Consider the following 72089-nt stretch of genomic DNA (forward strand, 5'->3'; position numbering starts at 1 on the left):
CCACTGCCACCGTCGAATATCTATGGGATTTATAGCTTTTTCTAACTGAACTTCAGTTTTTTGTATTGAAGCTGGGTGTGACAATAGCTTGAAGACTCCAATTTTATAACAGATGTGTATTTTGAAAAACATAAACATAAGTAAATTTGACTATATCAATTATAACAACAATAATAAAACAGTACAAAATATCAAACCTCATGTCTCTTTTCTTATTGAGGCCAAGACCTTTTTGGAGTAGAAAATGAGAAAGTTGGAACGATGTTAGCATAGCTATGTCTGTCTTCCACAACTATGCAAAACTATCATTCACACCCAAGAAACACTGATGCCTTACTTAGCCAAGTAATTGACCCTGGAGTAGCTATTTGGCTATAAGTAGCTGAATTATTTCCACAATTTTCCCATTATTTATGGACTGAGTATAATCTGTTATGAATCTTGCCTTGGAGATAAATAACTTATCTCCATCAACATATGTGTCTTAGAAGAGAGTTTTGGATTGGATATTGTTGAGACCCTGAAGTTTGCTTTTTCTCATGCCCCTACCTAGAACATCCTGCTCTGTGAGCTTCTCCAGTTTTTCATCTCTTTAGCAAATACTTTTTTTTTTACTAACAATACAAATAATAGTAATCCTACTCCCAATGTCCATAGTATTTTTCCATCATAAGAACTTCCTTCATATGTACTTTTTTCACTTCATCACCTATCAAAGGTACAGATTTAAATCCTCATTTTAGGAATAACAAAAAAGAGAAAATAATATGGTAAAGATGGCATGGCTCAGGTAGGAAAAGCCTGGCCTCAGACCCTGATCTATGAATGTGGCACTTCAGCCCTACATATATTGATGTTGAAAGAGCTTGGGCCCTGTTGGATGTTTAACAGACATTAATGTATTAATATCTTTACTTATCTTAATTAGTTCTTGCAGAAAGCAAAAGAAATTATTCGGTCACCAAAAAACCTACAGATTCCAACTCGGAAGAGTAAGTCTGTTTCACATCACTATATAGGAAGATGGTTCCCTTTGGCCAGGAAATGTCAATGTAAACGGTGAACCATGTGTAGCCAAGGGATACTTGGATGAAGCCCCCCGCCTGGGAGGAAATGTGGCTGTATGAGGTATGTGCACCCTGCACCTACAGCAAACACTCCCATGACCATCAGTGTTGGATTCAATTAAACATTGAATTCATCATCTTTAGCAAGGGAAGAGAACAGCAAACAGTTGCTCTCTCATGGCTAAACACCCCTCGGAATTGCTGGCCTTTGATTTATTGGAAGAAACCTGCTGGGAAGAACATACTGTGTAGCTGATTAATGTCAGCTTCTGTCATCAGTTTCCACTTAGATTCTTGGCCAGCCTTGACATCTCCTCCCTTAAGGATCCAGAAGAATTTGAGGGCTGATCCAAGAGCTTTACTGGCATGGGATTTGCAGAATGCGGTGTTTGCAAAATAAGGAAGATGAATGGAAGTAGAATCCCATGTTCTCCACTGGACTTGTTTCTTTAATTCATTTCTCCTGAGGCCCAGCTCCATGCCAGGACCACACCAGCAAGGGGACTGGGGAAATTGTGTTCCCAGGCTCCGTACAGATGTCTTGCATTTCCTGTACTGGTTATGTACTACCTCCTCAGAGCTTGTCAAACTGGGAAGGGGTCTGAAGAGGAATGCCATGCCCAGGCGCCATCCCAGGACCCTTGAACAAAGCCTATGGGAGAGTGGGTATCATAAGAATCAAGCCAGATCTATTGCACAGTTAAGGATGCAACGATCCAATGTTCCCCAGTCCCGCACATGAGCTTTATGTTTTATGGGGTCATGTAACACTTTTCCCAAATGGCAAACCATAATTCAATTCCATTACACTTAAAACAAGCAGAATTTTGTGTATGTGTTTTCGTTCTTTTTTTCTTCTAATGGAAGAAGAGCCCACTGTGTGATATCTTTTAAGATAAAGCTACCCCAATTTTATTCATTCTAGTGTGCAAAGGATCTAAAAGGAGGTGGTGATTTAAAACAGATTCTGAACCTTCTTCCCAATATAATACTGGATATAGAAAACAGAAGAAAGATTTCAATTTAGAAATAAAAATCTCTTCTGGTTTTCTATAGAAAATGTAAAGTCATAAAATAACAACACACATTTTATTATATCACAATTTCTAAGAGTTGGGAATTTGGGAAGAGAGGTACTTGACAGTTTGGTCATTGTAAAGTCATAAAATAACAACACACATTTTATTATAGCTCAATAATTGCTGGGATTTGGGAATTTGGGAAGAGAGGGACTAGAGAGTTTGGACATTGAGTCTCACATGAAGTTGCAGACAGGAGATAGAGAAACAGGATTTGAAGAGAAGCAGGTCATGCTGGCTGAGGCATCTGTTTCTGCCTTTCTCTTCATAGAGTCACAGGATATTTCAATATAGTCTCTCCATCCAGGCATCCTCAGAACCCAAAATTCTCTGTCTAATCAAACTGCTTACATGATGACTTGAGGCTTTGAATGTGATAATAGAAATGAGTCTAACTGCTAATTAAAGACCCACAAACAGCTTAAAGATTATCATATAAGGCTTAGGGTAACCGTCTTATTTATCTCCCATCAGTTCTAAGGATTCAGGGAGAAAACTGAACCCAAATGACTGTGGAATTCCCTTTCATATCTATTTGTCAAGAATTCTACAGGTACAGTTGTTAGACCTCTCATTCTTAAATAAAAGGCAATAATAATCATAACTTTGTTGATGTTCATTGTGTTAGGTGGTGGCCTATAGTTTTGCATGTATTTAATAATTTAGTTCAATTATATTAATTAATAATTTTAATTAATGTTAATCATATAAATATATTAATATTACAGACATGATAAAATAGGTACTGTTATATTCCTCTTGCATAAAAGGAAATTGAGGAACAGAAAGGTAGAGAAGCTTGCCAGAAGCCATACAGATTTTAAAGGCAGAGCCAGAATTTGATCACATTCCAGCTGACTCAAGATACCACCCTTTTGAGCATTATACTAACCTTCAACCTGTCTTCTCAAATGAAACCACACACCCATAACGTCACACTTAAGAAGAATTTTCTGCATGCTTGAATAACTATTTGAAAGGCATTAAGATGCTGGCTAAGAAACTGGTTTTCTCTCTCTCTCTCTCTCTCTCTCTCTCTCTCTCTCTCTCTCTCTCTGTGTGTGTGTTTGTGTTTGTGTGTGTGTGTGTGTGTGAGTGAGAGAGAGAGAGAGAGAGAGAGAGAGAGAGAGAGAGAGAGAATATCAATTATGGGTTTGATGATGGTGTTCTCCCAGGTGACAGAAATGTAATGATTTGGGGGACCTGATTATCCACACACACCTCCAAATGCCCCAAATGAGGCTGTGTCTCTATGCTCTCTTGATAAAAGCCATCACATTATCCATGCTCTTCCTCCAGGGAGCAAGACCCTTCCCTGTTCTGCCATTCCACTCAAGGCTCAGAAAGCCTTTCTAGACTCTTCCTGGCAGGATTCATTAGCCACCTTCTTTGTTTCTGAAGTTCTGCCTTTACATGCGGTGTGGCAGAGAGGAAATGGGTTTGAATCAGGATGGACAGATTTTTTTTTTTTTTTTTTTTTTTTTTTTTTTTTTTGGTGGTGGTACTAGGGTTTCTGGAAGTCCTTCTACCTCCCGGCTACATTCCCAGACCTATTTTTATACTTTTTTATTTGGAAACAGGGTCTCTTAAGCCAGCATGGCTGGCTTCAAAACTGCATGATCCTCCTGTCTCCGCCTGCCAAATGCGGGGGTTACAAGCCTGTGCCACCACGCCCGGCAGGATGGACAGATTTTAACCCAAACTGAAAGCCAGACCATTGATGGCACACATTTATAATCATAGTACTTGGGAGGCTGAGATAAGAGGATTTCAGGTTTGTGACCAGTCTCAGCAACTTAGTGAGACCCTGTTTCAAAAAATAAAATAAAATACATAAAATAGGGATGAGGGTTTGACTCAGAAGTAGAACACTCCTGGGTTCAACCTCCAGTACCACAAAAAACAAAACAAAAAGATCCAAAAATTGAACTCTTGCTTAATTGTTGGATTTTTAAGGAAGCTGAATAATCTATATAGTCTTCTTATATTTCAGGTGACTATAACAACACAAAGTTGACCTAGTTCATGGAGTTTTGCAAGAAAATGGATATGAAAAATACTTTGAGACAGCAGACAGTAATGTTATCACATGTGCATGTGTGAGAGATACAACATAGTGACCAAAGAAAACTGGTTGAACTTGAACAAGGCTTCTCCTCTTCAGGCCTCCATTTTTTAACCTAGACCAATGTTCTTATTCCAGAGGCCTCTGAGAAGCTTTAGGAGAGCCATAAAGCCATAAAGCCCCTGACACTGCATGCAAAGTTACACTGGTTGGCGCATTATTCCAGGCTGAGCTTTTGCAGATTTAATAAGACTCTCAAAGAGGCCTGTGAGCCCTGGAGAGTCAAGCAACCTGATCCAAATGCTCCTGAGGTTTATTTTATACCTCCTAGGTCTGAAAGGTTTATATTTTTATGAATTTTAGTCCAACATGTTCTTGTACAGGGCACAGAAACATATTTTGTAAGACCAGAAAGAGATCCTTACAGATGGAAAAATGGCATTCTTGGAAGAGGGAGGTCAGATCTCAGATGATAGAAGCTGACAGGGACAAAGGAGACCCACCAAGTGATCTTAGTGAGATGGCAAGATGGGTAGTCACAGATTCACAATTACTTTCCTCCTTAGATTATTTGTTTGTTCATTTGTTCATTCATATTTTGCACTGCCGGAGATTCAGTCCAAGGCCTTGTGCATGCTAGACATGAATTCACCTACCGAGAGCTAGAGCCCCGGCCCTCTCTCCTTAGATTTTAAAATAAAAGGTTGCTGGTCAACACTGAATCCTGCTTATTGGCCCCAGTAACTAACTTGATGCCATTTCTCACTCCCTCTGAATACATGTAACCCAGTTGACACAGGGCCTCTGGGAGGCCCAGGAGAATGGACACGCCCAGAGAAGACCTTGAAGGTAACCTAACCAAAGGCCTCATGGCCAGCTTAGCCATAGCCAAAGTCTGCTCCAGAGGTAAGAGTTCTGCTCTGGAGGACCCTGCAATCTAGCTGCAGAGAGAGTGGCAACACGTACATAACAAGTCTAGACTAGATAAGGTGAAATCCAGACTCATTCTCTAGAAAGTCAATGCTCTGACTTCAACTCACTTTTTCATCTTGACATTCATTTCTTTTTTGCATACACACCATACTCCACCCCGCTCACCTGCTTACCATTACCTGAACAAACTTGCCTTTGCTCAGGCATCTCCCCTCCCATCCAATCTCTCCCCACACCTTGAATGTAAAAATTACTGCTGAGTTCTTCCTGTCACATAGGGTTGCCAGTGCCCCTAGAGAGCCTTGTCAGACAGGCCTCCTGAGAGACAGCCCAAGACTTTAGACTGGGTTCCCTCGTGGCCTAATGAACTGGCTAAGCACAGGGCTGGGGCAATTGAAAAAGCCTGCTTTTGATCCAAGAGAAAACTGGCTGGTGGCACACGCTTGTAATCCCAGCATTCGGGAGGTGGTTCACAGATAGCCTCAGCTACTTAGTGAGGCCCTCTGCAACTTAGTGAGACCCTTTTTCAAAATAAAGAATAAAAAATAGGTCAGGGGATGTAGCTCGGTGGTCAAATGCCCCTGGGTTCCATCCCCAAACCCGCAAAATAAAGGAAGAAATAAAGAAATAAAGAAGGAAAGAAAGAAAGAAAGAAAGAAAGAAAGAAAGAAAGAAAGAAAGAAAGAAAGAAAGAAAGAAAACTGGCTTGCAGCATATACTAGAGAGATCCAAGTTAGCAGTTGGGTAGAGGTGATGACTCCCAGCTCAGGGATATTTTATTTTTTCTTTCCATGCCTCTGACCTTATGGTAGGGTAAACTGTGGTGATGAGATTGGTACTATTACTAATCAAAACACTTTACTCACTGGTACTAAAAGAACATTTGTTCCAGGTTGAGTTAAATTGCTGTTATGAACCATATGGGATGCCTTAAAGATGTTTCAAGCCACTGGGGTAGATAGGATGCTAGACCCAGCCAGAACCTGAGCACAGTCTCCCAGCTTTCTACAGGAGGCTGTCTGGAAGCAGCAGACAAGCAGTGTATGGGCTTGCAAAGGACGCAGCTGACAAGGGTCCATGCACCTGTCTTACCAGCTCTACACATTAACCTTTGTGTCTGCAGCTCATGAGTAACATGCCTCAGTTTCCCTAAACCTCTGACCCTTGGTATATAGAATTGCTAGGCATAGTATAAATCCTGATATATCCTTCTAACCTGAAATGGAGACCATGAGAAGTAATTAGTTTTTGCCATTAACTTCCAAATGGCCAGCTTTCTCATTAAAACCAGAGAATGGACAATTTTAAAGAGATTATTTCCCCCCAAGATAGTAATCCTCAGTTTAATATTACAATATCATGTCTAGCAGTCGGTGGTTAGAGCAGCTGCTCAGAGAAGTCATTAATTTCCTGCAACAGGCTGTGATTGGAGCTCACTGGCCAGAAGGTCATTACTTCCTAAGATGAGCATTGCGCACAGATGTATGACTCGTGAGTTATAAGTGGTGGTGTGTTGAGGGCCATGTTGAAGAGGAGTGATTTAGCTGGGTTAGATTTTATAGCATTGCAGAAACACATGGAACTTGATCAGGGGTCAGACTGAGGGACACATGCTGAATTGCATACTACATCTTATGCCTGGTATTAGCCTGGTCATCTTCTCTGCTAACTTAATTCTATTATACCTGAAAGGTAATAGAGATGAGAATTAGGAGTCTGTTAAATGCTGATTTACTCTAAGAATGACCTCATATTTTTTTTTCCATGAAGCAGGGTAATTTGGGGCCAGATTTTGGTGTTTTTTGGTTTCGTGCTTGTTTGTTTGTTTGTTTTATTTTGGCATTGGAGATTGAACCCGGGGACATTGTACTTTTGAGCTATGGACCCAGCCCTTTTTGTTTATTTATATTTTAATTGTGAAGCATAATTTTGCTAAGATCCTGAAGGCAAGTTAAGTTGTTGAGACTGGCCTGCAATCCTCCTGTTTTAGTCTCCCAAGTATTGGGATTACAGGTGTGGACCACCAAACTTGGCTGAGATAATTCTTTGTTGTGGAAGACTGCCCTATAGATTGTCAGCTCTTCAGCTGCAGCCTTGCCCTCTGCCCACTAGCTGACACAGCTCCCTTGTCCAGTGACAACCCAATCAGAAATACCAAACCAGCCAGACACCAGCAAAGGTTCCCTGGAGGTTGAAGGGCAGAAGCTGAATCAGTTTTTTCAATGAAAGAGATCCCAATCTGTTGACCCAGACCCTCCTGTGGTAGGAGATGGGCCAGTGACCTCACATGTGGGTTACAGCTCTACTGTCAGAGTTGATTCGAAATAAGTGTATTTTATTTTCTGTTCATTTCATTTCCAAGCTCATGTCCAAATAAAAAGTGGAAATTTTCTCTCTTTGGCAATTTCCAATGAGTAATGGACAATTTTTAAACTTCCTCATTGCTTTTAGGAACAAGAAAATGCATGAAACATCATTCTTACAGGATGATTTTTTGGCTTTAATGGGTTAATATTTACCAATCTTCCTAAAAGTATGCAGTTCAGCAGAGAAATAGATACCAGAACATAATTTCCTTTGATATAACTATTATACATATATTTTTTTTCTTTACCATTTTTCCTGGATACCATTCCTGGATATTTAAGTCTCCCATCTCTTTCAACTCCAGCCAAAACACCCTGAGCTTAAAAATGAGAAAAAAATATGTTTAGTCCAATGCTATTGTCTGAACAGAGAAGTGTCTCAGTTGCCTTCACTAAATTATCTTCTCTATTGTCTCTCCACTCATTTCAAAACCAGTGGGCTAAATATGAGCTTTAGATGGAGACAGGCCTGTTTCTAATGGCAGCCCCGTTACTCAGAAGGCGAGCCCTTCAGCAAGACCTTTAGCCTTCTTGAATACCAGTTTCCTTTTCTTCAAAGGGGGTTGTCAATACCTATTTTCCAGAGGAGTTAATAAAATGATGAATGAGGGAGCTACATACATGTGCTTGGTGCACATGCACACACACACACACACACACACACACACACACACACACACACACCACATGTGCATACATATACACTCAATGTTTGTCAAACCAGTATAGTGTAAACCATATTTATAGGGCCTTTCCTCCAGAATGATAGTGTCTAGCCATGATTCCTGGTATGCCAGTGCCCATCTTCTCTTTAAATATGTTCAAAAGTATACACAATTTGAATTTTAAAGATCTCTCATAATTTAAAATTGTCCCAGAATATTTTCCCCTAAAATCTCACAAAGCAAAATATTCTATGCTTTTTCTAAAAATATAAAATGTAAACTTCTCAGTTATAAATATATTACAGATTAAATAGAAAATGCAAAAAAAAATTTAAATCCTTTCTATTAGTTCTGTTCTAAATCTTGGGCTGTAGATCAGGGTTACAGAATAAAAAGGAGAATAAAGTGCTCTTTCCTACTGAGGTTAAATTCAGTCGACTAATGGAATAACTAGTTTGTCTTAGGTTTGCCTCTCTCATTCTGCTTCTTTGGTGGCCAGAGGAGGTGCAGGAGTGAGCCTGTGTGCACAGCCCTGGCTGCCACTGCCCCCCAAGCTGTGCTCTAGGGAAGAAGGTAATATGTGCAGAGAGCAGGTGCTCTCATAGACCACTACCTTGAACAAGTGAATCCCAGCCTGAAAGAAGGAAACCAGAGAGGGGGAGGGATCAACCAAAGCTGAAAGTGCTCAGTGCACGGTGAAGGTGTTCAAGTTGAGGGTAGCAGCACCCTGGAAGTGTTCTTGGAATGTTTCAAGAGCTGAGAAGCTCACGTGTCTTCTTCATAGCCCATATATAAGACAAAAGTCACAGCTTCACTCTGTAAATTTCTCTAGAAGTGCAATTTGTTATGGTTTTTTTTGGGAGGGGTACTGGGGTTCCTGGTAACCCTTCTACCTCTGGGTTATACTCCCAGACACCTATTTGTTTATATTTTTGTTTGGAAACAGGGTTTCTTAAGCCAGTGCGGCTGGCTTCGAACCTGTGCAATCCTGTCTCCGCCTCCCAAGCGCGGGGATTACAAGTGTGCGCCACCACACCCAGCTATGATGGGTTTATTATATGAAATGCATTGCAAACAGATAAGTCTACACAGGACATTTAGTCTTGATGGCCATTCTCAACCACATAAGAGGATTTTGGACACCAGGAGTTCTCAGTGGAATACAGAATTACTGATTTAATACCACTTTTTAGAAAAAAAAAAAAGATTCAGCATCAAAGGGTGCGTCTCCCCAATCTCCTATCTTTATTTAATGCCCTTAATTGCACCAAAGGGTTCTGTGACCCTTCTGGATTATTCCAGTGTCCTTTGCTAGAGGCAGTATGGCCCACTTTGGGATTCTACTGTTGTAGAGCGTGGAATAAACTCAGAAAAGCCAGGTTGACAATTCATGTGAAGGACCTTATTCAGAGTTGGAGGAAGTAAAGAGTGTCTATTTTGGATTCCTCTTATCGTAGACTCAGCTCTTTGTGATGTGTAATTTCCTTGTTACTGTCTGGAGAAAACAATTTTACTCACAGTTATCCATTCATTTCCTAAGACTGTCTTTATTAACTGATTTTCGCAGGGATTTTTTATCTTCAGATAGCTCAATGCAAGACCACTGTTTTGTTTTTATGGTTAGCCTCACAATATCGTTTAATTTACTTAGTGCTGAAATTTTCTCTTATTACTGGTCTCTATTTTTTATTTTTCCCCTTTTCTCTTTTAAGTTTGGCAAACGTTTGTGGTACTGGGAATTGAACCCAAAGGCATTCTACCTCCAAGTTATACCCTCAGACTGATTTTATTTTTTATTTGGAAACAGGGTCTCACTAAATTGCGGAGGGCCTTGCTAAATTGCCAAAGTTGGATTAAGAACCTGCAATCCTCTGTTTCAGCCTCCCAAGTACAGAGATTACAAGCATGCACCACCACGAAGGGCTTGGCAAACAATTTTTAAAGATATAGAAAATGTCAATTAGACATGGTGGCACATCCTTGTAATCCCAGTGCTTGGAAGACAGAGATAGGAGAATCATAGATTCTTGGCCAGCCTCAGCTACTTGATGTGGCCCTCCATAACTTAGTGAGACTTTGTTTCAAAATAAAGAATAAAGGAATAGGGCTGGGTGTGGAGCTTGGAGGTAGAATGCGCCTGGGTTCAATCACCAGTGCTGCCAAAAAAAAAAAAAAAAAGAAAGAAAGAAAGATAAAGAAAGAAATGTCAACTTTTTTTTTCAAATTCTCATAATTAACTAGTGTTAATTTTATACCATAATTGCCTTGTAATTGGTGTCATTGGTGGTGGTGGTGATGGTGTGTGTGTGTATGTGTGTGTGCGTGCACGTACGTGCAGTGTATGCGTGTGTGTGTGTGTGTGTGTACGCGCGCACACACACGTACGTGTGTCTGCACATACATGTGTTGTTGGGAAGTGAACACCAGGGGCATTCTACCTTCAAGCTGTATCCTCAGCCATATTTTACTTTTTATTTGGAAACAGGGTCTTGCTAAGTTTCTGACAGCCTCATTAAATTGCTGAGGCTAATATTAAACCTGTAGCCTTCGTTCCTCAACCACTCAAGTACAGTGGCATGTATCATCACACCTGGCTAGTTTTTGTTTTTCTTTTGTTTTATAAAATAAAAGATATTACTGAGTAGCACTTGAAAACTTAAATTTATATCTTTCTAGCAAACATTAAAGTTAATATCTCATCCTCTTCCCAAATCTGCCAGGAATCTTAGAAAACGCTCATTTCCCTTCCAATTTTCTTCTCTCGCTCTGTGTTTTTATTGTCCTGTAATTAAACCACACTCTGATGTCAGCTTCCCCAAAGACTGCTGATATTTGTGACCAATAGAATTTTGACATTCTGCTATATTTCATGGCCATCTTTTTTTTATATATTACTTTTTGTGGGACCCCTTTCTTTCCTTCTGGGTTATTTTTTCTGCCTTTTGTACATGATTTTGTATTTCTTTCAGACTCTGGTAATGTTAAACTTGGTCTTTATCTTAGAAATTCCTGTTTAACCTTCAATTGCAGCTCCTCTTCCGATGGGTGAGGCGAGCTCGCACACTTGGCCTTCAGCACAGTCTGGGCACATTTTTTCAGAGCGTGTTTTGATGAGCTCTCAGGTTGAAGTCGTGCTTGCTGAAGACCCCTGAAGATTCACTATTTGGGTGGGCATTTCTCCAACTATTGCCTTAAGGATTTACTGCTTTGTTGGAATTAAACTTCCTTTGACTCCTATAATGTTTTAGGCAGCACAAAAGGAATAGAATCACATTATATTACAGAAAAAAGCCCTACTAAGAGCAAGAGTATTTCACTGAGATCTCTCCTCCTTTATTTCTGCCCCCAAAGGGCTAGGGTAAGACATTGTGGTCCTCTAAGGTCCCTCCTCTCTCTTCCTCCAGTTACTGCTTGCTTCTGGACAACTCCCTATCCCCAGGGAGGCTGATTGGTTGGGTTAGTTTGTCTCTTCTGCTGACCTTGGAAAGCCTCTTTCCTCTGCTGGCTGTTTCAGGGATCAATTGTTCTTTGGCAAAGAAAGAGACCCTCTGACAAGGGAGAGAGTTTCCATTTCTTCTTCCTGCAGCTGCTGACCCCAGAGAGCAGCCCTGACTGTGTACCTCCTCACAGGAGAGGACACAGCATGTGAGTCCTGGAAGCTCAGCAGAATAGCTCCCCCGTCACCTGAGCGAAAGAAGACAGAAGCCAGAGACGTCTTCTTCCAAGTGGGCCCATCTGATGCTCAAGACGAGGTGTCTTCCCATGTGTACGTATATGATGCAGAACAATTCTGTAAGTCAGGAAACATTTGTGATGAGGTTAGCCCAATTATTAACCAACCCAAGTTTCTGGGGGAGGTTTGATTATATCCAGAGAAAAGCATAATTCTTGGTTAAGAAGACAGTAAAGCTAAAAGGAAGCTCTCTTAACTGATTTTAGTGCCAACAATTCTGTTTTCCTATTTATCAATGTATGTCACATTTTTGAATATTTAAAAATAAATTGAAGAGTTTTGTAAGTATTTCTTCTTTCTTATGTGTTTTGCTGGGATTTTTTTTTGTTTTGTTTTTTTAAACAGTAAATTTAGTACACACAGAAGTGAATTAAAATAAAATTTACTGGGCATATGCTGTGACAAGAAATTAAATCAGAATAGGCCTCCTATAAAATGAAAGGAGACTTCCTTTCATATCACATCCGTCTTGGCTTCAAAGTACTTATTTCTCCTCTTTTTACTGTGTTTTTTCTAGAACACTCTTGATAAAGGGCATAGGAAGTTATGTGACCAGTGTCCTTCCAAGTAAGAAGTGAATTACAAGCGATGAGACAGATGTGTAGAAGCTCTCTGGAAGCCTCCTTCCCCTGGGGCAGAGGTGCTTAAAACTAAACTCCAAAACTGAAATGGAAAGGAAATCCTAAACATAAATATCACTTCTCAATCATGGTTCTTTTTCCTTTCCTTACTTCTCCTTTGCAAACATATGCATATTCACTTAAAGTAGTCTTGCACTCCTGAGATGAAGAATTTCTTAAGTAAGGAATGTTTATAAATTTAAAATCCAATCATGTCTTCACTGATTGCTATGTAACTGCTGATAAGTCATCGCTCTTCAATGTTGGTGGTGAGAATCTCCATGAAGGTTTTCAAGACTGATTGGGGACCTTACCAGATACTAATGACATTTTCCACGTACAACTTGGACTTAGAATGAATTTAAATAAAGAGGAAAAATATACAAATGCAGGCAGAATTTTTTAATCTCACTGCTTTCAAATATTGTTTGCAATGTTTGCACCATCATTTTGGTCCCTACCATTATTCATTGGACTTTTTTTTGTGTGTGTGGTGCTGGGGATTGAACCTGAAGGCATTCTACCCCTAAGCTACATCCTCAGCCCTATTTTTTATTCTTTATTTTGAAACATGGTCTCACTAAGTTGCGGAAGATCTTACTAAGTAGCTTAGACTGGCCACGAACCCGAATCCTCCTGTCTCAGCCTCCCAAGTGCTGGGATTAAAAACGTGCGCCACCACGCTTGACTTATTGGACTGTTTTTTAATTAGCAATTTTTAATTTTATTTTAGTATTAAATAATTTGACTAGTTATTAAATCACAATTTTTCTGTTTGAACCTGAGTCTACTTCCTCGACAGTCACAAACAACTTATAACTTTTAGAGCCATAAGTTATATTTTCAAAAGAAAATCTGTAGAGTACAGTCTCTCACCTCAAAATCACAAATGACCACCACCCTTGGAAATATTCTGGACTCACAACCAGTGTCTTTTCTCATAGATGGAAGTTACAACCTGCCTTATTCCAATGGTAATAAAATTTGTAGACCTGACAGAGGAAAGGACAAGTAGCCTTCACTTTGTAGCTTACTTAGAAAGTTGGTGCTTACTTTCTAGCTGGCAATCAGATGTCTGAGAAAAGGGCAGAACTAGTCTTTCCCACAATCTCACTTTCTCTTTCAGTCTCACCCACTGCACCTATCACAGTCCCCAGACACATTATACAGAGTGTTATAATTTGGGTTTTCAATGTCCCCTCAAAGGCACATGCATTAAAAGCATGTCCAAAATGAACAATATTCAGAGATAAAAATAATTGAATCAAGGCGCTAATCTCAGTGTATAAATCCAGTGAAGGATTAATAATTTGGATAGATTTACTTAGTGGTAATTTATGCAGGCATGGTGAGGCTAGAGGAGGAAGGTCACTAGGTTTGTCCCTGGTCCCCTCCTCCTCCTCCTCCTCCTCCTCCTCCTCCTCCTCCTCCTCCTCCTCCTCCTCCTCCTCCTCTTCTTCTTCTTCTTCTTCTTCTTCTTCTTCTTCCTCTTTCTCTCTCTCTCTCTCTCTCTCTCTCTCTCTCTCTCTCTCTCTCTCTCTCTCTGCTTCTGGCCACCACTGAGTTGAATTCAGCTTTCTTTTACCATGCTGTTTTGCCAGGATGTCTGCCTTGGAGTCAGCTGATTATGGACTGCATCTCTGAAACCCTGGTAACTTCCTCTCTTCTCTCTTCTCTCTTTTCTCTTTTCTCCCTCTCCCTCTCCCTCTCCCTCTCCCTCCCCCCTCTCTCTTCCACCGGAATACTTCTATTTTCTCCTCTCTCTCTCTCCTCTCCCCTCCTCTCCTCTCCTTTCCCCTCCCCTCTCTTCTTCTTCTCCTCTCATTTTCTTTCCTCCTCCTTCTCTTCCTCCTCCTCCTCCTCCTCCTCCTCCTTCTTCTTCCTCTTCTTCTTCTTCTTCTTCCTCTCCCTCTCCTCTCTCTCTCGCTCTCGCTCTCACTCTTACTCTCTCTCTCCACTTATGGCCACCATTGAGTTAAACTCAGATTTCTTTCACCATGCTGTACCAACAGGATGTCTGCCTTGGAGTCAGCTGACTATGGACTGCATCTCTGAAACCAAATACGCCAAATAAACTTTTTCTCCTCTCTGTTAACTACAGGTATTTTGGTCTCCACAATGAAAAAGCTGGCTATGGTCTGGGGAAAGCCAGTGTGTATTAGTCAGGGTTCACTAGAGTAACAGAACTCACAGGATGTGTACATGGTTAAAGGGAATTTATCAAATCAGCTTACTGTTCAAGACAATGCAGTCCCAAGTGGTCTGCATGCAGAGAGCTGGAGAAACCAGCAGCTGGTGAAACGGTCCAAGAACTGGAGTCTCAGAATCAGAGCTACCGATAATGCAGTCCCTGTCCAAGATGCAAACTCTCTGGAGAAACTACTAAGTCCAGTTCAAAGAGCTTAAAGCCGGAATTCGAGACACGAGAAGACAGACTTTCCTCAGGAAGAACCGTATGTGCATTCATGCCCCTTTATCTTTGTTTTTATCCAGGTCCTGCACCTATCAGAGCAGTGCTGCCTACATTCAGGGCAGGGCTTCCTTGTCAATTTGCCTTTGCCAATCATCTCACAGAGACACCAAGAGTCACTTAACCTTTGCTGTCTCATAATCCAGTCCAATTGACAGTCCTGATTAACCACCACCACAGAGTGTTCATCCAGAAATCAACCAATCCTCTATTGCCTTTAGCAGAAATTTGCTTATTGTGGTAAAGAGAACTAGTTGTACAAGAAAACCCACCCTCCCACTTTTCCTGGGCACAGAACTAGACTACATGAACCAGTTTTCCTTTCATTAATGGTGGCCAGAGAACTGAGGTCTGGCCGAACAATTTATGTATGCCACTTCCAGTTGTGGCCCACTAAAATCTCTCACTTTCTTTTTTTTCTTGTCTTTTGCCATTAAGGTTGACTTTAGTCCTGATATTCCCAGGGTCACATGAGCAGTTGCTAGCAAGATGTTGTCCTGGAGTCTGTGAATGATCCCATGAAGGGTAATTCTCCACACTCATAGGTCTCAAGACATCCTGGTGCAATAAATGACTTAGAGATAAACTTCTGAAACTAGGGATGTAGTTCAGTGGTAGAGCGCCTTGCATGCTGAAAGACCTTGGTCTTATTCCCAGCCCCACAGCAAAATAAAAATAAAATATACTTCTATTATATTGAATGATGCATACACTGTATGAACTGTTTTTTGCCCTTAGCTTAGTATAAGTAAATATTGCATTTATGTTTTAGCTCTACCTTCAGATGAACTTACATTTTTATCATTGTGCCATCTAGATAACATAACACCAGCTGTCCATTTGTGGGAATCTGCTATTTGGTAAAAGAAATTCTGGGCTCAAAGGTCTGTGCCCATATAAAATAATCACAAATAAAAACCACTTAGAGATAATACATTTAACATGTGACAATCTTAACCTCTATTTAAAGCTAGAATATGAATCAGCTGAAAATTAGGGGTTTAAACAATTTGCTTCAATGAGGTATCAGGGCAATATGTCAAAGTGGCTTTTCACTTACCTTTGAAAGGACTTTGAAGCAATACTCCAGATGAGATATTAAGTTTGGAGGCCCCAGTATCCAAATCCTATTACAGTGGAGCAGTTCTTCCTAAAGTAGTAAGAGGAATTGTCATAATGGGACAGGCAGAATCACCGAGTCACAGACCCAGGACCATCATCCAGGTTCTGGCCCTTTGTCAGTTAGTGAAAAATACCTTGAATGACCTCATGTAAGCACAAGAACTCACCAAGCTCTGTGATTGCAAGTGTATTCCAGGCTCTGTGCTGGCTTTGTGTGTGGCTCTGTGGAGGGTACACTATCTGCATTTTACAGGTCTTATCTAGCAGGGGCGTTTGTTTGAAAGAGTCCTTTTGATTAACTTTTTTAGAAGTGCTAAACTCTTTCTCAGCATTACTCCTTCTCAGCATTATGGGTTCTAGAAGCCTGGGTTTAGCACGCATCTGCACTTCTCATACTGAGAGAGAGAGAGAGAGAGAGAGAGAGAGAGAGAGAGAGAGAGAGAGAGAGAGAGAGAATGAATACCTGGGCTGTTAGAAGGAGCATGTTACTTCAGAATTTTATGCCAGACCACAAAGAGAGTGTCCATAACTAGACTGCCATATTCTCATAGGGACAATGGAATTATGTGCCAACATACCCTGGCAAATAAGCAAGGAATTGATGAAGACTGGTTCTAGAAGAGACTAGACAGGGATGGGAGGTGAGACCAAAATGGATGAGGCTCCTGAAGGTGCAAAGTCAGGCCCTGGGCAACCACTGTGGGATTTGGCTCTGTTTCATGTTTTTTTTTTTTTTTAATAAAGAGACAATTATTGAAGGTAATAACTACTGATCTGATTACCTTCATTGGATGGAAGAACCTTATTTTGCTGTTGTTAGCCCCAAATCAAATATAATCATGTGACCTTTGCCTATCTTCCTCTCTCTTTCTCCCTCCTTTCTTTTTTTCCAAATTTTTTTCTGGGCATGTAATATATAATAGACATTACCCACAATGCCCTATATTTCAGAGGAACTCCTTGGTTTCATAATCTTGTATAGAAACCTAATTCAAAAACAGACAGTAACACAGCGTGCAAAGATGCAAGAAATAGAGGGAAGGTCCTCTCCTTCTGGATGAAGCAGAAAAATGTCTAAGTCCAGCTTACGGCTAAACTTTCTGGATGCTTGTGCACTTAAGATGTCAGCCTCCCTCTGTCTCTGTGTACTCTGCAACTCTGATGTGGACCATAATCCAAGGAATCTTGAAAAGAATCGGGCGTTTAAGAAAACCTCCACTTTGAGGAAACTTTAAAGAATCAGCCCTGAAGGGCTTTGCCCTGGAAACTCTGCTCCTGAAAAGGAAGGCTCTCCCATCCGCACAGGCCCTGTGCTGTTTGGTAACACCCACCGAGCCAAGGTCAATCTGGTGTTTCTCACTTTACAAATCCTCATCTGTCAAAAGATGCTGGAGGCACCACTCACATGCAATTGGACCTCAAGGCCATCAACATTGAAAACAGGCCATTGTTTATTAAGTTCTGTCAACTCCAAATGAGGATTTCTTGCATTTGTTTGTTTGAAGAAAAAGTTATTTTGCTCTCTTCAGCCACCCACCCAGCAAAAAAAAGGAGAAAGTGTTTAAACAAACAAATTTCACAAAATAGTTCTTTTCTTTTAATTGAGAGAGGGCAGGTCCTCTACACCACAAATGTATAAAATTGACTTTGTCAATAAAATGGATAAACTATGAATATACATAGCCGGTCTAACCTAACACACATGCTCAAAAACAATTTTTGTAAATTGTCTGTAAGGAGTTTAATCTGTCTGACTGATGTTTTGTCAACTACAAAAAATTTAAGACATTTTATCTTATTTGATCCTCACCAAACCCTGTGAAGAAATTAAAAAAAAACTATTGATTTCTTTTATTCTATTTTTGCATTTTACAGGTGATGGCTATGGTGTTTGGAGAAGTTCTAGAAGTGCCCATTGTTCATAGATGGAAGATAGATGGGAAGATATTAGATTGAGCATAGCCTGACTCCACACTTCATGTTTCTATATTAATCCAGTGTCCTTGAGCACTATTTTCCCCACATTGAGGAAGACAGGGCCATATAGGAAGGCACTGTGGGGCTGAGGACAGAAGAGTCAAACACTTATTAAGATTAGAAATCTCAGCCTAGCTCTATGTTCATTCACATTTGGCCTCTGAGATTGAGTTGTTCAAAATTAAAAGACGCTTGTGTTAGAACTACAGTGCACACAGGGATTTGTGCATATGACCAATGCAAGTGCCACTATAAAAATGAAACCAAACCATCAGAAAGCACAGAGAGGACAGAGATGCACAGACCAGCCTTTATTTCTAAAGCTGTGCTGGAGCTGCTGGAAGGTACCAGCTTCCAAAGGTTCTAGCCACCCTCGTGTGCATGCTCAAGTGAACACCATGAAGAGTCTTTGGTTTTGTAATTATTTGGAATCTAGACCTCATTCTTCATGGAGCTCCCAGACCTCCACCTTGTAGATCTCTGAATGCAACTCTGCAATTTAAAATAAAAAGAAAGCATTAAAACCCCAAAGGATTATTTTAATTTGATGTTTCTCAATCTCAAGTTAAAATTAACACTATTGACATCATGAGACTAGATAATTCTTTGTTGTGGGGGCTTTCTTGCATGTTGTAAAATGTCTAGTGTCCTGGCTTATCCCCATTTGATTTCAGTATCATCCCCAGTTGTGACAACCAAAAATGTCTCCAGACATTACCTAATATCCGCCAGCACAAAATCACCTCTTGTTGAAAACTGTTGATTTAATGATCCTCACAAGAAGATACATCTTTTCTTATTTCTTTTAATGATCTGGAAGAAATTTAAAAAATCACATGCTTTAGCCATTGTTCAGACAGATTTAGGACTTTTTATATAGCTTTCAAATGTTCTCTTCTCTCTTATAGAATTTATAAAACATATTTACAGTCTATTTGAGTATATCCCATACAATATTTATATATAGCTTAAGTATGTCCCATGCAGTATTTAGTGATTCTGTTTCTATACTTTAAGTGTTCAATGGTAGCTATTGTTAATTTGAAATTAAAACAAACCTAAAAAAATCTCATTTGGGAAAATCATGTGCAGCTTATATTTTTAAGCAAATAGATGTTTAACCCACTCAGGGTGAAGAGTCACCTAAGGACTTCATAGATGTTGTAACAAACATTCCTATGTTTTCACAACATCTTATTTGTTTTTCACATTATTATTCAGAAGTTCTACTATTAGTGACATAGCTTATATTTTATTCTGCCCCTTTATTTTTGCACACCTCCATATGAGTAAATCATTAGGAAACAATCTTCCAAACATTTTGAAGTGTGAATAAAATCAAAGTTCAGAAACAAAGCCAGAAAACATGGAAGCCAGGCTTCTATTTGTCATATACTGACAAGAGGAGTTAATAAGAGTAGCATAACCTTTCTGGTCTCCTTTTCCCCATTCATAGTGTAGTATTACTGATTCAATAGAGCTGCTGGGAGGATAACATGGCATCATACATTTAAAAAGAAGTTAGTAAGTGATGCTGTCAGCCAATTTCTTTTTCTTTGATATGTTTGTATAAGTACATCATGAGCTTTAGAGAGTTTTCCTCTCCTCCCATCCTCTCAGCTAGGCTGCCTTAGTTGCTCCTCTATATGATCTCCTTCTTCATCTAGAGTTCCTCCTGTTACCCAGTTCTCCTTAGCTTTTGCATATTAGGGAAAGTATCTGATTTATTCTTTTTTGTGACTGACTAATCTCACTTAGCATAATGTCCTCCAGTTCCATCCATTTCCCTGTAAATGATGTAATTGTGTTTTTCTTTATGGCTGAGTAAAATTCCATTGTGTACATATTCCACAGTATTGTAATCAATTCATCTGTTGATGGACATCTTGGCTGGTTCCATAGTTTGGCAATTGTGAATTGTGCAGCTATGAACATAGATACACATGCATTAGTCTGGTAGTTTGGTTTCCTTTCTTTTGGATAGATACCCAGAAGTGGTATTGCTGGATCAAATGGTAAATTTATTCCCATTCTTTTGAGGATCCTCCATACTGTTTTCCAAAGTGGTTGCACTAATTTGCAATCCCACCAGCAATGTTTTAGAGTTCCCACTTCTCCACATCTTCAACAGAATTTGTTTTTGTTTTGAATGATTGCCATTCTAATTGGAATTAGGGTAGTTTTTGATTTGCATCTCTCTCAGGGTAGTTTTGATTTGCATCTCTCTGATTGCCAATGATGTTGAGCATTTTTCCATGAATTTATTGGGCATTTGAATTTCTTTTGATTTTTTAAAAAGTTGAACACTTTTTTTGTTCCAAAATGACTGACTTCTCCAACGATATTTTTCTATATGTTTATGTTCTTTGAAGGAAGACATGTATCATCAAGAACTGTGCATAAGAAAATCTATTTGCCTCTCTCCTTCCTTTCCTTCCTTCCTTCCTTCCTTCCTTCCTTCCTTCCTTCCTTCCTTCCTTCCTTCCTTCTTGTACTGGGGATTGAACCTAGGAGCATTTTATCTTTGAGCTACACCCCAGCTCTTTTTTGTTGTTGTTTTTGACATAGGGTCTTGCTAGGTTGCTGAAGGTCTCCCTAAATTGCAGAGGCTAGTCTTGAATCTGTAAACCTCCTGTCATAACTACCATGCCAGGGTAATTTGCCTTTCTTCAATTGAAACATAGGAAATTTCTTCATTTTAATAAAAGAATAATTAAGTGCAATGTTTCCCACTAAACAGGGATTCCCTAAGAAAAACATTTAAAAACCCCAAGCCATACTACATCAAACGTCTTTAAATATACCCAAATTTCAATTAAATATTGTGTACATATGCGATTTATATTTATTGTGTATACATGCAGATTCATATACTCCTGTATATACACCTGCATATGCACATCTTGTACATATATTTAGATGCATATAGGTGGTATTCATACAAAGTGAGTTCTAACTTGTTAGTTAACATGGTGTTCTGTTTTTGTGCATATTAAATTGACCATATTAATTTCAATTTTCCAGTTTCCTCTTCTACTTTACAGTCAAGACTTCTTTGAGGGCATTGCTTACCTGAGGTCTTAACCACATGGAGTGCCTACAGGACAAGGCAAAGGTGTGATCATGCTGGATGGGTGCCAGGTGATTCTTGGCTTTGATGGTGAGTAGAGACGAGCCTATATTTTGCCCCAGCAGCCCAGTCATGCTGGAGACAGAACATCTTTGGGGAATATCAGTTGTGTTGACACAGACCTAAAACTATGTTCTTCACTGCTGTTTCTACTTGTCTTGATTTTTTCCTAGCATCTCTTTTGCTCTGAGATTTTCCAGGATTTTTCACACCAGTTAGGGGATTTGAAGATGGAAATTTTGAGTAAAATGTGTTCACTAGTTTTCATGTTATGCAAGAATGAAAACAAAACACACACACACAAAAACCCTCAAACTCAATTTAGGATAGAGTGGGATGGGGTGGAATGGCACCCATCCACAAAAAACTCCAAACTGCTCAAACTGCAAAAAGTGAAGCATTGCCTGAACTTAATTTTTGGTGTGGGAGGTTCTCTGGGGGGATTTTGGAAAATATGATGAAATTTTAAGACAAATGAGAAACACCAGTGACACAAGTCCTCGCTAAGAGGGACTCTGAGCAATATGGCCATTTGGTGTTTCAGGTTGATAAGCAAAGAGAGTTATGTGGTCTGGAAGTCACTGTTAGTGGTTTCTGAGGGTGACATGCAGTGATTTAGGGAATTCCACGGTCACATTTCTACTCCCACCACCCCATCCTCTTTTATGCCCCGTGACTTACACATCCCTATCTCAATTCTATATTTTGGTTTTTGTTCATAATACTATTCCAGACGTGGTTAAGCCTCCAAGACACAAACTGTAAATTTTCCTGTTTGAAGAAAGCAGACCTTTTAATATTCACCCCATGGAAAACAGTCTAGAATAGCTCGTGACAATTGTTAAGCATCTGCGCACAAATTAGTTGCAGATTGAACTATATGAGATTGTCCCCATACCACCCATTTCTTTCACATCTGTTTATGGAGTCCGAGGAAGTCATCTTGTGCTTTCAGCCATCATTCTTCAACACTTGCTTTTGTTCATAGACATACTCTCTTTTTCATCAAATGCCTACTGCTTCTCTATGTTGTGCCCATCCCTGATTTAAGGATGGGAATAAACAGAGCTGGAAATGTGCCATTCTGGTTTCTTGTTCAACCAGGTTGAACATCCTGGAAAATGTGAATGATGGTAAAGAAGTTTAAGAGGCCTTTGTGAGACAGGATTGCTGAAAAGCCTAGGAGCCACTGGTATTGACAACAAGGCTTTCATTATAGAAAGGAGTATGCCAGATGGGATGTCTGATTCGAGAAGGCCTTTGAGCAGTTATCGGGGAAGGGAGGGTCTTGAGCTACTCTTGAAGTAACTACACTACTTATACTATAAGCTTACTGTTATACTTTGGGTATGAAATGTTCCGCAGAAAAGCTTATGTATTAGAAATGCAAAAATATTTAGAGGTGAAATAATTGAATCCGGGCTCTAACCTCAACAGTGGTAATAAGGTTATATTAACCTCATAAATATATTTATAGATTAATAATTTAAATAGAGGTACTGGGTGGTGATTTTAGGTAGATGGGGTGTGGATAGAAAAAGTAGTCACAGGGGACATGGCTTTGGGGTCTATATTCATCCCTGGTTCCCTCTTCTCTCCATCTCTGTGCTTCTTAAATGTTCTGAGCAGATTTCCTTTTTCATGTCCTGCAGTCAGAATGTTTCTGCCTTGAAGTCAACCAGCTATAGACTGGACCTCTGAAACTACAGGCCAAAATAAACCCTTCCTCCTCTAAGTTGTTCTTATAAGATATTTGGGTGACAGAGATGAAAAACTCACAAATCTGCGAGCCTATTTCTCCACCTTCAGTGGAACAATCCATATACAGAGAACTACTGAAGAATAAATTGAATAGTATATAGTAAACAACTAGCATAGTACATGATATGTAGTAGTGGCTTAGTAGTTAGTAGGATTGTTATTATTTTAGTTTTAGCAAGGGGAGGCAAATTTTAAAAATGAAATGCACCTACATACAAATCATAATGTTCTTAAACTACTTTTTGTATTGTGTACGTTAGGAGCATGGATACCTAGCCACTCATTCCATCAATGTGGTTAGTTAAGAGTTGGGCACGGGTGGTAGAACACTATTTTTTGTCTCCAATTCTGGAAACTTCAGAAGAACAAAGAGTTGTACCATCTTCAAGCATTTGTCTGACTTCACTTCCAAATTATATTAGTGAGAAGGTGGCTGCTTTGAACCTTATATTAAAGTGTGGGTAAAATTATCTCAGTTCTCTGGAAACTACTAAAAAAATCCCTCCCCAAACTTCCAATTCTAGAAGATTGGCTTCTAGTTCAAACAAGTTGAAAAAAACACCAATAAACATCTTTGAAAATGTGAATGATGGTAAAGAAGTTTTTGAGGTCTTTGTGAGACAGGATCGCCGAAAAGCCCAGGAGCCACTGGTATTGACAACAAGGACTTTTCTTTTTATCTTGGGAGTAAAAAAAAGAGAATAGAAAGGATGTGACATTTCGTATGTGTATCAAGCTTTGCTGAACTAGATCACAAAATAGGGCAGTGATTCCATGTTGTAGAAGGAAAGAGGGTGGGAAAGAAAAAGTAAAAAAGGGGAAGGAGAAAAGAAAACTCTGTGTGTGTGTGTGTGTGTGTGTGTGTGTGTTAAGAGATTTGGTGAAATATGTTCTTAATTAGCAGACTGCACCAGGGGGAGATCTGAAAGGCTGGGATTGAACATTCAGAGAAGTGTTCAAGGAAAAAAATATATTTTTTCTTTTTCCTAAAATATTTGCAGTTCCTTAGAGAGGCAAAGTGCAGGCTGTGTGTGGTGAAATCCAAGGTATTATGGCTTGAGATTCATCACAAAATCATAGGTGTAAGATTGAGGTGGGCATGGAAAGTGCCATTCAACGTTTTCATTGCATTGGCAACTCAGAATGATGGTCCCTGAATGCTCCAGAGGAGGGAATCCAGGATGATTAAGGCACAACCAGCCATTCAAACAAGCACTGCCAACAGCTCAGATACCAACTCCAGGGAAAAGGAGTCTGACATCTGCATCATCAGTTATATGATTTGCATATCAGGTGTGTGTATTTACACAGATATATGTACACAGATATATGTAGGGTTTGACAAGTGGATATAAAAGGAACATCCATGTGAAAATAACACTCTGGTCAAGAGCAACATTTACAGAATCTAGATATCCCTAGATATTGAATTATCCCTAGTCATGACCCTTGTTCAGGAGAGGGTAACTACTCTGATAACTAGAGTCATTTTTGTTTTTCCAATGAGCTTTAATACCCATATATGCATATATACATAGGACATTCAGAACAATGTTGAGAACACTAGTAATAGCAGCTCTCCTTGTCTTGGTAATAACCATGAAAAAATATTTCAGTCATTAATTATATTTTTCAGATCCATGATATCCCTTCAGTCTTCATTGCAAAGACTTTTTTATTTTTAATTATTTATTCGTTTATGTATTTATTTATTTATTCTGTAATACTGGGGATGGAACCCAGGGGCATTCTACCTTCGAGCTACACCCCCAGCCCTATTTTTTATACTTTATTTTGAAACAGAGTCTCACTAAGTTGCCGAGGGCCTCACTAAGTAGCTGAGGCTGGTTGTGAACCCGGATCATCCTCTCAGCCTCCCGAATGCTGGGATTACAAACATGCACCAACATACCTGGCTCACAAAGATTTCTTTTAATTGTTGGATTTTATTTATTTTCTTTTAAATGCAGCCATGCTCATCACTTACTGACAGTAGCCTGTTAATATCTCTCCCCTAAAATTATTAATTTATTTCTTTCTGTAAGTAATTTATTGATTGCAATCAACATATTTAGTCTCTATTATTGAACATTTAAAAACCTAGAATTATCATATTTTCTCAGTAAGTTAAAAATGTTCTCATATGAAGTTATCCACACTATACATATTACTTTACAGTCTATTTTTCCCAATCAATGGTCAGTATTATTTTCAATTGCTTTACTTTGTACCGTTGATAGTCTTATGGTTTACATATGCTTCTTTTAAAAGCTTCCACATTTTATATTTTATAATAATCTTTATTAGAGTATGTATTACATTTGCATTTCATATTATTATAACTTTCATTAATTTTGGCCTACATAGTCTCCTGGGATTTTTGTTTTCCTGCCTTGATTTTTACAGGAGGGATTTTAAAATTCATTCCACTTTTTAAACTTTTAATAATTACACTATATCTATATTTTTAGTAATTATCACAGATAATAAAGGCATAAATACCAAACTTATAAAAGTCTGAAATTAATCAGTATTCCACCCTCTTTCTGAACAATACAAGGTCTTTTTAGATCACAATGACTGCAGTTACCCACTTTTTAACTTATATTTTACTTTTGTAAGCCCACAAATATTACTGTACTATTTGTAGAGACCATTCATTGTGGTTTGAATGTCTCTGTATGCCCAAATTTATATGTTGAAACTTAACCTCAGTGTAATAGAATTAAGAGGTGTGGCTGTCAGGATATAACTGGCCATGAGCACACCTCCCTCATGAGTGGAGTTAATGCTCTTATAAAGCAGACACTAGACCTAGCTAGTCCACTATGCCAGGCAAGATTCAGCAAGAGAGTGGGCCCTCAGCAGCCTCACACACCTGCTAGTGCCTCATTCACTAGTTCCTGTGGTTCACTGCTTCTTTGTTATTTTTAACTGAGAGCTGCTCTGTTTGCTTGGTAAATTATTTGTGGGTCTCTCTTGAGGCTCAGATGATAGTGCATTTCTCCAAAATGCATGGACACTTGTGTCTATAATTTCAACCTACATGGTTTAACATAGTTACTGTAAAATTAGGAAAACTAGTATATGCTAGAGATTTTTTTCCTTCAGGACAAAGGTAGATTTCTGTATTCCCCTTCAAGGAAGGAGCGGTACAGGTTTACTGGGGGAATTAGGCAAAGCAGGTTTATTTCAGGTTAGATCCCAGTTCGGCAGACAGGTGTTCTCTGGTAGACTCTTCTTATACAAAAAAGCTTGGGCTTGCCATTATTTCCCCAGACCACCCATCTTTATCTGGCTTGCCCAATAGCCTCAAGAAGAAGCCACCACTAGACTTCTGCACCTCCCAGGGGTCCTGCCTTTATATACACTTTGATAGCTGTCAACTATTATATTTGAAGTCTATAAAATATATTACATATAACATTTAGATATTTGTAAGGGAGTTTATGTATGTAACCTAGGGTATCATACACCTTATATGAAGTTTTCCTATTTCTTGGCATCTGTGTGTTCTGGGATGAGCTCAGGGTTGTGGCTTTCACCATGTACAGTCTAAGGGGAAAGGAAGGCTACATTGCATAGACTTCATGGTTTCTAGCAAGTGGTCATTTGGATTTTTTTATGATAACTCCCTTTTTATCTCTTTTTCTATTTACTTGTGTTGCTTCTCTCTCTCTCTCTTTTTGGTTAAGGTGGCTGAGTGTTTGTCAATAATATTTATTCTTCTTTTCTGTATGTCAATACACTAGCTTTAGCTTGAAATGGAATAGTATGACTTATCTTGTTTGGGGTTCTCAATACAAGCTGTATTAAAGGGGTTCCTTCCAGCCCCAGTACTAACCAACTGAATGATTCTGGACAAGCCATTCCATCTTGTCCTCCATACTTTGGGAAAACAATAGCATTTATCCCATGGCTACTCAGGGCTATTGTGAGAATCAGACCTGATGTGCCTGAGAACGTGCTCTTAGTGTACACAGACAGGGTGTGCATGTGTGAGGTGCACTCCATGGGAGCCAGGGTCCAAACTTCTGGGAACACGTTCCTGGGCTGTGTTTCCAGATGTTTTTCCCTTGGCTTGGTGATTATGAGCACAGCCCTAGAGGTTTTAGAAGCTCAGCCCATGAGTGCAAAAAGATGAGAGAGAAATGATAATATTTCTTTCTCCATAGGGAACTTCCAGCATCTTTGAAGAACCAGAATTTCTTTTGATCAGAGAAGGAAAGGATATTAACCATGGAGTGTCCGCCAGTTAGAGGGTTTCTCTGCATTGGCCCTTGAAGGTGAAAAGAAGCGTTAGTCAGAGATAAGATGCTGGAGACAACTGGTAGGAGGGGAGGTGGATCTCCTGTGGCCCCAGCCCTGGGCCCAGCCCCAGATTTTCTGTCTTCAGCAAGCTACAACATGGCTCCCACGTCTTCCCAGAGATATAAAAAGAATAAATATGTCTGGGGGCTAAATATTAAAGCAGATACCAGGGCTTCTTTGCAAAGTCCAATGCCAACAGAGCCAGGAAAGTAAATGTGTGTGAGCATAGTAAACAGGAGAGAACATACTGTGCACACGGTATCAGACACACTCAGATGGAACCCCATGTTTCCAAATTGGGTAGGAAGGAAAGTGTGTGTGTGTGTGTGTGTGTGTGTGTGTGTGTGTGTGTACACGTGAAGCATGAGTATTTCTGGAGTGCCTGGCATTGGGAAGAGCCTGGACAACTGAGGCATCTATGAATACAGAAAGAGATGCAACTGAGATAAAGCACCCCTCCAACCACTAAGGGTGGCTCTCTCCCTGGGGCTTCTGTAGAATCTGTTTCTGTTCAAATAGTACCACCATGAGTTAATATTCTTCCCAGGCTTCAAGCACATCTCCCTCTGGGTGTTAGAGGGCAAATTTGTAGAAACAATAAGTTTCTCAGAGCCAAATGCATGCCTCTGTTTCAAAGGGACTCCCCAGGCCAACCTTGATGGGGCCAAACAAAATACTTCCAAGAGCTCACTAGGCACCATCATGGTCATACTGAGGCTCTGCTTCCTACAGAAAGGCAATCCATTCAAATTATCTCTAGGGAAATACTTCATCCTTGCTTCAAAATGGTTGCTATTTTTTCTTCCTTCCTCTTTTTTCTTATCCTCCTCTTTGTCTTCCTCTCCATTTTTTTTTTTTTGAGGATATAAGAGTTCCTCTTCCTTTCTCATGGCTCCTAACCCTGGATTAAGATGCACAGTCCAGATTCCCCACAGGCAACAGGGTAGAAGATATAGCTGTTGCTCTCTTAAAGCAAGTGGGATAGGCTAGCTATTGGTATAGAAATATTATGATGAAGCTGGAAACGATTTCTTCTGAGTGACTCCTGCTGTCACACAGTCTCTCACATCTTTGCCTTTGGACCCTGATGCCTAAAGTTATGGCTGCCGACAGCAATGTCTGGAGTTCTGGAACCACAGAGGAGGCTCTGCCATTGCAGTTTTGTCATTTGATGGAAGAAAAGGGGAGGCAAACATCCGCACATCCTCACGGGTGTCCTGAGAGGTGGCCCAAGATGAACACGAGCGAACAGTTGTCTACAGTTGTCGCTGGGTTTGGGAACCCACCAGCATGAGGTTTGCGTGAGAGTGCCGCAGCTTTATTCTCAGGATCTGCCGTCAGTACAGGTCACCGACATCATCTCAGATTCTACTTTCTGACGGTTGAGGAAACGTCTCTGGCTAGTGCCAAAGATAGGCCAAGAGAGATTTCTGAAAGTAGCACTAAGGAAGCATAAACATACTTCCCTCTCCCAGACGCTTGGGGCCCTGTTTACAGATTAAATCTCAGGATGTGTATATTTGACATTCTTATTCCAGGATATTAATGGCACAGGGAACTTGTTTGGTGACAGCTCCATCACATTAATGTTTGATGGACTAGTTAGATGTGAAAGGTGAGTTGAGACACGCTGAGGGGTCTGCATGTGCGAGTCAAAGGCTCCAGGGCTAGAATGTGAACATGTTTAGAGTGGACGCCAGCAGTGTCAATTATGCCCCACAGAAAATCCAGTCTTCTTAAATACCACAGCGCTAGAAGGCAGAGCCTTGAGAAACAGAAGGAAATGTGTAAATTATTTACCTTGTGACTCTTAATCTGCCTAAGGTAGTCTAGCAGCATTTCTAAGAAGCTTTGTGGATTTTAACCATTATTTCAAAATTTATAGTCAACTGCTCAGTTCAGAGGTGAGCCAGCAGGATGTCCCCACAAGTTCCTGAAGTCTGTTTAAATCTTCCAGATGTATCTAGGTCTTCTTCTGTCTGCATAAATCTGGGGAGGATGTTCACAGAAGGTAGCTGGTGCAGCCAGGTGATGTAGTGATTTGTTAGACTGACTGAACATTTAAGAAACATCCAGACAGTCCTCAGCACTGAGATAGGAACATATGAATGGGGGGAAGATATATTTTGGTTTTGGAGGTTGTACTCAGTCTGATTGGGAATTGCAGTATACTCACTCATAGGCAACAAATGTATGGAAACCCTCAACCTAATGTCTAGGTGTATGGTGCAAGTTCTAGTCAAGCACTGAAGGAACCACTGATGTTTACTAATGTTCTTTCTCCCCCACCACAGGGTATATTAGCAGCTTCAAAATATGAGTCTCAGATGATGCAAGACATACCAGAGGGCACCTAAGAGCACCTGAAAGCATTTGGTGTCTCTTCATGTTTCACCGTGAACTAACCGGTGCGGGGATAGGGCAGACTACAAAGAAAGAGCAAGGGACAGCGGATTCCTCCCCGTTTGTCTCTTCTTTTGGGTACATCTCCACCACACATAGCACCCGCAGCCATTTAGAGATGATGGGAGCCACAGAGCTGAGGAAAGAGAGACTCATCTGGGATGCCTTTCTGATTTAACTGCCTGAGTTATGCAGAAGCATCAGGAAGCTACTACCATGCCCTATGTCTTGGTAAATCCTCTAGAGTCCAAGAGTCAACCAATTCAGCTTCTAAAAGAGCACAAAATAAACAGAATGATGATGAAAAACATTATAAAAAGCAACCTTGAAGCCGGGTGTGGGAACGCACACTTGTAATCCCAGCATTTGGGAGGCCAAGACAGGAGGATCACAGTTTTAGGACAGCCTCAGCTGCTTAGTGAGGCCCTTTGCAACTCAGTGAGACACTGTTTCAAAATAAAAAAATAAATTAAAAAATAGGGATGGGGGTATATATCAGAGATTGAATGCTCCTGGGTTCTATTCCTAGTACTGCAAAAAAAAAAAAAAAAGCAACTTTTTCCCCCTGAACCTTGCTTTACAACCTATCAAAAAGCAAACATCAGATACACCAGTATATTTATATAATTTTAGTCATTTACAGCATATTAAATATAGAACTTCTGTAAAAAGAATTTTTCCCTTAGTCTTAATTTCCTTGTCTCATAGACATCTAATAAAATGACAAAAACTTTTCAGCTCTTTAGGATTCCATTCTAGTAGAAGCAGTGCTGGTAAGATTGGGGTCAATGGCTTCCTACCCATTCTAGTGACTGCAAACCCATCCAACACTTACTGAAGAGCCCTGCATGCCCAACATAAATAGAGGGTGAGTCAAACACGGTCCCTGCCCTCTACAACTAACTTTCTTCCCAAGAGACTGTAGCTGATGAGGAATCTCTATGGCCATCTCTTTTGTAGGACAAAAAAAAAAAAAAAAATTCCCAGAGAAATGTTATCCAGTATCTTCTATCCCTGTTCCTTCATGACTCATTCTAAAAACTTCTAGCTGACTTGAGTCTGAAGAAGAAGAAGAAAAAAAAAAAAAAGAGTCTGAAGAAAAAAAGAAAAAACGAGAATTACATATATCTGACAATAAGTAGGAATCATGAACCTTGGGATTCTTTTTATAATACCACACACTTCAAAATCAGGCAGTATTTTTTTTTTTTTTATCTGACATGAATTTTAAGGTAGCGCAAAGAAAACACAGGATTAACTGTAGGTAGTGGGATTGTAGGCATGAGCCAAGCTTCCAAATAAACACATCAGAGGCTTGGTCTAAAAAAAGACAGAACACACAAAATCTCCTCATGATGCGCCTACGGTTTCATTTAACTGTTCCTGGGTCACGAACTAATTTGCCAAAAAAGAGGTTAACTCCAGTGCTGGAGGCAGTGTTTCAGGAAACAGGCTTTGCGCATGTTGCCCGTGGAGGTTGGGCCACTGGAGGCCCGGCCTGCACAATGGCTCTCAGATGAGCACTTTTTAAAACTCTTTAGTGTTAGGTGAGTGACTGGGCAAAGCTTTAGGACTTTAGGGAGAATACCGGCCTTCGCAGACACGATCTTGGCTTACTCCCAAATGCGGATATCTCCAAGTTAAAGAATTAGCCTAAATAAATTTGTTTTGCGAGGCCCTGTAACCTTGGGCAGCAGACTTCCTTTTCAGAGGCTAGACATCCTATCTGTCAAACAGAGTTTCAATAAACTGCTCTTTCGAATCACCCCTAGTACAAGGGGGCCCTTACCCAAGGACTGAACACAGGAAGGCTAGCCTCTGTCCCCAGCTAAAGGAGATCAAAAACATAGCCAGAGTCCTGGGAGCCCGGCTGGAGGGTGAGCCCGGGCACAACTCTGGCCTTGAGGATGAGTAGCGACATTATGACATTTCCAGGCAAGGACTGCATTCTCTTTTTAGTTCACGTGGTTCCTCCTCTCTTAGTACATTTTATCATTTGCTGCTTCATCAGCCCTCAGTCTGTGGAGTGCCCTGATTTTGATGCATGCACATGTTATGTACTTGGGGACTTCAGTGAACATGCACATTCGTAGACGTTGCTTCCTAGGTCTCTCTGTCAGTAGGTCTAGGTTGAGACCAAGAAGTAGTTGTACTTAAGAAACACCTGAAGGCTTCCGTGCAGCAGCGATCCCCGGTCCACACTTTGAGGAGAACCGATCTCACTGTTCTGGGCCTGGAGTTGACCTCCCTCACAGAAGAGTGGGGCTTCTGGGGTCTAGGTACTCATATAGCTTTGCAATATAGCAAAGCCCATGTTAAGAGCCAAGCTAAGTATTCTATCTGAATTTGTTGAGTAATTGAATCGGTGAATAAATGAGACATATATAATAGGAACAAAAAAATTTTTTTGCAGTACTGTGGATTGAACCCAGGGGGTAATTCTACCTCTGAGCTATACCCCTAACCCTATTTTTTTATTCTTTAATTTGAAACAGGGTCTCACTAAGTTGCAGAGGACCTCACTAAGTAGACGAGGCTGGCTGTAAGCCTGTGACCCTCCTGTCCCTGCCTCCAAAGTAGCAATAGGGACGAATTTTTTATAATGAGCAACCAAAAACTATATTCAGGGATAAATATTGAGGCAAAATAGAGCTGAGGCGACTGGGAGAGGTGGTACCATGCAGGCTCTGAGGCTGGGTCTCAAATGAGCCACCAGAAACAGTAAGGTCCTGACAAAGAAGTACTCTTGTCTAGCAAATGCACTTGGCCAGAGAGACTCCCTAAGTGTCACTGCATGTTAAGTGGCATCCCTCAAAATGTCAAAAGTGGGGTTAAAGTGTAAACGATCGCTAATTCTCTCCTGTCCTCCTGGTCCCAAGCTGAGCTTTACAGGCTGTTTGGGGGAAACACGGAGGGGAGAGGTTGGGACGATCTTTCAGTGAAACCGAATAAAGCCTTCAGGGAATGAGGAGCCCTGGTGTGTCTTAGGGAATAAAGCAGTTCACAGGCTGCTACTTTTTTTGTGACATAGCTTTCATGGGAGTGGGGGAAGTCAAAATAGTAAGTTCATTGCTTCCAGATGGAAAGGTTGGACAAGACAGAGAGGACTTGGCTCTGGAAGCCTGGATGCTTAGTGCGATAGGGATGTGACACATTGAAGTAATCGAGATAGAAGACCTGGCTTGAGCCAAGGCTGTCAGATAGATACTTTTTAAAACATTACATGCTTTGTAACAAGGTATTGTGTATCCTCCCAGAAACCCTGCCGCTTGGGTCTCTGGGAAGACAGTGGGGGGAAATAGTGCTTATTTTGCTTGAGTTACTAAAGCTCCTTTTATATATGAGGAATTTGGCATCTCCAGCCAACAGTGTCCCATGCACTTGTAATGTAGACCCTGCTATGCTAGTGACTCGCTAAGTAAATCCAGGTGCTTGCAGAAAAGACAAGGTCCTAAGCGCTCCCTTACTTGAGCCCCGAGGCAATCATGGCCCAGCGCCTCAAATGAGCTTCAAATCTGTTTAATAAATCATCTATTTATAGAGTTAATCCGGGAAGAAATGCGTTGGGTATTGTTTGGTGAGATGCGTCCAGCAGAGGGCGCCCATGCCCGCCTTTTCAGACCATAATCGCTCCAGATTTCACTGGGTTTTCAGCAATCGCCTTCTTCTCCTAAGGCCCTTTTCTTTCCCTCTAAGCGGCGATGCCTGCGTAGGGACCATACCTGGGTGGAGCTGGGGAAGAACACCCACCTCCTTCTCCAGAGGACTGCGTCTCCCATTTCACGTGTCCTTTGGAAAGAGAGAAAGTCCAGGACACTTTTGGAAATCCCGAATCTGCAATGGGCTGCTTTGCTTTTAATTCTCTTAGTCAGGGAAGGGGCCCTTTCCTTGGCTAACTTCACACCTGAGAACATGTCAGGGCATCCCAGTGGACCCCGTGTCTGCTTCCCATTTCAAAGGCTGGGAACTGTTAAGCTTGTATTTTTATTAAAAATTTTGCATTAGCTTTATTTCACCCCTTTCGATGTAATTTCAGGATATTTAATTTCAACCAATCATCCGAGGGGAGGGGGGAGCGGGTCAGGAGGCAGTATTTGATGTGAAACAGCACATTGGGAAAGCCGGCCAAGTTAGAGAACAGAGCACAGCTCATGGCTGCAAAGATGTGACAAATGAAATCTCTTTTGTTCTCCCAAGCCGGGTCTGAAACCAAAACCCTCAAGGACAGCAGATCTGGATCTGGGCTTCGAGTCAAGAAGGCCAGCCTCCCAAGGGAACTCCTGGCTACTTTTGGGGCCTTTGGCAAGTCACTGGAATTTTCAAGGCTGCAACCACCTGGTTGGACTCTAGGGACAGAAATCCCTACCGTTGGCCACTGGCCCGTAGGGATTTGTTAAGAAAAACAACAGAGTCTTTGGCAAAGCCAATTTCTGGAGACTCAGAGTGGACACTAGTTAAACCTCCTAGCTTCAGAGTGACTTAAAACATCCAGGTACAGGGTCATACTAAGAAATAAGAAAACAGTAGCCAAATATTACTCTGCCTGTCCCCAGTGCCCTAGTCTTGCTCTGGGGTAGAGTCACTTACGTAGAAATCCATGGGGCTAGGCAGGAAAGAAAATGTAATTATGGGGCATATTTGTCCCAGAGCGGTATACAGTACACATTCTTTATTACCTCAACTAATGATTAATTTGGGCCTTCTCTGAGATAATAGTGAGTGATAGAAACTATCTCACACTGAAAGCTACATGCCATGTATTTGAGGTTCCATTTGTTGCTTTTAAAAACGCTAGTTTTTAAATATGTTCTGGCCTTTAATTTATGAATTGGCCTCTCTATATTCACTTTTATGGATTTTAGGACCATTTAAAGGACTAAAAAATAAAGAGAAATAAACTTGGTAGAATGGAAAATGTCAATCTGCCCTGATCCCCCTGATTTTAATATACTGTCTGCTCAGAAATACAGGTGTGTTCTTCATTCTATGCAACCACTTTGGATGGGGTTTATCCAGTCACTTTGGAAATAGTCGGTATGATTGGTACCATATAGAAAGAAGAATCATGCTACGTTCTCTTTTGAAGACTGCCATGGAGAAAGTAAATTGGTGACTTAATGATCTACTCCTAAATCATATTCCCCAACAAAGACTTGAGGTGACCTATTCATGGAACTGGGCTTTGGTTTCCTAACATGGATGATTACCCTCCCCTAGTTCTTTTAATTTGACTGAGCAGTCTGTGTGGACCCACGAGAAATGACATGTGAAAGGGCTTTGTAAATCGGGGTGTCCTGAACAAATATAGAGTTTATAGTTCTTCAGTTTGGGAGCAGAACCTGGAGGAATCATTCTTATACGGGTTCATTATGTCCTCTAATGGTTTGGACTATGGGCATGGTTCTCACTACAATTGAATAAAATTGCTCTGAAGATGGATTAACATTCACTTTTCTCTCCTCATGATTTTTTTTTCTAACCAGGTAATAAGTTCAAGGCTCATGTCCATGTGTTCCCCTGACCCTCACTCTGTAGTCACATCCTCTTTGCTCTGCTCCCCACCACCTCAAAACCTGGACCAGTGGGTCTCATCCTCAGTCTACTACTGGTTGTATTTCCACTGTTTCTGAATGCACCTCAATGATATTTGGGTGAGGATTATACTTTAGGTAACTATGCAACATGACTTCATCTTGGAGGCCAGGGGAACCCAGCTGAGATGGCTCCCACCCAGGTATGTGATGGAGGATGCCTAAGGCCAGCTCTTTCTGCCAAAACTCAGCCCTCTCTGCTGTGGCAGAGGCAGAGGCAGAGGCAGATGCTTAGAGTTATGTTTCCAATAAGAGGCATGGATTTGCACTGCCTAGTGATCAAAGACAAACTCCTAAACCTGGAATTTGAGGCTCTCCAAATCTGGCGATATCTATGCTGCCTTCTCCTCCTCCACTTCTCCTCCTCCACTGCACATCCGGCTTCAGACACCCTTGAGTTTTGCATTTCACTTCTGACTTTTGCATTTGCTCTAGCCATGACTTTTTTGGGGGGAGTGGGGAGAGATGCTTATCTGTCCCTGTACTTCTACAAAGATGGAGGACAGGACGAAGATTGTTCCTGCCCTTTCCAAGAGGAGAAAAAACGGAGCCATCATTCATTCCCTCCTCCTAAGAGAGGAGTGACTGGGACCAGGACCGGCACCATACCCCTTCTCTATAGGATCCTTCTGCCTGCAGATGTAGGGATTCTTCTCTAATGTGCACCCCTTCCCCCTCTCTCTGTCTAGAGTGTAGGGCTGCCTAGTAGAGGCAGGCAAGAGGCCCTGTTCTCTGTGCAGATCCCTGCTTGGAGCAGGACTGGCATGAAGCGGTGATTTGGTCCTGCTCTATGCAGGATAGGAGTGCTTCCTTGTAGGCCTGGACCCTGCCCTCACTGGAGCTATCTCAAGGTTCAGACTCAAGGTCAGAGAAGTGGGGCATGCTCTCTCATCCAGAGGTACTGGCTGATGGTTTGTATTCCATCCCTCTGATTCTATTCTTCATATTGAATTTTGAGGGGCAAGAGAGATGTTTATATCTGTGCCCTCAAATCTCAACCCCCTAGTTTTCTAAGTCTTCCTTGACTCCCTTTACCAGACATAATCATTCCCTTCATTTTCTATCTTTGTGTCCTATAGAATTTCAAATGTACTTCCTTTGATCATACTTTGACTCCAACATATATTTCCAGGTGTTTGAGGATATAGCATTCACTTGCATTTAAAATGTGATGAAAATCACATTTCAAGTTGTCATTTCTGCTGATAATCCAGTTCTTGGCATTAGTTCAGTATAATAAGAACAATGTTGGAAATAAATCCTGGATTGAGGTTTTGGGTAGAGAGAAAGTTTGATTACAGTGATGGTGCTAAGTGCTTTCTGAGAAGGAATCTTAAGACAGGTAACACATTCATAACGATCTCCTTTTTATAATGAAGACTAGAGAAGCCCAAACACAATCAAGTGACAGGGAAAAAAAAGAAATTATAATCAGCTCAGGATCACAAAGGCTCAGACTTGAGGTTTCCAACTCTGAACCCTCTCCTCCTTCTACTTTATCACATATCTTTTCTGTGCCTCTTGTTGTTCTTCAGCAGAAGCAAACTGAACCAATAAGCCAGGTCTGAGGCAACATGAGACAATTGATGCCAAATACCAAAATAAGTTCTCTAGATTGTGCATTTAGTACATGTTCCTTGAGAGGCTAATCTTGGTAGCCTTGAACAATCATGGCAGGCTTCATGAAAAAACATGATTGGTTGATCCCTGGCAGAGGATTCATAGGTAGGCTTAGAAGATAAGGAAAGGATGTTCTATGCAGAGGGTCTCATAGGAGCAAAGGAGTGTTGGCCAGACAGAGCAAGAAAATTCAGAACACAATTAATTTGCCAGCCTGGCCTGAACCACAGTTGACTTTTAGACACAATGGGAGGTGAGGTTAGGTTAGAAAAGACAATTAGATCTTTACTTGATGGGATAGTGGTTTTCATTTAATATAAACCACAGCAGAACCACCATTTTGAAAATACTTTTCTCAAGTCCCCAGATCTACCGAATTGGAACTTCTAGGAATGAATTAAAGGAATTTATTATTATTATTATTATTATTATTATTAATTATTAGCAGTACTGGGGATTGAACCTAGGGGCATTCTACTTCTGAGCTAAACCCCCAGCCCTATGTTATTATTTATTTTGAAATAGGGTCTCATTAAGTTTCTTTAAGGCCTCACAAGTTGCTGAGGCTAACCACTAACCTGTGATCCTCCTTTCTCAGCCTCCCAAGTGCCAGGATTACAAGCATTAGCCACTACACCCAGCTAATTAAATCCTTACATGTGATTTATCCCTCAATAAAGACTGGACATCACTGAGAAAGGAAGAAAGTGCAAAAGGCATGTGCAGGGCCTGGATTTAGATTCAAGAGTCTTGGGTTTCGGGGCTTTGGTGTTTGTCATGCTCTGAGTGTGTGTGTGTGTGTGTGTGTGTGTGTGTGTGTGTGTGTGTGTGCAGGAATTACCATCTGCACCTCAATTTCTTAATTTTTATTGTTGGAACAATAATGAGCCGCCTACCTTCTTCGAAAGCTCACAGTGATGAAAAATGTAAGCTATTGCTTTCGGAAGCGCCAGCATAAATATGGCCCATGGGAAAACACAGGTAGCTATGAAGTGCTTCTGCAAGGAGAGGTGCTGAAGGTTGCTCATGACTGTGTTTGGAGCGGATGGGCACACACAGTGGGGGGACACTAAGAAGGAGGGTACCAAAAGCTGCTGGTGCAATCACTCAGGTGCAAGCTGACTTTGCCCCGTGATGGGGCAGCTTTGAGGATGTCTGTGTATTCACGGGGCAAATGCACTCAGGTTTACTATCGGTGGGTGATAGGCCAGACAGTTGCCACACCTCTAAAATAGACCTGGCATCTCGCAGTGTCATACTGAGTATCCTAAAATGACTGGAAGGACAGTGGAACAGAATTCTAATTTTAAAAAAGTTGCCCTTTTTAATACAAACTCAGAAAAGAGCTTTTATGGGGGAAAATGTCAAAAGGTTTTCTAGAATATTTACTATGTATCTCAAAGAAATTTTGGGTTAGGAAGTACTGGGGGAGTGAACCATCCAGGAAGAAGGTCCTGGGGTCTCTGATTCTGGAATCTTGCAGCAGGCAGAGGCAGGGCAGGGGACTAAGTCTCTTCTGGGCTGCAGTACCACCCTTATGATGCTTTCATCTTGGTCTAACCTGGGCTATCCAGGTCCTGGGAAAAATTCCCTCATGGTGAAGGTGGGGGCTTCTTCTACCTTTCTCTACTCTGGAAGATACTGGACCCATTATCTCATGAATTTCCCCATATCCCTAGAAGATAAGTATTTCCTTATGGTGATGATTGTTACTCTCATTTTACACCTGGGGAGATGGAAACAGAGGGATGCTCCTGAAGAGAGAGAGAGAGAGAGAGAGAGAGAGAGAGAGAGAGAGAGAGAGAGAGAGAGAGATCTTCCTTTTATCTGGACTCTGTCATATTCAAATCATAAGCCAGAAAGCATAGCCAAGATCTTTGGGAATGTTTAGCCCAAGGTAGCACAGGGATCAATGCTGGAGGGGAAAAAAAGGCTCTTGTGAGCTTGGTGTGTTGTGACATTTATGTTTAATTTTTGGAGAAAAGGTGTATAGTCAGTTTCTTTTTATTTCCATCCTGTTCAAACTTCACTTAGCATATGAAGAAATGAAGTCCTGAAGCAGGACCTTCTAAACAGCTTTGAGGGGAGACCTGAGACCCCCTCCATTCCTACTTCCCTCATTCTACATTGCCTCCCCCATAAACTGTCTCCCAGGCTCCGTGGGCTGATAGTCTGGGCGAAGGCACATCCAAGGACAGCGCTGCCTTTTCTCAAGGTCAACGTGGGAGCCTGGCTGTAGGCCGGACTTCTCTGCAAAGTTCAAGAAACATATTGAAATTATCAAGGATTGGAACGCAGCCTCATTCGCGCAGAGCTTTCACCACCTTATCGAGTTCCTAGACTTGAACTATCCGAGGTTTAGCTGATCTGTTTTATGTGCCTCACCAGAAGCCCTGCACTCCTAGGCCTATCCCCCAGGCCCAAGGTGAGGATTGGGGGAGGTTTGGGAGTGATGCAACCTCACAGATGTCCAGTGAGTGACTTGGAACGGCTCAGGAAACTTCCAGAGACACAACGCCCATGTCCCTGTGCTGGCAGACATATTGTGGCAGGCTGCCTCTTCTGGTGGGAAGACAGGCCATCCACACAGAGCTGTAGGCCTGGGCTGTAAGAATCGTCCAGCAGGTACAGGGCAGTCTCTTGCTATCAAGTAATTCATTGCCAGAGCCTCTACAAAATTACAAATTTCAATAATCCAAAGCTAATTTTCTTATAGGTTTGAATATAAACAAAGAAGAGGGTATTCTTGAGGCACACAAATTTATAAGAACGTTGCCACAGAATAAAAGTTCAGAGGACCTTCCAGATGTCTGTTTAATGCTGCTTTTTTCTTTAATTTTTCTGTAGGTTATTGCTAATGTTTTCCTAAATCAACTACTTGAATTTATCCTGGCAGATAGCTGGCCATCTTCACAGTATTTCATCACCTCTACTTGATTTCCTTGTGTTTTTATTCTCAGGGAAGTTTTCAGCAAAAACATGATTCCCACCACTTACTGCATCCATGGATGACATTGATCTAAGCTATATACAAAAAGTTGTTATAAGAACAGAGTAATAAAAGAAATTGCAGCAAAAACATCCCCCCCCCTTGCTCTTTTGGATAAGCAACAAAATGGACAGTAAGGGATTTGCGTTGCCATGGAATACCAGGAAAAACAGCTTGCAGTTAAGAAACAGTGAAAACAAACCAAATGTGAATACAGAGCTTGTGAATTCAGCACTGTTGGTCATGGCACAGTTCTTATTCATTGTGCTATATCATGAAGACCTGAGTTATTCCAAATACTAAACATTCTGTGTGCTCTTTTTAAATGTGGCTTTCTACCATACTGAACAGTGTACAAAATAATGTAGCAGCTCAGAGAAGCCAGTGGAAAGAAAATATTAGAATGAAAATTAAAACTCACAACTGAGTTGGGCATGATGGCGCACGCTTGTAATCCCAGTACTTGGGAGGCTGAGACAGGAGGGTCCCAAGTTCCCGGCCAGCCTCAGCTACTTAGTGAGGCCTGTGTAACTTAGTGAGACCCTGTTTCAAAATAAAGAATAAAAAAATAGAGCTGGTGGTGTAGCTCAGAGGTAGAATGCCCTTGGATTCCATCCCTAATACTGCAAAAAAGAAAGAAAGAAGGGAAGAAAAAAGAAAGAAAGAAAGAAAGAAAGAAAGAAAGAAAGAAAGAAAGAAAGTTAGCTCTCATAACTGTTGCTTCTGAGCAATTTCACGTAGGATTTACTTATCAACATTTCTCTCAGGCTGGCATTCTTGGCACATCACGTTATCCTCTGCTGGGAAAAACACTACTGGAAAGAAACTGTGCTAGGTACCTTCATTTGATTCAGGTCTCATGATGATACCATGATTCCAATATCTTATCATTCAGTTGCCCATAGAGAGTATTTGTGTCTCTTTCCCAAGTCTCCACTTTCTCTAGAGTTGTTATCTCTGGAGGTGTGGTTACATTGGTAGTTCCAAACACTGGTGTTTGGGTGTTTGTTTTACGTGCCTTAAGAATGCCTCTCAGCGACTATATTGAAAAGGAGAGGTGATAATGGGCATCCTTGTCTTGTGCCTGATTTTAAAGGGAATTCTTGCAGTTTTTCTCCATTCAATATGATGTTGGCTTTGGGTTTATTGTATATAGCTTTAATGATGTTGAAATATTTTCCTTCTATTCCAGTTTTCTGCAGTGTTTTTAACATAAATGGGTGTTGGATTTTGTCGAATGCTTTTTCAGCATCTATTGAAATGATCATGTGGTTTTTGTTTTTAGTTCTATTTATGTGGTGAATAACATGTATTGATTTGCATATGTTGAACCAGCCTTGCTTTTCTGGGATGAAACCAGCTTGGTCATGGTGTACAATTCTCTTGATATGGTTTTGAATGCCTATAGCTAGTATTTTGTTTAGAATTTTTGCGTCTATGCTCATTAAGGATATGGGTCTGTAATTTTCCTTTCTTGAAGTATCTTTAATTGGCTTGCAGATTAATGTGATACTGGCCTCATAGAAGTAATTAGGAAGAATTATATCTCTTTCAATTTCCCTGAACAAGTTGTGAAGTATTGGTATTAGTTCTTCACTGAAAGTTTTGTAAAATTCAGCTGGGAAGCCATCGGGGCCTGGGCTTTTCTTTGTTGGTAGAATTTTGATTGCTGTTTCTATTTATTTGTTTGCTATTGGTTGGTTTAGGTTTGCTATGTCCTCTTGGTTCAGTTTAGGTAGGTTATATGTGCTTAGAAATCTATCAATTTCTTCCATGTTTTCCAGTCTGTTGGAATATAAATTCTCAAAATAGTTTCTAATAATCCTTTGAATTTCCCCTCTGTCTGTGGTGATGTCTCCTTTTTCATTTCTGATTTTAATAATTTGAGTTGATTCTTTCTTTATATTAGGTTGGCCAAGGGTTTGTCAATCCTATTATTCTTCTCAAAGAACCAGCTTTTTGTTTTGTTGATTATTTGAATTGTCTTTCTAGTTCCTTGAGTTGTGTCATTAGGTTGTTTGCTTGGTGACTTTCTGTTCTTTTTATGTGGGCACTCAATGCTATGAACTTTCCTCTCAACACTGCCTTCAAAGTGTCCCATAGATTTTGGTAAGTTGTTTCTCTATTTTCATTTAATTCTATAAATTTCTTTATTTCTCCCCTAATTTCTGCTCTTACCCACTCGTCATTCAAGAGTGTATCATTCAATCTCCATGTATTTAAATAGTTTATTTTGGGTTTCCTGTTGTTGATTTCTACTTTCATTCCATTATGGTATAAAAAGATGCAGGGAATTATATTACTTCTTTTGAATTTGCTGGTGCTTTCTTCATGCCCCAGAATGTGATCTATTTTGGAGAAGGTGCTATGGGCTGCTAAGAAGAAAATGTGTATTCTGTTTTTCCCAGTTGAAATATTCTGTATATGTCTATTAAGTCCATTTGGTTTATATTTTTCATCAATTCTGCAGAGTCTTTATTCATCTTTTGCCCTGAAGGTCTATCTAGTGGCATGAGAGCTGTATTGAAGTCTCCCACTATTATTGTATTTGGGTCTATTTGAGATCTTATGTCCAAGAGGGTTTGTTTTACATGTGGCTGCACCCACATTCAGGGCATAAACATTTATTATCATTATATCTTCTTGGTGGATTATTCCTTTTAATAAAAGGAAGTGCCTTTCTTTGTTTCTTCTGATGTGTTTTAGCTTAAAGTCTGTTTTGTTGGATATCAGTGTTGCTACTCCTGCCCATTTTTGGTCCCCATTGGCATGATAGATCTTTTTCCATCCTTTCACTTTCAGTCTGTAAATGTCTTTTGCTATAAGGTGTGTTTCTTGCAAACAGCATATATTTGGATTATATTTTTTAATCCACCTTGCCAGTCTGTGCCTTTTGATTGGAGAGTTAAGTCCTTTAACATTCAGTGTTATTATTGAAATGTGTTGTTTATTTCCTGTCATTTTGTGTTCTATCTTCTTTTGGATATAGTATTATTTCTTCGTATTTAGATGCCCTGCTGATCAACTCCATCTCTTCTCTGGTTCTGGAGTCTGCTTCTTTTTTCTTCTTTATATTTTATTTCTTTAAGTATTTTCTCTAGTGTTGGCTTAGAATTCAGGAATTTTTGAGGTTCTGCTTATCCTGAAATACTTTTGTTTCTCCATCAATGTTGAATAATAATTTTGCTAGATATAGAAGTTTTGGTTGGAAGATGTTTTCTTCCAGAGTCTGGATCACATCATACCAGTCTCTCCTGGCATTCATGACCTGGGATGTATAGTCTGAAGTGATTCTTATTGTTTTGCCTCTATATGTTACTCGTCCTTTTGTTCTCACTGCTTTTAAGATTCTTTCCTTGACATCTATATTGGTCATTTTGATTATTATATGACGTGAGGATGTTCTTTTTTGATCATGTCTTAGTGGTGTTCTGTTTGTCTCCTGAACATAAAGATCCAAGTCTCTTTACATATTTGGAAAATTCTCTGAAATTATTTCTTTGAAGAGATTACGGATGCCCTTGGTTTATAATTCTATCCCTTCTTCAATGCCTTTTATCCATAGATTAGGACGCTTCATATTGTCCCATAGTTGCTGAATGCTTAGGTTTTGTTGCTGTACTGACTTCTGTATACTGTTGAATGTGTTTTCGGTTTTGAATGAACTGTGTTCTAACAGTGATATTCTACTTTCCATTTCATCTAATCTTCCAGAATTTCTTTCTATTGCTGTGCTGTCTTCATTTCATTTATTGACTCTTTCATTTCATTTCAGACCTCTTTCTGATTCTTTCTTAGTGTTTCAGTTTCCTCTTTCATTTCTCATAGACTTGTTTTAAAGCCTTTCATCATATTGTAGATCAAGATTCTGAACTCCCCTTCTTGCATTTCTTGTAGGTCAGTATTCGTGATTTCTGTTGTCTCTTCATTGCTCCTGGTTCTTGTATTTTCAGCATTCTCCATTCTATTTTTCTGATTTCTACCCATTGTTTGTGAGTATTATGTTTAGTTCAATCTTAGTATTAGGATTTTAGAGGTATTGGAAGGTCAGCAGTGCTTTTCCAATGTTGAGGGCTGGGTAATGGGGGAGGACCTGGGGTTATGGGTATAGGAGTCAGATTAGGTAGAGGATATATTTAGGTTGAGAAAGACTTTAAGTATGATAAGGTAATATCTTGCTGAGAATGAGAGTTAATTAGTAGGACTCTTGTAGTTAGTAGAGTAAGTATGGAGATATGAAATACTTTGAGTATTAAACAAGGAGGTATATTATGGGAAAAAGTTTTGGGGGAAAAGCATAGCTAGGTTAGTATGGGGAAGTTTGTAAGAGGGGTGGGGGAAGGAGCAAACCAACATAAATAAAATATCAACACAAGATACCAAGGCTAACTATTATGTAATCAAAGAAAAAAAAAACTAAAAGAGGAAAAAGAAAAAAGAAAAGAAAGAGGAAGAAAGAGGAAAAAAGGACAAGAACAAAATAAAAGGACCTAGCGACTGTGTAAAACCAGAAAACAAAGCAAACTATCAAATATATATAAAACAACAACAAGTAAAAGTAAAAGAAGGAGGGGGGAAAATAAAACAGTAACAATAACAAACAAAAGCAATATAAAAACAAAACAAAACAAAACATCAACAGCAAAAGAAAAAAAACAGTCCTATTTATTTACAAATATGGGGTCAGGTCCATATAATATTTGAATGTCTGATTGCTGTGGTAGCTTTCAGAATATAATCCAATGTCTTTTAATTTTTCTGTACTCTATTTTCATCTTCTTAAGTCACTCTCTGGGTATTGGGACACCATTCTTTCTTTTGACTGCTTTGGGTTTAGGTGTCAGGATGTCTGATGTCACTGTTAATAAATTCTGTATAATTCCCAGGTTCTGTGTATTTCCAACCTGTAGTCAGCGCCTCTGCACTTACCACCCTAGACTCAGGCCTGTGCTTCCCTACAGCAAGGGTGGAGTATGTCCAAAGTAGACTTAGAACCTCCCCCAAAGGCCCTGTGCTAGTATTGCATCTTGATAAATTTTCCTGTGTCCCTTGAAATTCTAACTGGGATAGCCAGTGTGGTCCCAAGATGCACCCTGGGCAAAGGGTTGCTGGTCCCTGGACACACACACTTACTGCCAGAGTACTGCCAGTTCCCAGAGTGCAGGCTGGGTACACTGCTATTCCTGGACTCCGGCATAAGTGGGTGCAGACGCCTAGTGCCTGATCCTAGGCCCCACCAGGGTGCACAGGGCTGTTCTCTAGACTAGAACTGAGTCTCCAGCTGTGAGGCGGGTGCAGACTCCCAGCAGTGGACCAGGGATGCGAGGTGGGCACACACAGGTCCAGGGGCGCAGGCACAGCGCAGGGTCCAGCAATGGTCTCTGGCTCCAGCAGGGCACACAACAGTAGCACTAGGGTCCAGGACGTGCAGCAGGCATTCACACTGGTGCTGGGCCTGGTGTGTGGGCTGGGAGGCCCAAGGAAATCTCACAGGCACACAGAGCTTTGGCTGCCTGGGAAGCAGGCCGGACCAGCAAGGTAAGTGCCCGGGCTCCGGCAGGGTGCGGGGTCTAGGCACACAAGGTCCTGTGGCACAGTCAGGGTACACAAAGACAGTGCTGGGTTCTGGGGACAGGGGACAGATGCCCAGGGCCAGTGCTGGACCTGGGGCACACGCTAGGACCTGCAGCTTACCTGGACACACTCAGATACCTGGCTTCCTTGATCCAGGCATCTGTGGGACTCCCTGTGCTGCTCTGGTCCCGTCTTTGATGAGCACACAGGATTCTGGCGTGGGTGCCGCTTGCTGCGTAAGATGAGGCTCTATGACTGTTTTCAGTCTCTTGGGTTATGTTGCCAGGGTGGTATCAGTCAGGACTAGGGAGTGCAGTTTGGGCTGCACTTATTGCCATAGCAATAAGACAAGAAAAGAAAATCAAAGGAATTCAAATAGGAAGAGAGGAGCTAAAACTATCCTTAGTTGCAGATTATATGATTCTTTATCTAGAAGATCCATTGTACTCAACCAAAAGACTTCTGGAGCTGATTAACCAATTCAGCAAAGTTGCAGGATACAAAATCAACCTAAAGAAATGAGTTGCTTTTCTTTATGCCAACAATGAATCCACAACAAAAGAAATAAAGAAAACTATTTCATGACTATAACCTCTTAACCAATAAAATACCTAGGAATAAACCTAACCAAAGATGTAAAAGACATCTACAGAGAAAACTATAAAACATTAAAGAAAGAAACTGAAGAAGACCTTGGAAGATGGAAAGATCTTCCTTGCTCATGGATAGGCAGAATTAATATCATCAAAATGGCAATTCTGCCAAAAGTGATCTATAGATTCAATGCAATCCCCATTAAAATACCAACAACATTTCTCATAGACCTGGAAAAATAAGTTATGAATTTGTATGGAGGAAGAAAAGACCCAGAATAGCCAAAGCAATTCTCAGCAACAAGAACCAGGCAGGAGACATCACAATCCCAGACTTCAACTTACACTATAGAGCAATAGTAGTAAAAACAGCATGGTATTGGCACAACAATAGGCAGACTGACAAGTGGAATAGAATAGAAGACACAGAAACAAACCCGCACATCTATAGTCAACTGATCTTTGACAAAAGGGCCAAACTCTGGAGAAAAGAAAGCCTTTTTAACAAATGGTGCTGGGAGAACTGGCTATCCATTTGTAGAAAGTTGGATCTGAATCCTTACTTCTCACCTTGCACAGGACTCAACTCAAAATGGATCAAAGACTTAGAAATTAGACCAGAGACTGTGAAGTTATTAGAGAAAGGCATATGATCTACACTCCAACATATAGGTACAGGGAGTAACTTTCTCAATAAGACTTCCAAAGCACAGTAAATTAAAGCAAGAATTAATAAGTGGGATCTCTTCAAACTAAAATGTTTCTTCTTGTCAAAGGAAACCATCAAGAACCTAAAGAAGAAGCCTACAGAATGGGAGAAGATCTTTACCAACCACCACTCCGATAGGGAGCTAATATCCAGAATATACAAAGAGCTTAAAAGACTCTACACTAGCAAAACAAACAACCCAATCAAGAAATGGGCAACTGAAATGAATAGACATTTCACAAAAGAAGAGATACAAATGGCCAATAGATACATGAAAAGATGTTCAACATCACTAGTCATCAGGGAGATGCAAATCAAAACTACGCTGAGATTCCATCTAACCCCAATCAGAGTGGCAAACATAAATAAATCAAACAACAATTTCTGGAGAGGATGTGGGGAAAGAGGAACTCTTTTACACTGTTGGTGGGAGAGCAAAGTAGTTCAGCCACTATGGAGATCAGTATGGAGATTACTTAGAAAACTGGGAATAGATCCACCATTTGATCTGGCTATACCACTCCTGGGTATCTTTCCAAAGGGATTGAAATCAGAGAACTACGTAACATATGCATACCCATGTTCATAGCAGCACAGTTCGTAATAGCCAAAATATGGAACCAACCTAGATCTCCATCAAAAGATGAGTGGATTGCAAAATTATGGGAAACACACACAATGGAATTCTATTCAGCTATAAAGAAAAATAAAATAATAGCATTTGCAAGAAGATGGAAGGAACTAGAGAACATTATGTTAAGTGAGATTAGTCAAGCACAGAAAGAGAAGGGACATATGTTTTCTCTAATACATTCAAGCTAGGGAGTAGTGGTAATACCAGAGAGATTCCAGATGATGGAGGGGAAATATTAGCAAAGCTTGAATGGAAGGATAAGAGAGGAAGAAAGCTGAGGTTGTTCAATGGAGGAAATAAATACGAATATGTGTAATAGCGTAAGTACAACATTATTAACCTGGACACTCTCTATTGGGGGGGAGGGAAAGGGAGAGGAAAGGGCATGAAGCACAATGTAAATATACACCACTCTCAATATGTTCCACTTATAAAAAATAAAATAAAAACTGAATTAAATAAATAAATGCAAAAAAATACTCTTCAAAGAAAAAAAAAAAAGAGTGCCTCTCAGCAACTGTCTCTGCCAACCTTCTCTGATCCTCCCCTGCACCAAGAAGTGGCCAGTGCATGAGATCAACATGTTGTTTTGAAAATGATGCACACAATGCACACTCATAAGTTCTAGGTACCTCAGGTTTTCCATGACTTCCAGAAGATATTTTATTTTTTATATTATTTGCTTATTGTTTTCAGCCAGAACATCCTTTTTCTACAGCTACTACATCATAAACCATAAGTAGAAGTCCATATATTTTTGTGATTGTATATATAGATCTGGCTCATTCTTTTTAACAGCTGAATAAAATTTATATGTATATATGTATATGCATATATATGTATTTATATGTAGTATAGTGTATTTATTTATAGATGGATATTTGGATGTTTTCCAATTTCTTAACTATTAAAAACAATACTGTAGTGAATATTTCTGCACATGTTTTCTTGTGAATGTCTTCAAGGATTCCTCTAGAATATACATCTGGAAATGAAATTGCAGACCCATAGAGGATATTCATTTTTTAATTTCGTTAAATGTTGCCAAATTGCTTTCCAAAGTAGGTGAGCCACTTTACATTTTCACCAGCGGTATTTGAATGCTCATGTTTACCACCAGCTATGATAGCCCTGGATTGCCAGTCTATTTAATTTTTGCTTGTCAGGCAGAAATGAATGTGGATCTTCTCATTTTGATTACCAGTGGGATTCTCAGGCTCATTGCATTTCAGGGTTTCTCTTCTGGAAACACCTACTCACATTTCAATTCTATTTTTTGGTTAAGATTTTGTCTCTGCTTTATGAATATATTCTTTTTATAGTTCCAATACCAATGAATCCTGTGCATGTGGTGAGTCAATGCACAAGTATTTATTGAGTACCTTCTACATGTAGCACTGGGGACAGGGAGTGAGTAAGATCAGGAAGGCTGGTTATCATCAAGTGTATTCAAAATCAGTAAAATAATATTAGATCAGAAGAAAGGCTGTAAAAAATAACACAGGCAGATGAGATAGTGAGTGATAGGTGTGGGAGTTGATGTATTAGATTGGAGAAGCACAGAAAGGCTCCAGAGGCTGGGATGAGAAGACCAAAGAAGACCATGGTGATTAAAAGACCATGGTGGTTAAAAGACATTCTCCATAGGGATGAGGATCAATCCACAACTCTAAGTTGACCCAGCTTGGCATTCAGTTGTCTTTGCTGTGTCTGTCTTCTCAGCCTACTGAACTTTCCCTAATAAATGTACTGCCCTGTGCCCCTCAGGGATGCAATTATTGGTTGCCTGACTCTTGGGCAATGGCAGGCAGGATATATAGATTCTTGGGCAAGTAGACACCAGTCTATTTGTTCACACACCCTGGCAGTGATGAGAGCTGAAGCAGGAAGAAGTCTGTCTTCCTAGAGCACAGCTCTCGCCATCCAGATGTAGGGTATGAGCATCCTGTATTCAGTTTGTCCACATGCATAGCCTCCTTCTACTCCATCAGCTATGAGACCCCAGAGAGTTCTCCAAACTCTCTGTGCTTTACTTCCTTCTTGTGCGGGATGAGAATCACCCTAGAGCATGTGATCTTGGACAAGCCACAGAACCTCTCTAAGCCACTTTTTTCATCTGTATAGTGAGGAAAGCAACCTCCTAGGATGATTGTAAAGAATAAATAATATAAAATCTTTATATCTTTAGCAGAACACAAACATGTTAGCTATTTTTTAAAATTATGACTTCCACCTTTGAGTAACACTAGGTACCGGATGTGGATTCCACTCATGCTTGATTGGCCTTGACATCCAGGAAGCCTCTTTGGAGGTTTCTTTCTATTATTACTTTCATGTTTTCCCCCCTTCACCCCTATACTGCATGATGATGGGTGGGTCTGTTGTGGCTTGGATCTGCCACTTCCCTTAAGTCTCATATGTTGAAGGTTTGTTCCCAAAGCAGCAGTGTCCACAAGTGGGGTTTGGGGGAAGTCATGGGATCATGAGGGCTCTGATCTCAGTAGTGGATTAATTCATTGTTAAATTTATAATCAAACAGAATGCAAAGAGGTTGTGGAAATTGTAGAAGATGAAGTCTATTTGGGAAAATCAGATCAGTAGAGTGTGCTCTGGAAGAGTATATCTTGTCCATGGTCAGTCTGTTTCTCTCTCTCATCCATTCTCTCTCTCTCTCTCTCTCTCTCTCTCTCTCTCTCTCTCTCTCTCTCTCTCTCTCTCCTGCTTTGATGTTAGCAGATCTCTTCCCCAACACCCTTCTAACATGACGTTCTGCCACACCATAGGCCTAAAAGCAATGGAGACTGAAACTGTGAAACCATGAGCCAAAATAAATTTATTCTCCTTTTAGTTGATTTGCTCAAAGATTCTGTCATAGTAAAATAAAGCTAATGGTATCTTAAATTTTTGGCAGTGCAGTGTGAAGAAATAAGAAGCATGTTTCAGGCAGCGCTTTACTGGCACAACAATGACAAAGGATCCTGCTGCATTCTCCCCCATATGCAATATTTTCTATCTAGGGGACTTCAGCCCCTTAATGGCCCAAGTGGCTGCTTTTTTATCCATGCCAAATATGCAAAACATATTTCCTCTGTCAATTTATCTCAATGAAAATTTACTCAAAGTCCAAAGCTTTTCTGGCATTATTTGCTTTGTAACAACAACAAACCCATAAATCCATATAGCAATTAACAATACATAAGGTACTTACATAACTATGCTATCATACAGTCTTTGAAATAACACTGGAAGATAGTGAGAGGTCTTTAGCCCATTTCATAGATGACCCAGAAAGAGAAGTGATGGCCCAACTGTAAAGAAGCCCGGGTTTGGCTTGAATGCAGGTCTAACGCATCTAAATGAACACTGACATGGTTAATATTCACAGTGCTAACTCTATGCCATGGTATACTGTGAGTATTTCTCACATTATCTCTTCTCTATTCATTTTTATGCTGATAAGTGTAGAGAGATTGAGTAATGTGGCTGGGGCCTGGGTAGAAAAAGCAGAGCTAAGATGGGAATCCAGTTCTCTGGTTCTGCTTTGCCCACAGGTTGCATAGCCTGTAAACCCATGGTCACTGAGCTTTTCCACACAGTGGTGGTGATAAGTCCAGGAAGGGGAAGGATGGTGGTTCCTTTTTCCTGATCTCTTGTTCAGCACCTTTGAGCCTTTTCCTGATGCCACCTTCTGAATGAGACTCACCCTGGGAAAGTCTCACTATGTCTGCCTCTTCAACTGCCCAACTCTTTTCTGATCACCTTAGCATTGAATCAATTCACTAATTGTATTCTTGTTTTGATGGCCTCTTCCATCAGAATTCAAGATTTATAAGGATGTAGATATCTTTCTGTGATGTAGATATCTTTTTGTTTGACCCATTAATAGATTCCAAGGAACTAGAATGATGCTTAATACACCATCAGTGCAATAAATAATGGTTGAATGAGTGAGCCAATAAGACTTGCAACAGCCAAGCATGGTGATGCATGCTTGTAATCCCAGCACTTGGGAGGATTGCAGGTTTGTGGCCAGCCTCAGCAACTTGTGATTTAATTAGGGCCCAGCTAATAACCTCATTGTAACTTATTTAAGGATTGTTTCTAGATTTAGTCACACTCTGAAGTATTACCATTATACACTTTTGAAGGGAAGACACAATTCATACTGTAGATTCCATTTTCTTCCTATTTTCTGACTAATAAAGACACAAAAGAATTAGCACCACACCATGCTCCCCCAATGAAAGGCAGATCCTTCCTTTGTCCCCAGTAGTCACTCTCTAGTCCCTCCTCTGGAGGGGCCCAGATGACCTGGGAAGCCAGCCAAGCCCTTCAGGGATTGATTGATTCTACCTGCCATTATTGGAAATCCTTCAGTCCTCCCTCTTTCTGGGTGGTGCTGGCTCTGCAGGGGATGTCTCTATTCAATAATAAAATGCATGATTTTAATTCTATTTAATGTCTCCCTAGCCACCCTCCACTCACTTACTGTCTTCCCAAATCCAGTCAAGTTTCCCAAGATATCAATTCTCCTCTTAAAAAGCTATAATTCTTCCCAATTCCAGGAGGCTGGCACAAATCCTGACCAACTCTCACTTGGAGACTACTGCTCTCCTAAGTGGTATGGCTGTCAACACCATCCCCACTTCAACACATTCTTGCCCTTGTGGTTGTAATCTGTCTAAAATGTGGCATTAACCAGGCCATACATTGGCTATAAAAGCTCTAATTACTCCTAAGCATCTAGGTCACCTTTACATTCCTTAATGTGTCCTTCAAACCTCATGGACACTCCTCTCCAGGGTTCTCCTCAGTCTCTATTCTCCTGTCACACCAGAGCCATATCTCTGTGTCTCAGCAGGTGCTCTTCCCACAGCTTGCAAACTTCATCTCCCCAAAACTGCATAGGCCAACTCAAAATCACATGCTTAGACAAAGATTCCAAGATTTGTTGCCATTTCAGCTCTTTATTGTAGAATCTTTCATTATGCAATACAGCTTTTTGGAATGCATTTATTATTTATATCTGCTAGACTCTGAGCATGTCAATGAAACAAAACCAGCCTAACTAATCAAAGGTGTTGCCAACACCCAGCGGAGTATTTACAACTAGTACATAGTCACAGACACTTGAGCATAGTTACTTTTCTTTTTTCTGGTTGCCTAAAAAGTTCCAGGCCTATAGACAGACATGCATTGATCTAGAGGAGACACACATATCCAAAGCTGCAGGAGCATGCTAAGCTCAGGTGGTGTTTTTCGGGGAAGGCTTCCTGTCGCTGTACCCTGTGGCCTGTGGCTCATCACCTGGGCAACAATTTAATAAAGGAAGTGAAAATCAATTCCTTGACCACTCAGACCCAAGACAAGGAGACAAATTCCCATGAAAGCAAATGGCCCAACAGGAAGAAAATGAAGAGCAGCCAAGAAAAAGCTGAAGTTAGCTGAGAAGTAAAGAATCATTCGCTGAAAGTCTTCACATGGAAGTCAAGGACCATGGCTTGCAACACAGCTTCACCTGTTTTCATGAACTTTCAGATAGCAGAAGAAAAAGTGAGAGCCCACATATGGGATGACTTAAATGGGTGTGAGAGAATGTGTGTGTCACTCTGATTGGGGGTGGTACGTGCAGCATTATTAGGCCCAGCCTGAGGCCACGGTACAGTCATAAATCAAGAAACGGGTGTTTAAAAAACAGTGGAAGTGTTAAGGAAACATGAAGTGGTTGACCTGCGGGGCTGGGCTGTTACTCCCTACAAGAATTTCAATGACTAATGATGTGGATAAATAAGTGTTTAACTTTCTTATAACCACACGTGTAATTTATTTAATTCTGGAGGTATTAGGCAGTTCTAGAAGCCCCTTAAGATGATGGTGATCGGTTGAAAAAATTTTCCCACTACTCAGTAAAGCTGGAGCCTGGCTATAAAAATTAAGTATTTTTTTTATCTGAAAACTGAGATTTATCCTCAGAAGGGTAGGATTTAGGGTAGCTACCACCTTTCTAGTTTATCATTCTTAAGGTTTCACCAGATGATAATTTATCCACTGGGTCTTTAGAAAACTTTTAAGAGAGAGTAACTTCTGGCCTCCATGACATGGGAGCAGGTTCCATCCTCCAAGATTTGAGAGCTACTTCCAGACTCCATGATGTGAAAATGATTTCAGGCCACCATGATGCACAAGCGGCTTCCAGCATCCATGATGCGGGAACAGCTTCCATTCTCCATGACATGGGAATAGTTTCGGTCCTCCATGATGTGAGAGCAACTTTTGTCCTTCATGATGTAGGAATGGCTCTGGCCTCCATGATGTGAGAATGGCTCTGGCCACCATGATGTGAGAATGGCTTCTGGCCTCTCTGATGTGAACCCAGTTTCCATCTTCCATGATATGAGAACAACTTCTGTCCTCCATAATGTGGGAACAGCTTCTGGCCTCCATGCTATTGGAGCAACTTATCTTCTCTCTGATGTGAAATCACCTTCTGTCCCCTATGATGTGAGAGCATCTTCTGCTTCTCCACACTGTGAGAGATACTTACGTCCTCCATGGTGTGATAGCAGCTTCTGTCCTCCATCATGTGAGAGTGGCTTCTGTCTTCCATGATGTGGGAACAGCTTCTGGCTATGATGTGAGAGTAGCTTCCATCATCCATGACATAAGAGCAGTTTCTGGCCTCCATGATGTGGGAACAGATTTTGCCATTCATTATATGAAAGTGACTTCCATCTTCATGCTGTGGGAGTGACTTCTGGCCTCCATGATGTGAGAAGCCTGCTGTGCTCTCAAATCAGAGAGCAGTTTCCAGTATCCATGATGTGGGAACAGATTTTGCCCTCCATGATGTGAGAGCAGCTTTCGGCCACCATGATGCCAGAGCACCACCCAGCTTCCTTGATGTGACAGGGGTTTCTGGGATTTATGACGTGAGAGAAGCTTCTGGACTCCATGGTGTGAGAATGACTTCCCTCCTCCATGATATGACTGACAGGGACTTCCTGCCTCTTGATATGAGAGTGACTCCTGGTCATTGTGATGTTAGAGTGGCTTCAGACATCCATGATATATACTGGGCTCTGGCCTCCAAGATGTGGGAGCAGCCTTGAACCTCCATGATGAAGCCTCCAGACTTCATAATATTGGAGCAGTGTCCCTCCACGCTCCCTGCCACTGCATTCGCTGACATTTATGCTTTAGAGCTAGGTTTGTGGACTGAAACTATGAGTCTCCATAAATCTTAACTCCTTTAAAAAATGCGTAGTAATAACAATATTATCATATTACCTGTCTACAGATAGGGCTGTTGAGAAGATTAAAAGAGAATGCAAATTAAAGTGCTTATCCTGAAACATAGTGTTTGATATTAATATAATCAGTGTTTGACATTATTGTAGGGAACATGATATCTAAGAGTTTGTGATCAGAATCAAGCTATGAGAGTAAACATTTTTACTTCTCTGATTTACAAGTTATTTGACCCTGGATATGGTCTTCTAAGCCCGAGTTATTACAACTATAAAATTCAGATAGTAATCGTGCCTACTTAGTAGGATTATTGCATAAAACTTATGTGCAATAAATTTTCAATGAATATTAGTTAATATTGCTATCATCCTCAGCACGGGACCAGAATCAGGCACAGAATAGACGTTTTATAAATATTTGTTAAATGACTAAACACATCAATGTTGATAGTAACATTAATATCAAAATTTCATTTCCCTTCAAGATATTGCTATGTCCTTCAAGAAGACCCCCTTAGGACTTTTGCAAGGAGAAGGTCAAGGAGAGACCTCAGTTCCCCCTCTTATCATGTATAATAGAACAGCTTCATTTTCATTTTCACTTTTATTATACATTAAGTTTCCATATAAATTGTACTTAAAGAATTATTTTCGCCACTATGGAATAAAGAATTGCATCATAAAATTTTTTTCTAAATGAAAATAACGTGGAAGATGCTGGGTCTGATTTTAGTGTTTATTGGATCCTGTTCACAGAGATTTGTGACCTTGTGTGAGTAAAAGGCTTAAAACCTTGTGGGGTTGCAAAATGGCAAGTAATTGTATTGAAGCCTGAGAGTGACTACCTGCCCAATTTATAATCAGGCACCTAAGTACCCCTCCAAGCTTAGATTATTTATTTCTAGAAGTATACTAAAGATATACATCTCACAATTGTTATGATGTTAACATAAAAACTGTTTGTAAACATGATATGCTTTTAGATATGTATGACAGTCAAAAATATTTAAAACTTACAAGAGGAAGGCATGGCAGCACATGCTTGTAATCCCAGCGCTTGGGAGGCTGAGACAGGATGATCGAACAGGTTAGAAGCCAGCCTCAGATACTTAGTGAGGTTCTCAGCAACTTACTGAGACCCTGTTTCCAAATAAAGAATAAAATAGGTCTGGGAGTATAGCTGGGAGGTAGAAAAGCCTCTGGGTTCCACCCTCAGTACCACCAAAAATAAATAAATAAATAAAACCTACGAGAAATATAGATATAAGTTAAGACTAGCTTCCTATTATTCCCTATTATTCCTGATGACACCTTAGTTTGGTATATAATCTTCAATCTTGGAAAAATATTTTTAGCATCTCATTTCTTTTCTTTAATAGATTTATAATTTTTATTTTATATTTGAATATTAATAATGAGATCAGTCCCCAATGAGCACTGACATTCATCGAGGTTGTAGATTATCTACTTTCAGTGCAATTATGTCATATCATTCATTCACTCATTCATTCAATCATTCAACAACAAAAACCTTGAGTGTCCTTCACTTCGCAATTTATTTTCAAATGTGTCAGGATTATGAGACTTAAATTAGTTTGTCATTTTCTACTTTTAAGAAGCTTAATCTCAAGCTGAGCATGGTGGCACACACATGTCATCCCAGTACTTGGGAGGCTGAGATAGGAGAATCATGGTTCACAGACAGCCTCAGCTACTTAGTGAGCCCCTTTGCAACTTAGTGATTCCCTGTTTCAAAATAATGAATAAAAAATAGGACTAGGGGTATAGCTCAGATGTAGAATGCCCTGGGTTTCATCCCAGATATAGAAAAAAATAGCTTACCTTCTTTTTAAAAATAGATAAAATGCAGTTGGATTCTAAATAAAATTTCAAATGCTGCTACTGATGAACAGAACTGTTGGCCCACTGCAAAACATGGAATATAGCTCCAGTGGTTTTTTTTCCCATTAATAGTGGTGAAAGTCCCTATTCAGCATAGACATATGTTTTAAACGGTCTCAGTAGAAAATATATATAGTGGAAAACATCACAAATATCATTAAGATGTTTTGATTTAGTCTAAGGAAATATTAGGAATAGAATATCAGAAGATTTGATGCCAGGGTGAAGAAAGCAGAAAGCATGTAGAGGACATCCCAGTCCTATTCTTAGAGGGCATGCTTCTCTTGAGAACTGACTTAGATCCAGCAGAAAAATGGCCTGCTGTATCTGCAGTAGCTCGTTCCCTTCTGTGCTGCTCAGGGTAGCTTCTTCGGCATAGCACTTTTCAATCTTGCCTGCAAATTCATGACACTTGCCATTCTTTTGAAAACTGCCAATGTGTAGTCCCTACCCATCATCCATTAAACCCGAATTCCTGAGGAAGTATGCAGGCATGGATTTGCACCCAAGCTTTTCCAGTTACAGCAGTGGGGTATCAGGCAAATGACTTCTGTGCAACAGTCTGGTTATTCAGATGGCTCTTGTCTGATGGGGTGTAGTTCAGTGGTAGAGTGCTCGCCTAGTATACAAGAGGCACTGGATTCCATCCTTAGCAACACACACACACACACACACACACACACACACACACACACATACACTCGTTACAGATTCCTATACTATAATTTAGCTGTCTAGGTTTACCCCTGACACATAGAAACTGCTCAGAATATGGTATTTTCCTCTTTATTACTAGACTACTATAAAACAGGAAAATAGGAAAAATAGATCTGAGGGACCTTAATACTAATCAATTGTGCCAGGCTGGAAGGCCAGATGGATTCAGATGCTAGAGAGGTTAGAGAAAATAACATACTCCTATAGGAAATCAAGCCAATCACACACCAGATGATGTGTCCACAACCTTGTTGAAGGCATCAGGCCCATCGTTCCTGTCTCTTGAGTGTTTATTCATCCTGGTTAATAGAAAGAGAGACTTTGCAGGTCAGACATCGTTGAAGATACTCAGCATCCCCAAAGAACCCTCAGGGAAATAGAAAACTTAAGCTTCCTATTTTTAGCAACTTAATCTTCTAAACATTTTACTGCATTATCTCTCTATAATGAAAGGTAATATAATTTTGAAATGAAAATGACATATATATATATATATATATATATATATATATATATATGGAGAGAGAGAGAGAGAGAGAGAGAGAGAGAGAGAGAGAGAGAGAGAGAGACCAAGCCTACAGGCAACCCTTGGCTGAGAAATCAGCTGAAGCCAACAGCAGCCATCCTTCCTTGCAAATCAGTCATCTTGGCAGGGAATCTGCAAACCCAGTCAAGCTACACCAGCTAAGGATAGCTGGTACCTTGTGTGGCTCAGAGGAAACAGCACAGTTCTCTCTCAACTAACTTGTCATGTGATTTTGTTGTTTAGTGTTGTGCTCTTTTGTACACAGCAATGTTTGCCAGGTGAGCATGGTCCCTGTAAAAATTGAGGTTGGTACCTGGGAGAGGTAGGAACCAGGTAGCAACAATCCCGTACTCCAAGCCCTTACTCTAGAGGTTAAGGATTGTTATTATTATTCAAATATGTCTCTTTTATAGTTTCTGCTGTCTGCTGAAATTTTCAAGCTCATTTTTATTTCTTTAGTACAGTTGTTTGATCATCTCTGTCTGACAATTACTATATTTGAAATATTAGATCAATGCTGCCAATTCTCACTCATGACACCTCTCAGTTCCAAGTACTAGTAATTATCCTTGAAAAAAATAATTTATAGCCCCTTTATAAAGGTACCTTTCCCTAGAGAAAATTAGTGTATTTTCCTGCTAGTCACGTAGAGAACTGCCCATCCCAAACAATTTTAGACAAAATTGATAGTCTGTGTTTTCTTGGGTTGCCTAGATAAATATCCATGTGCAATTCTTTTTGGGAGCCAGTGCTTAGTTTAAAGTTTTCCAGAATAAGTTTTAATTTTTTAACTTTGAAATTGCTACAAGAAACTGGGCATGGTGGCACACGCTTGTAATCCCAGCATTCGAGAGGCTGAGACCGAAGGATCACGGTTCGCGGACAGCCTCAGCTACTTAGTGAGGCCCTCTGCAACTCAGTAAGACCCGGTTTCAAAATAAAGAATGCAAAAATAAGGCAGGCATTGTAGCTCAGAGGTCGAATGCCCCTGGATTCCATCCCCAGACCTGCGAAAGAAAGAAAGAAAGAAAGAAAGAAAGAAAGAAAGAAAGAAAGAAAGAAATTGCTACAAGAAAACATAGATTCAACTATCCAACATATAGGCACTGGTAGTGGTGTCCTTACTAAGATCTCCAAAGCTAAGAAAACAAAGCCAAGAATCAATAAATTGAGTGATATTAAATTAAAATTCTGCACAGTAAAGGCAACAATCAAGAGTCTGAAGAGAGAGCCAATCAAATGAGAGAAAATCTTTAGCAGCTACTCCTCAAAGAACTAATACCTATAATATATAAAGAACTAAAAAACTTAGCATTAAAAACCCAAATAACCCAATACAAATAGGCTATTTAAATCAATACACTTCTCAAAAGAAGAACTACAAGTAGCCAATAAATATATGAAAGATGCTCAATATTATTAGCAATCAAGGAAATACAAATCAAAACTACAGTGAGATTCCATCTAACTCCAGTTAGAATGGCAATCACCAAGAATACAAACAATTGTAGAATATTGGCACAAATGCAGAGGAATAGAAACTAGTACAAAGTGAAATAGTACAACCAATATGGAGATCAGCATGGAGTTTCTGCAAAAGTCTAGGAATGAAACACTATATGACCAAGATATACCACTGCTCAGTATCTTTCCAAAAGAATCAAAGTCAGAATACTACAATGATATATCCATGCACATGTTTATTGCAGCACAATTCAAAATAGTCAAATTATAGAACCAACCTAGGTGGCCACCAATATGTAAGTAGATAAAGAAAACATGATATATTCATACACAGTTGAATTGTACTCAGCCATAAAGAACAATATAGCCAGGCGTGGTGGTGCATCCTTGTAATCTTTGCGCTTGGGAGGCTGAGAAAGGAGGATTGCATAGGTTTGAAGCCAGCCTCAGCTACTTAGTGAGGCTCTCAGCAACTTAATGAGACCCTTTTTCCAAATAAAATATAAAATGGGTCTGGAAGTATATACCAGAGGTAGAAAGCCTCTGGGTTCCACCCCCAGTACCACCAAAAAATAAAAAATAAAAAAGAATAATATTTCTTTGCAGGACAACTGATGAAACAAAATATATAATGCTGAGATCAGCCATTCTCCAAAAGCAACAGTCATATATTTTCTCTCATATGTAGGAGCTAGAGATACAATAGAAAACAAAAAGGACTTCAGATAAATTAGGAGAGAATCAGGTAGAAGATTAGAAGGAGAGTTGAGGTGGGAGGCACAAAGAGAAAGGAATGGTCAGATATAGAATGTCCTCTGAAGAGCTCAAGGTTGATATAGTTAAGTCACAAGGGTTGCAATCTCATCAGTAGATAAATCTAGTATTTACTCAGGTGGAAACCTAGGCTGGTGGGTTGTGATTGGAGAAGGAGGATCCCGGGGGGTGTGGCCTGATGGATTGTGCTTGTGTCTTTGAATCATCTGGCTTGCTCTCTCTTGCTTCTGGTCTCCATGATGTGAAAGCAGAACCCTGCTCTCTCCTCTCACTCTCACCACCTCTCACTACCATGCCCTGAGCTTCAGACCCCGGACTCACACAGAATCAACTCTAAATCTCCCCAAATCCGTGAATAAATAAATCTTCCTTTCTCTAGCTTGAGTGGGCAGACATTTTGGATTATAGCAGTGAGCATGTTGACTGAGATAGGAAGTTTAAGAAAGGCAGAACTTCAAATAATACTATATCCACATATGAAGATATCACTACCAATCTCACTAACAGGAATGGGAGGAAGAGATATGGGGTGGGATGCAGAGAGAAATGCACCAAGTGACATATGCATGCATGTTAGTATTGCTTTAAATCTCACTGTGTTGTATAATTACAGTGCGCTAATAAGGTATTTTTTTTTTAAAGTTTCTTCCTTCCTTTTTTCCTTTCTTTCTTCCTTTCTCACCCTCTTTCTTTCATTATTTCTTCCCAGTTCCCGTTTGTATTTGGTATTAAGAGCGTTTAGCTGTCTCCAGGAGAATTAGAGGCATAGTAATGTTAATTCATATATACCCTTGAGTATATAGTTCTTCAGAATCCAGCTTAATGTGAATCCATGTGTGTGACTATCAAACCCTGATATTATGGTTTAGTGCAAATGTTCTCTTCTACGGTTCTTCAGGTGCTAGGCAGTCAAAGCAAAGTTCACATTTACTGTTTTTTCCCCAAGGGAGACAAAAGTCCTCTGGACAAGAGTAATTTTGCATTCTTGCATTCTCTCTGAATTTGTAGGTTTCTCATCTTCACATTGGCCTAGATTTTGGTCCAAAATTTTATCACCAATCTCCAGCACTTTGATGTTTAAAAAAATTATATATATATAAAATTTCATTAAAGGTTTTTATTTGTTCTTAAACAATGATAAGTTTAACTAACCCAGTCTGCCATATCCAAAAGCCAATGATCCTTCAAATATTGTTTTTTAAAAAAAGCACACAAAATATCTTTTCTCTGTCACCTTTTGCTTTATTCAGAAACTTTTATGTGAAATAATATTGATAGGACAAATATGTTATCAGTTGCATAGTAGGAAAACTATTCTAAATATTTGGAGTTTTTAATTAGTGGGGTTTCACTAATAGAATATGTCTAATCTCTTTCAATTTCCAGCAGATGTTGTAGAGTTAAAACTGTAGCATTTCTAAAGAAATAGATGTATTTACTAAAGTGCTGTAATATGGCTCTTTTGATCATTGTATTATGATTTAACTCAGACATCTTCTTTGTTTGTGCAATTTCTGCAAACCTATGAAAGATGATATATATCCTTCTGGCAGGAAACCAACACTCTAGGTTGGGCACTGGGTTACTTAACCACCCTGATAAATAATTTACACTTGGGATATTATACAGAAACCTTTTCAATTAACTTGTGTTGACAGAGAAACTAAATATAGTATAGTCAGTGAGAAAAAAATTAACACATTCTTGCCCTATCAGGCAGAAACAATCTTATTTAAAGTAATATCTCATCCAAAAAATGAATATATTTAAGACAAAGATTGCAAGTAATAATTATGAAGAGTGAGAATTATGAAGAGTAATAATTATGAAGAGTGAGAATTAAATTTGGGTTTTAAAGAAGAGTTTAATGTTTTCCAGGTACATTTTTATTTCACTAAAAAGATCTGCTGGTATAGTAAAATAATGAAAGGCTTAAAATCCTGAACAATTTGGGATTTAAGTCACTTAAATTTTATGAAGCCTCGTTCCCTTATCTGTAACTTAGGATGAAGAATACCTTGCAGTGTTCTTTCAAGGGTTAGAGATAATTTATGTAAATATCTCACATAAACGGTAGTTATTAAACTAAAAAGAATTTTTGCTGGTGAGTTTAATCACATAGCCTATTTTGTCCTAGTAATTGGTAATCTGTGGTCTTTGAGATTAGCAAGAATATAGAATTATTTTTGTAAAAAGAAAGCTCTCTTAATATTTTTATTTATTTATAGGCTTACACTTTTTCAATACTGGGTATTGCAAAAATATTGTGTTTGCTTCAAGTTATACTTACCCAACTGAAAGTCAGCTGCTTACTGGAATATACTTGATCTCCAGAAAAAAACTGGAAGGTAAGAGGAAAATATAACTTGACTGATCTATGCAGAAGTGTTTGGGGGAATTTGTGACAGAAATCGATTTTTTTTTTTTTTTTGGCCTGTATGACTTCTTTGTAGACATTCCAGCTTCCGTTATACTAATTCCCAATAACCACTGATTAAATCTGTCAAAAATGATAGCGTATTTGCTCATCTGCTCCTTTGTACTTCCCTTTCTGCTGTTTAATAAAGTGTTCAGAGGAGTTCAGCTGTGCCTTCCCCAGCCAGAAAGTCTCTCTTGGGAAGACTGAACACATTTCCTAGGATTTAAGAAAGCTCGCTATTTCAGAACAGTTAAATCAGCTCCATCTACTCTAATCACCAGTGGATAAATATGCACTTGGATTTCAGGTTATTAATTCACTAATTAACTAATTTAGTTATGTTTTGTGAATAACTCATCCATGAGAGTTCTGTGCCTGATCTTAGTATGAAGAAGAAAAGGTTGGAACTTACTCCTCCCTTGAGAGCTCATACCTAGCCTTCAAATCCCCCTACCTGCACTTCTCTGATTTTATTTGCAGAAGAGAAGTAGAAATAAAGATTCCTGAAGTAGACAGGGATTCCATTATGAATGTCTTTTTAATCCATCCATGCTACCCAAAACACTTATGCAGGATTATCCATCACAAGTCATTCTGCAATCTCAATCACATTGCCTACTCAAGGAAACCTAGCATGTATAACATTTTTACTAAATGTAAAACAGCTGTGATAAATTAATCAGTTCACCAGAAATGTCACATTAGGAGAGGTCCTCATCCAGATATTCTTTCAACTGTCAGTCCTTCCAACTATGAATAATATATTCCCTATCCATACCTGTTTTTTTTTAAATGTGGCTGGTTCAGTTAGCCATTTCTATATCTCTTCCTGAGATACTGTAGAGACAAAATGTTTCTTGAGCTAGACTAGAAATATTTAAATAAGCACACATTTTTTTAAAAAAAAGAAAAAAAATGTCACCCAGAAGACAATAAATAGCTGTCATAATTACAAAGCCCACTTTAAGAGTCACTTCCAGAGCATAAATTCTGCTTGACTCTTGCAAGTATTCCTGGAAACCTCACCAAACATTCAATCTAAGAATTAACTTCCTCTGCTCTCGTTGATAACTATTTAAGATTCTGATCATCATTTGGCTCCCCAAATGGGGACACAACTGGTACCAAAGGGAAAATGTCTTTCCCTTTGTTGGTTTCTGAATATCAATAATCAGTATGACAAAGTCAAATATCTGAGGCTGCTAAGTTAAGGCTTACACTCAGCACAATAATAATTTCACCCAGGAAATGCCACATTGGCTGCTTTTCTCAACAGCTCCCTGGCTCCCCACCTTCTCAAGTTGTAATACTCTAATTCCATGCCTGTGCTTTCCTTATAGTATAGCTTGGTCATTGACAAGGCAGCTCTTATTTACGAATTTATGTCTTTCTTTTCTGGACAATAATCCTGGTAGTCTATTTTCTTTATAGCAAAGAGAATCCATCTCATATATTTTAAAGACAGAGGAATAATAGATAACAAAGTAGGTACACATTAAATAATGGGAATGGCTGAAAGAATAGCATGTTAAGAAATAGATGTGGCTCCAAACCTACTAAAGAGCTGACCTGCTAGGAGGGAGTTCCTCCATCTTCCATAATCATTAAGGTGGGAAATCTGGAGGCTGTTGGTGGAAGCACACTGTACAACACAGAGGACCACAACAGTGACCGTGGGGCTAGAAAACTCGGTTAACAGCTACCAAGTCACCGCCGCCATTGCTCCTGAGAGGGGCATAGACACAGAGTCACTGAGAAGCCTGCCCCATTACCTCTTGTCATTGAGGCAAAACAAAGAAACAACTCAGAAAACAAACCTAAGCAGAAACAGATTGTTATTTTCATGACCTTTCTAGTAGAAAATAGACAAGATGCAGTAGAAAAAAAGCTTCCCTCTCTTTTTTTTTTCTTTTCTTTTTCTTGGTAAAAATTTCAGTTTAGGTTGCAAAGTTTAGGGGCATCTGTTTGGTGGAAACTGGTTTTCATCTACAAAACTTTGTTGTAAGGCGGTTCTTTCGTTTGCAAGCTTTCTACCTTATGCAGGATAAAAATGGGTACGTTTATACAGGAAAGAAAATTGAATGCCAGTGAATCATGTCCAAATGTTTCATATTCCATTTGTCTTACTTTATTCCTATAAACTTAATAACAGTTTTTGCAAGGTAGCCCGTCTTGCACACAGCCTAGTATTTGCATGTAATCTCTCTTTTTCTTGTGTGTGTGGTACTGAGGATGGAACCCAGGGGCATACTACCTCCAAGCTACACCTCCAGCCCTAATTTTTATTCTTTATTTTGAAACAAGGTCTCACTGAGTTGCATAGGGCCTCACTAAGTAGCTGAGGCTATCCTCGAACCGCGTCTCAGCCTCTCAAATGCTGGGATTATAAGCTTGAGCCACCACGCCCAGCTGTATGTAATCTTTTAATGTATGTGAATGTATGCATTGTGAATATGATAAAAACTGTGCCATAGAGTTGTTTGCAAGCTATACTTAGTATCACATACTGCTTGAGATTCTGTTTACTACTATCCCCAAAGATGTTGCAACTAATAATTAGGTATGTAACATGCATATCCTCAAACATCACTATGTCATGTAGAATGGAGAAATAGTAAGACAAATTCCCACTAAAGAAATGAATATACTTCTATGACTTCCTACCTCTCACATTTTTTAATTGATATGCAGACCTTAAAAATTTGCTATCTCTTTTCTTTCTATACTGTGACATAAAGTGCATTCCCAGAAGAATAAAAAAAAATATACATATCCACACCTTCTGCAGAGGGGCTTGGTGACTTTTGCAACATCCCCAACTTCATGTATCTATAGGATGGCTCCTGATAGCTGTGTGTGAGCTTTTTAAAGTTCAGCCAAGCCAGCTGCATGATCAACACAAAGACAATAGCTCCCACTCACGGGGTTACATGGATTAAAGAACCCGATCCATCAGTAAATCTGCCAGATGGCAGTGGAAGAAAGCTTGTAACCCCCTCACTTTCATTTCAACAGCAGCAAACAATGTTCAATGTTTAAAATAAACTCTTCCAGATGAGTTAAAGATAAACTCTGAGGTGGGTGGACTTGAGCTTGCTGGGCTGCAGCTCTGAAGTGTTTGATTACATTAACACAAAACCCCCGGGTAGAACACGCTTCTGTCAACAGATTGCTTAGGCTTGGACACTTACTATGTGAAGCCGTTTCCTGTGCTTTCATGGGTTGGTGGCAGAAACTTGCTTTGCTTTTTCACAAACGAATAATGATTACATGTTTCCCTGACCTCAGCATTTCCTCAACCTATGTGTACAATTTCGAGACACACCTAAAATGTCAACATTTACCCATATCTGTGCAGATAAAATTTTGAATCTGTTTACAACATAAAATTTGACTCCTTCATCTTACTACTCTCATAGAAGTAAAAAAAAAAAAAAAGGTGGGGGGAACTACTAGGATTTAGTATCAATTCCTTTCTGCCAAGAGCTGGATAACTACCTAAACCTTTGGGGTATGCCAAAATAAGTAGATTACAAATACTTTTTAACCCAAATTTACAAATAAACACAGAAATACCTTTTTTGCTTACTTTTGTGTGTGTGTGTATGTGTGTGGTACTGGGGATGAAACCCAGGAACATTCTTCCTCCGAGCTATAACCCCAGTCCTTTATTTCTATTATTCTTTATTTTGACAGGATGTCACTAAGTTGTGGAGGGCTTCACAAATTGCTGAGGCTGGCCACCAAACTGTAATCCTCCTATCTCAGCCTCATAAGTACTGGGATTATGGACCACCACATCCAGCTGACTCAAACACTTAGAATTTAGGACAAACTGGACATGTCAAATATGGCATGGTAATTTCTAAAGGTAAAAGAAGATATTAAAAATAACATATTAATGAACTTACCTACTTAGCATAATAATAGGAGCTTTTTAAATTAGAAGAGAGAAACAAAGATGATAATAAAATTAATTTTAATGAACAGAAACACCTCAGAATATATATATATATATATATATATATATATATATATATATATATATGATCAGTCAATTCAGAACATTGATGTATTTCGGGGGTGGGTGTATATGTTATGGGGTGGAACCCAGAGATCTTCTATATTTACGCTGTACCACAGCCCTATTTTATTTTTTTGTTTTATTTGGAAATGGGGTCTTGTTAAGTTATTGAGAGCTTCACTAAGTTGCTGAGGCTAACATTGAACCTGTGATCCTCCTGTTTTAGCCTCCCAAGTACTGGGGTTACAGGCATACACCACCATGCTAAGCTTATATTGGTGTAGTTTGAAAAATAAAACCACTTCTTGATTTAGATTAAAAGTCATTGGAAAATATGATTTACACACAGAAAACTTTTACTGTCAATTCCTACAAACTGAAGCTCTTTTGAAATGTGAATGATAGGCAGGGCGTGGAGGCGCAGGCTTTTAATCCTTGCACTTGGGAGGCGGAGACAGGAGGATCCCGCAGGTTCGAAGCCAGCCTCGCTGGCTTAAGAGACCCTGTTTCCAAATAAAAAGTATAAAGTAGGTCTGTGAGTGTAGCCTGGAGGGTAGAAGGGTTTCCAGGAACCCCAGTACCACCAAAAAAAAAAATGTGAATGATAGTTCTAGTTTATAAAATAGAGGCCCTCTTATTTGAAATTGGTTGATTATATTAAAAAGTTGATTAAAGAAGGGAATCACAAGCAGAAATCATATGACACACAAAATTGTTATTTGAACTTAAAACAGACATAGCACGTTCATTCATTGTCTATCTTCTGATCTAAGCCTAAGAGTTTAATTGCCATTTTGGTTGTTTTTCGAGTGAAGGCCCACCTGTAATTCCATCCACTTACATTACACTCACTGAAATAGTATGGTCTATGATTTTCCAGATTTTGAGTCTTTAAAATTGAGTTAAAGTTTAAAGTCACTTGCAAATAACCAAATATAGATATCTTACATATTATTAAACATTTCTTTCTAGTACATGGCAATGGTTCAAAACTTTATTCACTGGTCCATTTTAGTGATGTGCCTTCATTTAATCATGGCAGGACACTCAGCTTACTCTTCTGGGAATTATCTTTCTTTGGTCCCATATGTCATTGGTTTTCTTTGTGATTATTGACTTGCATTATGATTAATAACAAGTATAACAAATGCATGCATATACAAGTTTGGCTGGGTTCTCATCATTGCCTCCTGACATATAATGGCTCCTAGAGTGTTTGTTAAATGAGTGATACGCATCCCACTCTTCCTAAGTAGCACACAGAAGGGAGGAAAGGGGTGAACGTGTCCTAAATGGCCCATCAGCCTAGAACACACACATGCTGTGAACATCAGTCAATGTTTTTCAAAAGGAATAGAGAATCAGTTATTAAAGTGGGTCCCTTAGATGGTGGATGATTGAGTCACTCTACTGTACTTTGATTAAACATCTGGCTTAGCAAACCTCTTCCTTAATGTGTGCATAAAGCTGAGCACACCTTCTAACTTTCTTCTAGGAATTAAATACTGTTCTTCATGTTAACCTGTAACTAATTTAACTCCCCATTGTCCAGAGGTTTGTAAAACATTTGAAGCTGTCTGTGGGGGCCAAGTTCCTCCTGAAGGGTGATTAGTAACATGTTCCCTCTTCACAGTTCCTTAGGACATTTGGAATCAATTAAATATTCAAATATAGATTCTCTCAGATCTCTGGCCAGGCCCAGCAGGTTTGCCAGAGGAGCGAGTTTGAGGCAGGATAGCTGCTGTTCCTCACTCCAGACTCTATAGCTGGAGATAGATTTGAAAATATACTCTCTAGACTTCCTGGGTCTCCAAGTAAATAGTTATACAAGATTAAAAGTCATATGGAAAAACAACAGCAGCCTTACAGAGTAATAGGAGCTGCAGTATACACAACTACCGCCATACACAGTGTCCAAAAGTTGTCTTTAAAAGTGAATGCAGTGGGCATGGAGACTATTAGTCACTTAAGTACAGTAGTATGGCCTGGATGAATTAAAAATGGATTTATCTAGCCCACAACATTTTACTAAGAGGTGTGTTGATACTTGGATAGTTATGTTTTCATCTTGTGTGCTCATATAACCAGCACTATCTCTAATTATCACTATTCATAATAACAATGAATTAGGTGCATCTGGGAAGGGGAAATGGGTCTGTGCTCCTATATATCAGGCATTTTTGCTGAACGTTTTACTTACTGTTACTTTCACTCACTGAGTAATCCTTTAATAAAAATACTTTTATATCTCAGTGGTAGAGTTAAGATAATAGCTCAGAGAAATTAACTTGTCAAGATCACTGGGAGGGTTGAGGAGCTGTTAATTAACTACAATGTGGTGGTGTATTTAAGAAGTAAAACCATTTTCCCATTTAAATGGTATTTAGAATCCCAGTCTATAAATGTTACTGAGTGAAACTGAGGCAGAAGACCCAGCAGTCACTGCTTTTCTTTTGGAAGGAGCTGCTTGAAAGAGAAGTCGGGTTAAAAAAATGAAGCCAAGAATTAGCATGAGAAATGGGTTTTCAATTTGTTTATTGTTGCCTGGAACAATACAGGCTTCCCTCCAGCAGTATTTTGCTGAGGTTAAAAGTAAATATCAAAATAGAAGAGCCGGGCGTGGTGGTGCACGCTTGTAATTCCAGCATTTGGGAGGCTGAGACCGGAGGATCGAGGTTCGCAGATAGCCTCAGCTACTTAGTGAGGCCCTCTGCAACTTATTGAGACCCTGTTTCAAAATAAAGAATAAAAAATGGGGCAGGGGGTATAGCTCGGAGGGAGGTTGAATGCACCTGGGTTCCATCCCCAGAACCCCCCCCACAAAAAAAAAATCATAGAAGAGCTGCTTCTTATTCCTCTGCCCAGTGAAATGGTTACAAATGAGCCAGCATAAGAGAAAAAGGAGAGAAGCAAAAGGCTTCCAAATTAATTGAGACTGTGCTACTCGTCCTCAGTCCCATCACAGCAAAGGGGAGGGCATCTTCCTACTGGCTGCTCATTTTACCTTAATAGTTGGTGTTTTCAGTTACCTTTCTAGTTTTCCATCATGCTAAATTAATATATCCTGTTTTACTGTGGTGTCACAAACAAGAACTCTGGAAGACTCAAAAGGTTTAAACCCGCTGAAAAGCATCAGGTATCAAAATGCAACCAGAAAAGATGGTATTAAATGAAAAAGAAAGGGGGCTCCTTTTTAATGAAGTCAAGGTGTAGGACAGATTTATTAGCTTCCATTTTTCCAAGTTGCAATTTAATGTATTTCCTGCCCATATTTCCAAGTTCAGCAGGTCTCTCTGTAGGATTACTTTTTAAAGTATTGTTTCAAAGAACATGAGGCAGTGATGTGCACCACACCTGCAAACACACCTGTGATGATAGGAAGTTTCTCCTGTTCATAATGCAAAGTGCTCCAACAGAAAACAGACCTGTGTGACCTAGCACCGCCTTACCATTCTCTAAAAGAACTGATGCTGGTAACCAGGTACTATAAATGGTCTCCGAAAAAATAACCAATTAAGGATCAGCCCTGGCCAAAAGGTCATTAAATTCAGCAGAACTATCTATCTGTATGTTTTCTTTTCCTAATGTTAAAAGATGGCAAAACAAACAGTTGAAATTATGAAGTAGATCCTTGTAATTGTATTATACAAATGTCTACAATATTCCTATTTGGGCTCAACTATTTTTTCTGTACACCACTTATCTATTCTTTGATTTATTTTTACTCCATTGATTTTTTTCTTTTCTTTTGTTGCAGTACTGGAGATGGAACCCAGTGGCATCCTACTTCTGAGCTACACCCCCAGCCCTACTTTTTATTCTTTATTTTAAAACAGCATCTAAGTTGCAGAGGGCCTAAGAGGCTGAGGCTGGCCATGAACCCAGATCCTCCTATCTCAGCCTCCCAAATGGTGGGATTACAAGCGTGTGCCACCAAGCCCAGCTTTACATTGATTCTTGAGGGAAAACAAAAACTAATATAGTTCCTTCCCTTTGAGAATTCTAAATGCCTAACCGGGCTGTGATTAGTAAACTTTAAGCAAAGCTACCAAGACCAATGGAAACAAAGTAGGAAGAGACTCGTCCTTGCTTATAGGGACTGGAAAAAGGAGCACAATAGAACAACAGGTAACTAGTAGTCTCAAGGAAAAAGGGGGTATTCCAGACTGAAAGAAAAATATAATGAGAGGCCTGAGCAAGGAGGGGGTGACTATTCTATGTTCAGGAAATCTTTAACCACTATAATGACTGGAGATGTGCTATCCAAAATGTTATTCACTAAACATATGCCAATTTAAACTTAAGAGAAATTCAGTTATCAGCTATATTTCAAGTACTCAGTATCCACATGTCTACAGTCTGCCATCTTGGACTGTGCAGAAAGATTTCTTTCTACTAGAGAGTATTGAGCACAAGACAAACGTTACTAAAATGTATACTAAAGTTTCCACTTTAAATAAGTGTCTTATAAAGTACTATGTTCTATAGAGTCGCTTGAGGAATAGTGTGGGGGACCCCTACCCTGTAGCACTGCTATAATATTTACTCCAGCTTCTACATTTGAGTAAAATACTCTGAAAGAATTGTACAGTTTAAAAAATAAGATAATATGAAAACTCATTGTTATGGGTAATTGAAAACCATCACAAGATTTGAAGCACATTTTGATTTTTGGATATGTAATCTCTCAGAGCAGTGTGGAGATATATGTAAATAGAGACTGAGCCAAACAAGACCAGGAGAGGCTCATGAAGTCATAGTAAAGATCTATATTCAGTGACACTTTAAAAGAAGTATACAATGGAGAATCTGCATCAATGAATTTATTTCATGTAAGACTTAGGTGTACACAGCAGACATATTATTTCCACACAAAATCCAGTGTTGCAGTGAAATTACATAACGCTTTATCCATGAAACTCAAGATATTAAAAAAACTTAATAGTTATTTTATATCACCAAATTCTTTAGTATTTGTAATCTATGCATCCTCCTTTAAAATTTTTAAGACATAACTGTACTGTTCATGTTATATTTAACATATCTTTGCAGAAATTTTATGGTATCCTAATATAATTTTTCAATAACTTCAAATATCTGCATATACCTCTTAGGGGTGCTAATGAAAAACCAAAATTATTTTTTTCAAGTAGCAAGCATCTAAACCACACCATTCCTAGTCACAGATATCCAGTTTTTTAAATAGTTCTGTAACTCTTTGTCCTATTTTAATATGCCAACCATCACTTCGCTGATATCCCAGAGTTTTCTTGCTACAGATTCATCCATAGCTTTGGGCAACAGTACTTCCTCCTTACAATTCCCAAAGTACCTGCCTGACACACCTTCTACTTCAGGGGAAGAGGCTAAATAGATGGAAGTCTGGGCACCCTCTAGTGGAGTTTTGAAAAAAGCCCAGGACACTAAATTGAAAAGTGGTTTCGCCAGCAGTGGAATATGTATGTGCCTCCCAAGATTCGTCCGTACAATGCCAGGATGTAATACGTTGACAGTAACATTTGTGCCTTCTAAGCGGCGGGCAAGTTCTCTGGCAAAAAGAATGTTGGCTAGTTTGCTTCGACTGTAACAGAAGCTTTTATTATA

The 72089-nt window shown here is 39.7% G+C and overlaps 1 protein-coding gene across 1 annotated transcript in view; it reads right to left on the reverse strand.

Annotated features, from left to right (window-relative positions):
• Positions 1-71708: 71708 nt before the first annotated feature.
• LOC308274281 (retinol dehydrogenase 14) overlaps positions 71709-72089 on the reverse strand; it is a gene marked incomplete at both ends in the record, with an annotated part of 5026 nt that continues 4645 nt past the window's right edge. Inside the window, one exon of the mRNA XM_080711853.1 lies at positions 71709-72089. This exon is cut by the window's right edge and continues 237 nt beyond it. Within this exon, the coding sequence (XP_080567979.1) occupies positions 71709-72089 (381 nt within the window).

The sequence above is a fragment of the Muscardinus avellanarius genome, assembly GCF_963383645.1.
Source record: "Muscardinus avellanarius genome assembly, chromosome: 15".
Taxonomy (NCBI): Eukaryota; Metazoa; Chordata; class Mammalia; order Rodentia; family Gliridae; genus Muscardinus; species Muscardinus avellanarius.